The sequence below is a fragment of the Theropithecus gelada genome, chromosome 10 (genome assembly GCF_003255815.1).
Source record: "Theropithecus gelada isolate Dixy chromosome 10, Tgel_1.0, whole genome shotgun sequence".
NCBI lineage: Eukaryota > Metazoa > Chordata > Mammalia > Primates > Cercopithecidae > Theropithecus > Theropithecus gelada.
Genome location: NC_037678.1, coordinates 94,045,111 through 94,101,928, shown reverse-complemented (window position 1 = coordinate 94,101,928; position 56,818 = coordinate 94,045,111). Strand labels below are relative to the sequence as shown.

Sequence of the window (56,818 nt, the reverse complement as noted above, 5' to 3'; positions counted from 1 at the left end):
AAAAAAAAAAAAAAAAAAAAAAAAAAAAAAAAAGCAAAAATACACTTTAAAAAAGCAAAAGATAAATGAAATTAAAAAATTGATTTTTCTGAAATGAAAAAATTGGCAAACCATTAGCTAGACTAAGAAAGAAAAGGGAACAGGCTCAAATACATGAAATCAAAAATGGAAAAGGATACATCATAATGGATACCACAGAAATAAAAAAGAGCCTTAAAAACCACTATAAACAACTACATGCCAATACATTCAAAAACTTAGAGGAAGTGGATAAGTTTCTGGACACATACATCCTATCAAAATTGGACCAAGAAGAAATAGAAAACCTGAATAGACCAATATTGGGCAAAAATATTGACTAAGTAATAAAAAGTCTCCCACTAAAGATAAGTCTAAGACCAGATGACTTCACTGCTGAATTCTATCAAATCTTTAAAGAAAAATATATACTAATTCTTCTCAAACTATTCCAAAAAACTGAAGAGGAGTGAGTTCTTCCTAACTCATTTTACAAAGTCAGCATAACACTGATACCAAAACCAGAAAATGACACAACAAAAAAAGAAAATAAAATATCAAAATAGTTATGATATTTTTGACGAAGTAGAAAAAAATCTAAACTACATAAAAGACCATAAATACTCAAAGCAATCTTGAGCAGAAAGAACAAAACTGGAGGCATCACATTACCAGACTACAAAATAGACTACAAAGCTATAGTAACCAAAACAGCATGGTACTGGCATAAAAACAGACACAAATACCAATTGTACAGTACAGTGGACCCAGAAGTTAATCCACATATCTACAGCCAACTAATTTTCAACAGACTTGCCTAGGATATTCACTGAGGGAGAGGACTGTCTCTTCAATAAGTGGTCTTTAGAAAACTGAATATTCATATGCAGATGAATAAAACTAGACTCTCACTCTACAAAAATAAACTTAAAATGGATCCCAGACCTAATTGTCAGACCTGAAACTATAAAATTACTAGAAGAAAACAGGGAAAATGCTTCATTACTTTGGTCTGGAAAATATTTTATGAATAAGACCTCAAAAGCACAGGTAACACAAGCAAAAATAAACAAATGGAATTACATCAAACTACAGAGCTTCTGCACAGCAAAGGAAACCATTAACTGAGTAAAACAACAGCCTGAAGAAGGGGAAAACATATTTGCAAACCATTCATCTCAAAGGGGATTAATACTGAGAATATGCAAGAAACTCAAACATCTCAATAGCAAAAATATATATATACATATCCAATTGAAAAATGGGCAAATAATCTAAAAACAGACATTCTCAAAAGAAGACATACAAATAGCCAGCAAATATATGAAAAAAATGCTGAATATCACTAATCAACAGGGAAATGCAATTCAAACCACAAGGAGTATCATCTCACCCTGACCCCAGTTGGGATGGCTATTATCAATAAGATAACAATAAATAATAAATAACAAACACTGACAAAAAAAGATATATGGATGACAAGTAAAGCATATGAAAACATGTGTGACATCATATGCCTTAAAACAAATGCAAATTAAAATGAGATACCACCACACACCTATTAAAATATCCAAAATCCAAAACACTGACAACACCAAATGCTTACAAGGATGTGGAGCAACAGGAGCTCATTCATTGCTGGTAGGAATGCAAGCTGGTAAAGCTATCTTGGAAGAGAGTTTCACTGTTTCTTACCAAACTAAACATACTCTTACCATACAATTTAACAAATGTGTTCTTGGATATTTACCCAAGTGAGCTGAAAACTTTTGTCAACACTAAAACCTGCACATAAATGTTTATAGCAGGTTCCTTTATAATTGCCAAAACTTGGAAGCAACCAGGATGTCCTTTAGTAGATGAATGGGTGAATAACTGTGATAGAGCTAGAAAATGGAATATTCTTCAGTGGTGAAGATGAGTTATTCAACCATGACAAGACATGGAGGAACCTTAAATACATACTACTAAATTTTAAAAATCCAATCTAAAAAGGCTACACATTGTATGAGTCCCACTATTTGACATTTTGGAAAAGACAAGACTATGGAGTCAGTAAAAAAAGTAAAAAGTGCTTTCCTGTGGGTCAGGGGAGGAGGATGAATGGTGGAGTATGGAGAATTTTCAGGGCAGTGAGACTATTTTGTAAGATACTACAATAGTGGATAGATACCATTATATGTTTGTTAAAACCCACAGAATGTGCAGCTCCAAGAATGAGCCCTAATGTAAATTATGGACTTTGAGTGATAATGAGGTGTCAGTGTAGATCCATTGATTGTGACAATGAGCCACTCAGTTGTGGCAATGTTGACAGTGGAGGAGGCTTACATGTGTGAGGCCAGGGGATATATGGAAACTGTATTTTTAGCTAAATTTTTCTGTGAGCCCGAAGCTGCTCAGAAAATAAAGTCTGGCCAGGCACAGTGGCCCACACCTGTAATCCCAGGACTTCGAGATGCCGAGGCAGGGGGATCACTTTAGGCCAGAAGTCTGAGAGCAGCTTAAACAACATAGTGAGACTCTATTGCTACAAAAAAAAATTTTTTTTTAATTAGCCAGGAATCACGGTGTATACCTGTAGTCCCAGCTGCTTGGGAGGCTGAGGGCCAATTAAGCCTAGGAGTTCGAGACTGCAGTGAACTATGATCACACCACAGCACTCCAACATGGGTGATAGGGTGAGACCCTGTCTCTAAAAAATATCAATTAATACACAAAAGCAAAGTCAATTTTTTTTTAAGTTAAAAAATGTCAGTGCTTGTGGTCAAAGTGATCATCAGGACCCGGCCATCCCTGAGGGCTAAAATGGTTCCACAAGAACATCTTGTAATAGTCTGAGATGTGATACTTCTGAGAAATAGAGGAAAGAAGCAAGTAAATGTCAAGCTTGCCAGGGAGACTCACTCAGTTAGTATGAGTGGCCACTGCCATGCATGTCATGGACTGGGAGCTGGATTTAGAAGGAATTCAACTCAAGGTGACCAACCCCTTCTATGCATGGAGTCAGTAAAAACCCTTCTGTTAGAGGTGTGGTGTTTGAGGGGAGAATCAAGGAGTCCCAGTGTAATGAGAACAAGCAGGTTTCAAGGTGAGATTGATGCTGGGGTGAGAGGCAGAGAGCTGAGATAACCACCTGGAGGAGCCAGACTGTTAAATGGCATTAATACATGTACATGTTCCAGAGTGTCCACAGTTATGAACGAAGCAGGGAAGACAAGGGGCATGAGGAGGAGAATAAGCCAGGGGAGTTGGCAACAAGGAGGCCATCAATGACTGCAAGATTCTTGAAGGCAGAAGGTCTACCTGATGCTGCTCATGCCAGAGCATGCAGTCTTTCTCACACTATCCAATGATTCATGTGAGAGCTGTTGATTAAGAAACATACTGTATGCCAGGCCCAGGATATTCAACAAGGAGCAGGAAAGGTAGGTTCTTGCCTTTGGCATGAACAGCATAGCAGAGAGGAGACAAGACTCCACTTGTTCATGTGAGCAGGACATGATGGCACAGCATGGTGAATGCTGTGATACGGGAAGTTTAGGGCAATGTGGAGAACCCACTGTGAAGCAGCATCCCATCTAGGTTTGAAGTCAGGAAGGTAGGAAGGGCTTCCTGGAGAAAGTTATGCCCAAGTTGGGACCAATGCTGGACATACATTAGTCAGAGCAACTAACACCAGCTGCTGTAACAAATGAGCTCCAAATTATAAACACTGTTACAGGTTGAACTGCGTTCCCGAAGAGTAAAGGTATACTCCTAATTCCTGGTACCTGTGAATGTGACTTTATTTGGAAACAGAATCCTTGAAAATATAATCAACTGAGGAGGGAGTCATACTGGCTTAAGCTGGGCCCTGAGTCATGTCTGGTGTCCGTATAAGAAAGGAAAATGTGGACATGTGCAAACACAGAAGGACAGCACCACGTGTGGACACAGTCAGTGACTGGGGTTGAGCCTCTATGGGCCAAGGAGTGCCAAGGATTCCCAGCAACCACAAAGGCAAGGAAGAGGAAGGAAGGATCCTTCCCTGGAGCCTTGACAGCAAACACGGCCCAGGGCAGGCTCGGGGAATGTGAGAAAATACCTTTCTCTTGTCTTAAGGCACCCAGCCTGCTGCGGTACTTTGTTATGGAGGCTTAGCACACTAGGGAGGTTACTCCTTGTTTGCCCTGACTTTGGCTCAGAGAAGTAGCTGGGGTAGAGGTGGGAGTGGCTCTGCTCCACAGAGTCATTAAGGGACCCAGGGTCCTTCTCTCTTGTTCCTCCACCCTCCTTTAGGACCTCTGCAAGAGAAGCAATGATGGAGTAGAGAGAACACAGAGACCCCATGGGAGGCTTTAGGATTGAGCTACCTCACTGCACCCATATTTATTGACCAGAACAGAGTCAGATTCCCTACCCTCAACCACAAGGGAGATGGAAATACCCTCTTTCTGTATATCTAGGGGGAAAATAAAGTATTTTTTGGTGAAAACATAGCATTTCACTGTTTCTGCCCCAAAACGCAAGCTGTTTTTTGAACTATAAGTACAGAGCTCCTTTGAAGCTTCCTGGGATGATTCCTAGTGCCACCATTCTGGGCTGTGGGAATAACCATTTTCATTATCTATACCATCTACAATTCCAGTGTAATTCAAGATCCATTTGTGCAGACCAAGGTGTCCAAATCTTTCCAGTCTGCTGTTGGGAGAGCTTCTCTATTATCCCGGCTGTGGACAAGCTCTTCCCTTCCCGGGCCTCCTAACTCAGCTGCATTCGTTTCTGGGTAAAGCAAACAGACCTCTTCGAGTTCCTCCGATAGGGTGCTCTTGTTTTCAGGTGGGAAGCTGTTTGCTTTGCCCTATGGTGCCCTTATTGATGAAGCTGAGTAGAGCTACCATAGAGCTCTGCTGCAAACTGTTGAGGCCTTTGGAGTGTTTCTCTGGGAAAGATGCCTGAACTCCTCCAACCCCCTGGGGAACTGAATGCCAGTAAAGCATGACAGGCTCTGGGCCCAGCTAGGAATACAAGGAGCAAGATAGACAGATCTGTGTTCATTTCTTTTCCATTATCATCCTATTGTATCTGGAGCCCAGAAGAGGAGATGAAAGTACTAGCAATTAATCTGGGACTGGATGGCTCGGCCAATCCCATCCCACTCTCTGTGCTGTGGGGTCATTTCCATTTCCCTTTTATTTTGACAAGCATATTAATCAGTAAAGGTGAGCGGCATTATTAAAGCAGCTGCTGGTGCCAGCACTCTCTCCCCCAACCCTGCCACACTCAGTTTCAAGTAGTTCTCTCTAGTAAAGTGGGAGGCTTCTGCCCAGCTCATCGGGAGTAATTACTGCCTTACTCTTTACAGGTAGCTCAGCACACACATGTGCACACATGCACACATACATGGATGTACATGCACATGCGTCACACGCATGAAACAAACACTACTGTGCCTATCAGAGGATACCTGCATGAGTGAGGAGCTGGACTTGCCCACTGCACACTGAATAGAGACAGAGCAGGTCTTACTGCCATTTCTTTCTCTGTACTTGTCCAGACATGTTGGGGTCCAGTCTTCAACACAGAGAGAGAATATTTAAAATACCATTGATTCCCAAGCCTCCCACAGCCAACCTGCCCATGGATAAATTACACAGCTATTTAAATTTGACAGCATTCTGAATTCCTCTGGCAAGGAGAGAATAGATTGAACCTCCTAAGTCATAAGATAGGAAAAGAGAATTACGGCAAGGAGAAGAGGAGAGGGGTTGTTGTGGCAAAGACTTTGAGCACAATTGCAGGGCATTGTTTTCATAATTGTGTATATTTACATTAAACCACTGAAGATGCTGTGGCTGCTGAATTGGCCACCACCAGTTCATTCTGCAATGTTCCTCACTGGTGCCGGATGTCAGGGATGCACTGGGTCTAGGGGCTACAAACTTGCATCAGAGAATCTTGTTGCAATGTCACCCACAGCCTCACAGGGCAGGTCCACATGCAATAGCTGCATCCATGGATAATGGGGTGGAGCAGAGGAGGTGAAAGCTTTGGATTCCTAGGTCTCACCCATGAGGCACAGAGGGGAGCCATGTGATACTGCACTGGCACTCAGCAAATGACAGTGGAAACACCAAGTGTGTGGCTCAAATCTAGAAACACAACTCATTTCCATTAACCATCAAGTGAAGCTGAGCAGAGAGTTGGGAGACTGAGCTTAATTGGAAGCACTGAGGTCATCAGATTGTGTGCTCAATTGGCACGACTCTGTCTCAGAGCCCTAACTAGGGATGAGGCTGCCCGCTCTCACTCCATGGCCTGAAAGGAAGAGAGCAGGTAAACAATCAGTGTACAGTTACCACCACTACAGGAGCGCAGCAGAGACTTGTCATCACAATGGACAGGGGCACTTGTGACATCTTTGTCCAAAGGAGAAGCACACTATCCTGCCTGGTCTTAAACCCAGCCTCTTTGGCATAAACTTTTTAAGGTAAAATAGTTTCATGGTCCAAAATTGTTGAAACAGCATTCTCTGCCTCCTCACTTTGATATTTTTATCCAGGTCAGATCAGATTAAAATGAACAGCAGGAAATTCCAAGATGGATGAAAAAAAGCACACAAACTTAGACAAGAGAATTGTGAAATTCAATTAATATTTAACAGATATTTATTAAAGATTCACATGTGCTGACACTGTTCTAGGTACTTGAAAACATCAATGAGCAAAACAATGCTGGCCCTCCTTGAACTTGCTTGCATCCCAGCAGTTGGAAACAAGTAAAACAGAGTAATAAGCAAGAAAATTATCTAGGAAATGGTAAAGAGTACAGCAGAATTGAGTCAGAGTAGAGAGGGCGGGGCAGTTACAGAATTAAACCAAGTGGTCAGGGAGGCCTCATTGAAAAGGTGGCATTTGAGAAAGACTTGGAGGAAGTGCAGGAGTGAGTCAAACTGATATATGGAGGAAGAGTGTTCATATTTCAGAGATTACAGGGGCCGGCGTGGCTGCAACAAAATGAGCAAAAGGAAATATCCCAGGAGCTGATGTCAGGAAGTAACAGGACCCGCATCCATGGGACTTCCAGGCCATGGCAAGGTGTTTGTCTTTTATACTAAATAAAATGGAGGCCCTGAAGGTTATTAGCACAGGATTCATATCAGGTTACTCAAGTTTTCTAAGGATTTACTTAAACCTGGTTGCCATGCTGGGAATAGATTACAAGGAAACAGGAACAGAGACAAGAAAACAAATTAGATGATGGTGTTTAGACCAAGGTAGTAGCAGAAAAGAGAGTGAGAATTGGTCAGGTTCTCAGAGTATTCTGAAGACAGAGCCAATGGGTTTTATAACAGGTTTGATATAGGTATAAGTGAAAAAGTGAGGTCGAGGATGCCACCAACATGTGCCCTAAGCTGTTGGGATGGTGGAGTTTCTATTAACTGGCATGGAAAGGCGGCAGTAGAACAGGTTCAAGCTAAAACACAAGAGTTCTGTGTTAGCTATGATCACCTTGAGATGTTCTTAAACATCTAAGTGGAAAGGTTGAGTAGGCAGTTGGGTATATAAATCTGGAATTTAGGAAAAGATTTAGGCTAAAGATATAAACATGGAAGTCATATTATACCGATGGCATTTAAAGCTATGAGACAAAATGGGGTCATCAAAGGGGAGTGTCTTTATCAAGAAGACAAAGAGCTGACATGACGAGGTCATGGACAAAGGAGAAACCGGCAAAGGTAACAGAGAAAACAAAGCAGTGTGGTGTCCTAGAAGCCAAACGCAGAAAATGTTTCAAGGAGATGGAAGCACTCAATAAATCTTTTCCAATGCTGCTGAAGGCTCAAGTCGGATGAGGACTAAGAATGGACCTTTGGCTTCAGCAACACGTAGGTCATGGTGATCTTGACAAGAGCAGTCAGTTGAGTTCAGGGATCCAAGCCTGATGAGAGCAGAATCAACAGAAAGTGGGAATCAATGAATTAATAACAGCAAGTGACATCTTTCAGAGTTTTGTCTCAAATAGAAAGCAAAGAAATGTACATAAACTGGAGGAAAAGGGTCATGGGAGTGATCTTCAGATGAGAGAAATGATATAAGTTTGTCGAGTGACAGGAATGACCCAATACAAAGCCAGCAGCTGGCAATGTAGGAGAGAGAGGGTAGAATCCCTAATAAAGCTGAGACCTTGTGCATTAGAGAGAAAGGTGGTGTTAATTTGTGAAAGAGGCAAGAAGGCAGAAGTGAAGGTGCAAAGAAAGGCAGATGAGTAAAGGTGGCAGTGACTGTCTTTGGAACTTATCTGGTTACTTTTTTTTCCAGTAAAGATAGAAGCTGAGAGAGAGAATGGGGTAAGAGATATGGGGAATTGGGAAGGGAAGGGAAGGGAAGGGAAAGGAAGGGAAGGGAAGGGAAGGTGTGACATGGCCATTTAGAGAATATGAGAGGGGAGGGACATACAACGGCATTGCCAGGCAGCATGAAGGGCCTCAGGTTTTCTCAGCCATGAAGTAGAAACTAGACATGTGGCCATGGTGTGTGCTTCCCTGCAGGCATGTTCAGCTGCACTGAAGCCGGCAAGCAGTAGGCAGCATTGATTTCACCAGGGTTGTGCGTTGCCAGGCTAGGAGGAGAGAGGAGCAAGGTGGTGCTGATAGTGACTGACCACGAGATTGGAGCTGGGAAAGTGGGGGTGAGGAACAGTAGAAAGGAGGATTTCTGCTTCCAACAAAGATGGAGTAAGAGAATCAGAGCTACCCTCCCATCTTAAACAACTAAAAAACTGGTTCTCTCTCTCTCTCTCTCTCTCTCTCCCCCTCCCTCCCCCATTCTCTGTGTGTGTGTGTGTGTGTGTGTGTGTGTGTGTGTGTACACATATGTACGGGACCCAGTGATCTCCCTGAGTTTAGAAGATGGAGCTGGAAATGTGGGGAGGCTACAGCGGTAGAATCCCAGAGAGGTCCACTGCACAGATAGAGAACTCTAGAAGACTACAGAGAGGCACAGAGAGCTAGAGGGCCACAGAGAGCCAGAGATCCACAGAGGGTCACAGAGAGCCACACAGATCCACAGACGGGTGCAGAGGGCCTCAGAGGTGCCGCAGAGGGCTACAGAGGGACACAGAGGGCTGCAGAGAGTAACAGAGGGTTACAGAGGGCTGCAGAAGGCCACAGAGGGCCTCAGGGAGCTGCAGAGGTCTGGAGAGGGCTGCAGAGGGCCACAAAGGGTCTCAAGGAACTGCAGACAGCCGGAGAGGGCTGCAGAGATCCATAGACGGCCACAGAGGGCCCAGAGTCCTCTCTAGGTCTCCAGCAGAACGTACTTGAGTGTGAGGCAAGTGAGCAAGGCTGAAGAAGAACCATCAGAAAGGAGAGGAGGGGACAGCCTGCAGCACTCATGCAGGTCAGAAGAGTGAGGGTTTTACCAGCCACACTGCAAAGCCTCCTAACACACAGGCATTGATAGAGTACTCAGAAGGTTATTATCTCAACATGGGGGCAAAATCGGGCTACTCTGGCCTTATTGAGCAAAACTTAAAAGGAAGATCCTAAAAGATCAAAAATTGTTTTCTTATTTGTTTTAAAGACAGGGTCTCACTTTGTTGCTTAGGCTGGATTTGAACTCCTGGGCCTAAGTGATCCACCTGTCTCAGCCTTACAAGTAGCTGGGATTACAGGCTCCCATCACAGCACCCAGCCTCTGTTCCCTTACCTACATCCCAGAACAAAGCTTTAATATTTTTTGTATTAAAATAATACAAAAATAGGCCGGGCGCGGTGGCTCAAGCCGTAATCCCAGCACTTTGGGAGGCCGAGACAGGCACATCACGAGGTCAGGAGATCGAGACCATCCTGGCTAACATGGTGACACCCCGTCTCTACTAAAAAAAATACAAAAAACTAGCCAGGCATGGTGGTGGGCGCCTGTAGTCCTAGCTACTTAGGAGGCTGAGGCAGGAGAATGGCATAAACCTGGGAGGCAGAGCTTGCAGTGAGCTGAGATCCGGCCACTGCACTCCAGCCTGGGCAACAGAGCGAGATTCCGTCTCAAAAAAAAAAAATATATTCAGGACCAACGAGGTGAAATGTGGTAGGACCAATGGGATGAACATCCTAGTAGGCTTGCAGGATTGCTGGCCTTAGAATTCTAGAGAAAGTAAGCTAGAAATATGATCAGAAAGGGAAATCCTTAAAAGTAAGATAGTAGCAGAGCTGTAGTTATTGCTAATGACATCTCAAATAAATGATAAAAGTGAGTGGAGGACAGAATGGGTGAAGGATCAGGGTTCAAGAACTGAGAGGCCAGGCTGTACAAATAATCATGTTTGCACACACTGAAACTTAAGAGTTAAGATAGATGCAATACTGGAGAGAATGATAGCAAGCCAGGATCTTTAATCATCTAGAACAGCATCATCCATTACGACAGTCATTAGCTGTGCATGGCTATTTCCATTTTACTTTTCAAACTTTAACTGCTGTTAAATAAAGTTTAAAAAAATGCTTCCTTAGTTGCAGCAGCTGGATTTCAAGTGCTCAGTAGCCACACGAGGCAGATGGCTATCATTTTGCACGAGCAGTTATGGAATATTTCTATCATAGCAGGAAGTTCTGTTGAATAGTGCTAGCCAGTGTCTGGGGAAATAAGTTGGAAGAGGACAGCCAGGCAGCAACAATTGAGGAGACCCTCTTTGGGATCAGTGTGGGCCACAGGCTTGGGCTTAAAACAACAAATCCTCTCCTTTTCTCCTCCTGTTGCCTATCTAGTCCCCACAGCAGCAAGAAATGAAGCTGGAGGTCAGATGTGGTCAATCCAGAAATAGCTCCCTTCTTGAATATGTTGCTGGGATTATCCCAGCCTGAACCTTTCATTTATTTTGAGCTTGAGCTGCCTTAGACTGTGCCATTTTTAATGGAATATTTCTTGGGCTTCAAATCTTTAAGCAACTCAATTGCTCTATATTTCCGGTGTACTTTTGAACCAGCTTTGCTCTCTCCCAGTTTAGGAAGGAGTGAGTGTTAAACAGTCCTGGCTTTATTGGAGGGGCTAAGGCAACCTTCACTCTGCACCGTGGGCATTATGGTGACATAAAGACTATGAAGTTAAAACCCAGGGTGGCTGCCATCCAAGATCCTTGTGAAACGATGGTGCTAGGAGGGAACCAAAGATTGAGCAATTTGAACAATTGAAATTAGATTGAACAATTTAACTCAGGAGTTAATTTTCTTAAATGAAGGAAGACAGGATGGCTTAGAGATAAATTTGGAATTATTTTGCAAAGAAAAGACAGACCATGGTTGCTGCCAGAGAGAGGCATCCATCATGGAGCGTCATTCATTGGAGCTGAGACTGGCAGAGCGGAAGGACCAGAACCCCCAGCCTCCTACTTAGGACTCCCCTAGCATCCTTCCCTCGGGTTCTATGGACCACCTCCAAATATGACCTCTGAGAAGCAGACTTCCGCCCAAGGAATGCTTTGAGTTCCCCAAGAAATAGAAGTTTTCAAAAATATTACGTTAAATATTATGTCTAAAAAAAAACAACATAAAAGCTGCCCCTCATCCTCACAGATAGCACCAACTTTAGTTCTACACCTGAGAACCACAACTTGGGGAGGTGGAAGTGCTTCCTGGGTCCAGAACCAAGAAATCGGGCACAAGCAGAATTGAGCTAGTGGGGTTAGTACACTGGGCAACAACAGGGTTATGAGGATATCCAGGTAAAAGATGGGACATCTGACCCCCAGAACATGCTGGACAACACAACCGACACTGAGGCTGACTTTACTAAGCTGGGAGCTGCTGACTGATATTCTCGTGGCCTGGGAAGAGCACTGCCAGTGCCTGGGGAAGAGCCAGGCCTGAGGATGGCAGTTCAGCAGGTGGGTGATGCAGGTGTGGGGACCAGGCAGACCTTCCTTTCAGACCGAGGGGTAAATGGATAAACTCTAGGGAGGGGTGGCTGTCTGAATAAAAATATGAAACCGGAATGGGTAAGAAATTAGCTTAGGTTCACATGGAATCAACCCAAATGCCCGTCAATTACAGACTGGATAAAAAAAATGTGGTGCATATACACCATGGAATAGTATGCAGCCATAAAGAGGAATGAGATCGTGTCCTTTGCAGGGATGCGGATGGAACTAGAAGCCATCATCCTCAGCAAGAGACCCTGAATGCAAGAGACCCTCACAGTTAGACAGGAATATCATCACCCCTATTCAGCCTGAAGAAGTTACAGAAGATGGATCTTTGTCCCTCTGTAACACTTAGGATTAAGGATTCTCTTACAAAAGGGAGAGGGGGAAATGTCAGAGGCGTGTGAACCAGAGCAACTTCATCTTAAACAGGAGCTGGGTAAAATGAAGCTGAAACCTACTGGGCTGCATTCCCAGACAGTTAAGGCATCCTAAGTCACAGGATGAGATAGGAGGTCAGCACAAAATACAGATTATAAAGACCTTGCTTATAAAACAGTTTGCAGTAAAGGAGCCAGCCAAAACCCACCAAAACCAAAATGGTGACGAGAGTGACCTCTGGTCATCCTCACTGCTACACTCCCACCAGCACCATGACAGTTTACAAATGCCATGGCAACGTCAGGAAGTTACCCTATATGGTCTAAAAAGGGGAGGCATGAATAATCCACCCCTTCTTTAGCAGATTATCAAGAAACAACCATAAAAAAGAGCAACCAGCAGCTCTCGGGGCTGTTCTGTTTATGGAGTAGCCATTCCTTTATTCCTTTATTTTATTTGATTTTTCTGAGTCTCGTTCTGTTGTCCAGGCTGGAGTGCAGTGGCGTGATCTCAGCTCACTGCAACCTCTGCCTCCTAGGTTCAAGCAATTCTCTGCCTCGCCTCCTGAGTAACTGGGATTACAGGCGCATGCCACCATGCCCAGCTAATTTTTCTTTTCTTTTTTTTTTTTTTTGTATTTTTAGTGGAAACCCGGTTTTGCCATGCTAGCCAGGCTGGTCTTGAACTCCTGACCTCGTGATCCACCCCCCTCAGCCTCCCAAACTGCTGGTATTACAGGCGTGTGCCCAGCCTACTCTCTTAATAAACTTGCTTTCACTTTGCAAAAAAAAATAGTAAGTGGGAGCTGAACAGTGAGAATGAACACATGAACACAGGGAGTGGTACAACACACACTGGGGCTTGTCGTGGGGCAGGGGTAGGGACAGCATCAGGATAACTAGCTAATGAATGCAGTGCTAAATACCTAGGTGATGGGTTGATAGGTGCAGTAAACAACCACGGCACATGTTTACCTATGTAACAAACCTGCACATCCTGCACATGCATCCTGGAACTTATAATAAAATTTAAAAAAAGAAAATAGCTTGGGTTCATCGGTGGTTTCTATAAGGAAGCAGAGTCCCACTGTCCTTGTGTGGATCACTCAGGAGCCTGGATACTCAGAGCTAGGGCAGCAGCATCTTTAGAAACAAAAAACAAGGAAAAGGCCTCAAAATGTGATTCACTTTTTTCCCCAGGCCCTTTCTCCTCTCCAAGTGCTTGCATTTTACCTCCATCTTTTCTCTTCCCCATTGTTGGATATTTTCATAGTGCTCATCTCAGCACTGATGGGGTGAGGAAGGAAGAAGGGCTGTCTGGTTAGGCCCAGCCATCCCCACCAGGAGAGGATGCCCAAGGAGGAAGTTTCCAGGCAAGTTATCTGGGAGCTGGAGGAATTAGAAGATGAGATTCTTCATCTTCATATGTTCCCTGCAGGCTCAAGGTACCGCTTCCTGGTTGCAGGAGGGACAGGGAAGCCTGAACACCACGATAACACCAACACCAGTTGGGGTTATCGGGCAGCTGCCCCGCACACTGGACATGTGGACAAGGAAAAGAAACACCACGAATGTGTCTCCCCTTAGTCCTGCCTCTGACCTAACCTGCTGTCGGTCAGAGTTAGAGGCTGTGCACATAACCAACTTCTCCATCAGGCCTGAGCTGGGGATCGCTTGAGACTTATCCAGCTCATTGCTTGCACCTTCGCGGAGCTGGCCATTGTGAGCTCTGTCAGGGCCTCCAGCTGGGGCCGAGTTGGGAGGCAGCTTGTGCCTGGGCGGCCGAATGAACCATGAAACGGCATCCTCTGCTGCCCTCTACTGTCGCATAGGCTTAATTGCAGACGGCCTAAAAGGCTGCTTCAAAAGGGAACTAGAAGAGCATCCTGCATTCAGACGTGATTTCGCTTCCACCTTCTTTTATGAATTTTACCTCATTTTATTGGCATAGATAACCTAACTGACAATATTTTAATTAAGGAAACCTCAATGATATTCCCTAGGAATAGGGCTTGCCTTTGACCCAGGACACGAACGTCTTCCTTTTCAGTGTATGGCGGAGGGTCTAGCAGCAGCAGGCCTGTGAAGCTTTCGCTGATGTGCTTAGTAAGGGCCGGGGCACACATTCTCCTTTGCAGCGCCTGTATATCTATGCCATAGAAAAACACATCCAATGACCAGAAAACGTGTGAGCCCTGATCTGAAGGTAGGTCTCCTTCGAGGGCTTCCAACTTTTTTGTGCAGAGTCGCTGGACTCATCTGGAGTGCTACGTGATTAAAGTTTGGGAATGTCTGATCCTCCCAGAAAGCAGATCAACCACGAATTGAGGCTTCAGGCTCTATGGACCACGGGCACCACCGCTCCCTCCTTACCGGGTGGTGGGTGGCTAGGCAGACCCACTCCACCACACTTATGTGGGACGACCAGCCTAGCATTTGGTCGCTTGGCCCAAATATCAGGGCTTGTTTCATCCACAAAGACACACTGCAGCCCTGCTACATGCCAGGCACTTCTCTGGGCACAGGGATGGAACAGCAGTCAAAGACACTTGAACTCTACCGCCTAGGGTGCTGGCAGTTTTCTCACCAGCTCTTCAGATGTTTCCGTATGGTGGGAACACATAGCTCTCAACTTGGCCGTCAGGTGGTTTATCTATAGCCCTAAAGAGAAAAAGACACCCATTGTCCACAGAGCTCACTACAGACAGTCCAGGAAGTGCTCCCTGGCATGCGTGCTTTCTGTGCAGTTTGCACAGTTGATCCCGTTCCCCTCAGGTGGAGAAGCTTCAGGGTCTAGGGGAATGGGGCAGAGCAACAGTGGAAGGTCAGGGGACAATAAAGTGGGATCACTCCCAGGTCCTGAGCTCTGGCCGCCACTGGCACCAGGAGGACAGACAGTAAAATAAGTGATATTTCCCAAGCATACAGAGAGTTATTAATTAGAGTTAGCTATTTGCCAGCTAAGTGCTGAAAGGGTCTATGGTAATTAAAAGAGCTAATCAGATTTTCAAAGGGCACCGATACCATGTAAACACAAGGGGATTCTATGTGCTGTTCTCAGCATGTCATTGGAAGCTGCTGGGGTGAGGGGTTGTGGCTGTTGACTCCTCTAGTACAGAAGGCACCACCCTGTTGGCTGCTCACCCCTACAGAAGGATGGAGGGGCCTAGAATTAATGCCAGGGCCTCCAAAAAGGTGCTGCATACACGTTTGCACTATTGTTTGTAAGTATATACAGCTCTTCTAGCTTCTGATTTTGTTTTAGCTTTAATCATCCAAAGTGCTACTAAGTTAATATCAGTGTTTTTCTATTGCCTTTTTCTCTATCAGTGGTTATGAAACATGTGTCCATCACGTGTTGTTTGCCTTCAGATCCATTTCACAATTGCCCCGTGCAAACGCTATTTTCCAGGCTCTCTTGCCTACTGGCTTCCCTTTAGGTTTGGCCAATGGGAAGTGATGTCAAGAGATGGAGGTGAGAGGAAGAGGGAAGTGAGAGCATTTCTCTCCTCACCCTGACCCCTCACCTCTGATTGGAGTCCCTGGTGGGAGCTGCCCCTCCTGGACCGGCTGGGTGTCAGCTCCAGCTCTAGCCAGGTGACCCTTCCTTAGACCCAGTTGTCACTGCGAAACTCAACTCCAGGTTCTATCTTGGCTTCTGCAGATCTAATCTTAAGAGCAGCTGCTGCTAGTTTTTGAGGTTTGAAAGTAACAGTAATTCACATGAGAAGGTTAATGAAATACAGAAAATTTATCACTTTGTAAATTCTTACAGCGTCTTATTTTGGGATTCCCTAGAAGCAGAATCTGAGACAAGTCTTTGTGTGAAGCTTTATTAGAAAGTGTTCCCAGAACAACAACAACAAAAAGAAGCAGAAGAGTGGAAAGGCGAGACTGGGGAGTGAAAAAAGTGAGCCAGGAGCCATGTGGGTGCTGCTGACTTCCTCCTGCTGGGGAGTTCTGAGACAGAGTCAGGACTGGTCACACCCCAGAGAGGCCGCACTGGCGATGCAGGAGCTGGAGTATTCATATCCTGCAAGCAGTAAAGGGTTAACCTTGCCCAAAGAAAGGTGTGGCCCTGGCACAGCTCCTGGGAGGCAGCCTGTAAGTCCTCTAATGTCCTGCCTGATAAGTGTCTGTTTACCAAGGCCTTGGGCCACACCAGGTAGTTGATGCTAAGGATGGGATTCACAGTGGAGGCCTTGTATCAGCTTGATCTGTTAAGGGACTGGAGACCAGGTCAGCCGTGTAGCTCATCCATCATGTTTACGTGACCAAGCCTTCAATAAAATCCCTGGAAGCCAAGGCTCATGTCAGTGTCCCTGGTTAGCAATATTCCATGCATGATGCTCCACATCATTAGTGGGAGAACTAAGCGCTGCTGCACAGCCCCAATGGGAGAGGACACTGGAGCTCCACAGCTAGAGCTCTCCTGGGACCCACCCTAGGTGCATCTTCCCACTGCTGACTTCAACCTGCCGTGTAGTGTTGGAACCATGTGTAGTAAAGGTAATTGTGAATCTGGTGGCCTTTCTGGTTCCTATGAGTTCTCTTAAATCATTGAACCTGGGGGATGTCTTGAGAACCCTTGCATCTACCCATCACTGGGTAAGTACTGTCTCAGCCCCCCCATGCAAGTAGGGTGAGCACAAGGGCTCCAGCAGCCTTCGGACAGCTGCTCATGGAGAGAGGCTGGCACTGGTTGTGGGGGTCATAGCGGCACCCAGGAACAGCGTGCATGGAAGGGGAGAGGTACCCCAGGGATGCATGGGGCACTGACAGGGCTGGGGGTCAATGTGAGTGCTTCAGTTCCCAAAGCCCCTGTTCTTCCCAGCATCTGGGTGTGATATGAAGAATTACTTTGGCAAACTGATATGAAGATATTGGCAAACACGAAAACATCTCTCATCATTAATGAGTCATCATATGCTGCTACATAATCAGATCCCAAACCCCCTGACCAGTGGTTAGAAGCAGAACAAGCTGTTGTGAACTACACATCTAATGCTAATCAGTATGGCTTTAGAGCAGTGCATCTAGGGCTGCAGCAAGCCCTGGAGTCCCCTGGAGGGCTGTGGGCACACAAGGGTTTAGCAGGTCTGGGGCAGGGCCTAAGCATTTGCACTTCCAGCTCCTAGGTGACGCTGCTGGCAGCCGAGCATATGCTTGGAGAAGGCAACTTTAAAGATGCAGACATGGGGCAAGCTTGCCAGGGGTCAGTTCTCCATCCTGGTGAGGAAGACGGTGAGCAAAGGCTAGCAGGGAAGGTAAATGGCCAAGGGGGCAGGGAGGGCTCGAGGTGGGCATGGGTAGGGACAGGGGTAGAAGACAAAATGCCTACGTCTCCAACTGCCAAGGGGGACAATTCCCAGGTGGGGTTCATGTGGTTTCTCAGACTTTGGCAGGCTTAAGCCCCCATGCCCACACAGGCTTTTTTCACAGAAGTGAATCTTGATGTGGCACAAAGAGGAAGAGCTGCTAAGAAAAAGGGAATTGGGTTCTGCTTGGTGTGGATCTTCCCAAAGTGGATCCAGAGACAAGGGCTTGGGTGCAGGCAGCTTATATAGAAGGTGGTCCCAGGAAACCCAAATGAGGGAGTAGGGAAATGAATGGAGGAGGCAAGGAAGAAGATATAGGAGGTGTCAAGGGCAGGTTACCCGTGTGGGCAAACAGACTCAAATCTCTGGGCTAGGGGTCTTGCCTGTGCTCCCCTTTCCAGGTAAGTACGTTCACAGTGAAGCAGGCTCCTGTGATGGGGAAGCCCTCAGGTAGAGAGAAGGGCTTGAATGGGAAGTTGTCAATTTACAGTGATCTGCCCCTCATGGCTGAAGATGAACACAGGTAGGCTGAGGGGATACAGGATGGGGCACCAACATATTATCTTAGGGGTTTGATCAACATGTAATAAAGTGACAAGAATCATGTCTATGTTTTGCAATGAGATGCTTGTCACCCTCGAAGCACTGACAGAAGAGGGTGCCCACTGCCACCCAGACAGTGACTGCCCAGGATTCTGATGCAGAGAAAATCATGTGCTTAACAGCAGAAAAATGCCACCTACCATTTAAAACAGACCCTGACCCCATTCAGGAGGATGAGTGACAGTGAGCAAGGGCACATCCACTGGAAGAGGATGAATTTGCAAACTCTAACACCCATGTCCCCTTGCCCAAAATTTAGCTCCAAAAATGATAAAGAAACATATTTTAAAACCACCTTAAGTTTGACCTTGTCATGAGTTCAAATTATGCAAACAAATAAATGAAATCATTGCAGATTGGGATACACGGTGTGAAAGGAAGAAACAGGACAACATGATAGAAAGTCAAGTAAATTGCAGTGAGGGTGGGGTGAGTGGGCTGCATTAGCTATGATTGTCAATGAGAGCCTCTGATAAAGTAACATTTGCTTTTTCTTCCCATGTTACCTGAGAGGGCAACATAAAATTTGAGGGATGAGAAAGTGGTAGCCACGGGGAGCTCCAGGGAGGGACCATTTAATGCAGAAGGAAAGCAAGTGCAAAGGCCCTGGGGTAAGAAAGAGGCGGGAGTCTTAGAACACCAAGGATACCAGGGAGTGGGACGCCTCGTGCAGGAGGGAAAGGGATATGGAATATGTTTGAAGAAGTAGGCAAGATCTCCAAAATCCCAGAAACCACATTAGGTATTTCAAGCAGAGAGAATTTAATATGGCGGTTCGTGGCACAGGTGAATGAAGAGTTGAGGAGTTAAACAAGAAGCAGTGACAAAAATCCAGGTATGAGCAACCCCAGGAAACTGATCCCACCCCTAGGCCAGAGGGGCAAAAGGAGAATGCATGTGGGGCTCTCTGAGCCCAACGTCTCTGTGCCCTCCCAGCCAGGCACAACGGGAGCACAGAGAGGGACTGCCTTGTGCTGGAGGTGAACTCACGGATGAAGCCTAGCCAGGGCTGGAGATGTCATGTGAAACAGGAAGAAGGGGCAGGCACATCCAGGCTTCTCTCCTCTTCCCAGCAGCCAATCTCCTGCCAGTGACTCCCATTGGCTGAGTCTACCAGGAAGCAAGGGCTCCTGGGAAATGTAGTTCCCTTCACTGCAGCACATAGGCACAGCTGGGGAGTGGTACCCTATGTGCCATTTAGCTGTCATTTCTGCTGTATTCCCCGAAGTTAGCCATCAGTGCTATGGTCAGATTAGGTGCTTAAGAAACCTTTGCTGAATTATCAACTACTCATGAAACAAGAAAATCCAAACAAGTGATGCTAAGGGCTTTAGTCCTATTACCCCAAATCCATATAAAGTTCTTCATCCTCAGCAAGACTACCCGATTGTAGGCAGTTTACCTGATTAATCAAAGTGTACTTATATCGCTGATGATGGAGAATTGTAAGCTTCTTCACAGCATTTCCTCAGTCACTTGCGTATAGATGGTATTCACATTTAGTCCTGCATGTCTAAAAGCTGGAAGAAGTTCCCCACAGCAACAGGACAAGGGATGGCACAGGTGCCCTCCAATCCAGCTGGTGAAGTCAGAACTAACTTCCTCAGTCCACACCAAGAAGATAAACTGGTCCAGGACCGGCTGGTTATCACATGGGGTTTGGAATCCATTAGTACTGAATGTTCTTATATTCCCTCCTCCCATCCTTCCTCCTGGCATTGCCCTCCATCTCTCTGATGGTTCATATGTGGTAGCCAGCGTGTACAGGATATGGCTTCATTTTCCTGCTGTGATCTCCTTTGTGATTTCAAAAAGGTTAATTCATTACTTGGTAGAAAATGTGAAATTCAACAAAAATATTGCCTTTCTTACTAAGCAAACTAAGCCTGGTCTAGCTGGGGATATGATGTAACAATTTTCTTGGTGGTCTGCCCTCAAACCATCAGGTTTCCATAGCCTTAACAATGTAACCGTGGACCATGGGGAGCTAGCATTGCCTCCAGGGTGATGTCACAGTTCCTGAATCCTTGCACTAGGTGGGTCCAGCCTCCTGTTGTGTAGACTCATCACTATACCAGTCCTCTGTTCCTGGTCTCTGGAGCTTCTATTCGGGAAAGTGACCCATTAGCCTCTGAGGACCAGGGTGAGAGAGGACAAGCTTGAATGCCCTTCACAATGGAGAGATGTGTGCAGACCGGACAGGCATCAGTTCCTCTATCAGTGCACAGGTAGCTGCAATGTAAGTAGCTAGTGTGCAGGAACAGCCAGAGAGCTGGAGGATAAACACCTGGGCTTCCTTCTCCTGGAGGGGACAGATCTTTTTTTTTTTTTTTTTTTTTGAGACGGAGTCTGGGTCTGTTGCCCAGGCTGGAGTGCAGTGGCCGGATCTCAGCTCACTGCAAGCCCCGCCTCCCGGGTTCACGCCATTCTCCTGCCTCAGCCTCCCGAGTAGCTGGGAGTACAGGCGCCCGCCACCTCGCCCGGCTAATTTTTTTTGTATTTTTTAGTAGAGACGGGGTTTCACTGTGTTAGCCAGGATGGTCTCGATCTCCTGAACTCGTGATCCGCCCGTCTCGGCCTCCCAAAGTGCTGGGATTACAGGCTTGAGCCACCGCGCCCGGCCGAGGGGACAGTTCTGAGTCCTCATGCCCCCACCCCCCTCCCTCAGAGACCACACCTCGGCTGCTCACAGCGATGGCTGCCCATCAACTCACCCTTCCATGCCCCCACCTCCACACTTCTGGTCCCTCTTCCTTGTGCCCTTACAGGTGATTCCTGGAATCCTCTCTCAGATAAACTGCCTGACTCCAAATCCTTGTCTTAGGCCTGCATGTGGGGAGATAAAACCCAGACAAAGAGGTAGACGTGAGCAGATGCGCTCCCCTGAACAGGAGATAAGTGGGCTGAGAGGTGAAGGAAGAGGACGAGGTAAGAGAGTGGGGATGGGGAGAGTGGTCTAGGCAGGAATGCACATGCAAGGGCTCTGAGCACGCACGGCCTCATGGAATCCCCAGGCCTGCCCGCTTCCATTTGGAAGGAGGGCACCTCAGGGTTTCCAGTGCTGGGCGGCGCTGTTGGCATTCGAGGCTCACTCTTTGCCATGGGGGCTGTCGTGTCACTGTAGAGTGGTAAGAAGCATTCCTGGCCTCTACCCACTAGACACCAGAAAGATCCCCCAGTTGTGACAACCAGAAATGTCCCCAGACACTGTTAAATGTCCCCTAGGGGGCAATGTTGCTTCCTGTGGAACTGGGGTACAGGGCTCTGAAAAGATGAGGAGGGAGAGTTGGCCGCTGCCAGTGTCCCCCTTCCTTTGCACATTCATGGACATGTCCCTTGCCAGGTCCTCCTTAAGGCCGGTGACTGGCCAGGCTGCCTGCTGAGCGACAGGAGGGCTTGTTGGCTCATTTGCTTTTCAGAGGCCTGACTGGTGGACATTCTTGCCTTTGTCCACTAGATGGACCCATTGCAATGCCGTACCCAGGAGACGAGGGGTGGCCAGAAAGGTTCCAGTTTCACTGAGATGGAGAATTTGGTATTTGAGGCATTTTCTAGTTGAATTCTCCTGACCCCTTCAAGTCCTGGAACCCAAAATGTTGTATTTCTCCCAAGTGCGTTTGTGGGTGCAGCTGTGTGGAGAGGCAGCCAGGGCTTGGCCATGAGCTCCTGCAAGCTCACCCGGGGCAGGTGTGAGTTCCAGCACCATCACTTCTTCCCTGTCTGTAAAGCCGGGGTAAACAAAACGCTTATTTCACAGGGCGGCCACAAACGCTAAATGAGGCACGACTAGTCAAGTGTGGAGCCCAGGCCCATCTCCCAGAGGAGCTCAAAAAATATTAGCAGCCCTTACCATTGGAGCCTCTGCCTCCTAGACCTGCCCCAATATCTATGGAGGGTGGGAGCAGAGTTGCTTTTCCTCACTGGACCTCAGTTTACTCCTCAGAAAGACAGCAGTGATGATGCCCTCTCAAGATACCCTCTAACTCCACAATCCCTCTCTCTATTGATCGTGTAGGATGAGGCGTCCAAGTTAAACACTTTGTTCTTAGCATCTCATTTCATTTCCATAAAAGCCTTACAGGACACATGCTTTTCTTACCTGCATCTTACATAAAGGTAAACCAAGGCACAGAGGGCTCAATGGGTGAGGAGGGATTCAAACCCGGCTGTCTAGACCCGGCGCCCACATGGCTAACCATCCCGTAACCTGCAAGGAAAAATGGTTGTTGTCATTCCTTCTGCAAAAGAAGGATGGCTGCTTGGTTCACAAAGGTTAAAGTTATTTAGCAAGGGGAGCTCAAAGGGCTTTGACTGCATTGCAGCCTGGGAGTCAGAGCAGGAATGGAAAACAACCACGAGCTGGCATTGTGTCCGGACCCTTCGAGGGGTTCCTTGAAAGGAGCTTATTTTCCTTTTATTCCTATGCAGGGGTTGGCAAACTTTTTCTGTAAAAGGCTGGAGAATAAATAGCTTAGACCCTGCAGGCCATATGGTCTCTGTCACAACTACTCAACTCTGTCATTGCAGCACAAAAGCAGTCATGGACAAAATGAAAACAAATGGGAGTGGCTGTGTACCAATAAAACTTTGTTTATTAAAGGCGGGCAGTGGCCTAGATTTGGCCTCCTGTCCACAGTTTGCCAGTCCCTGAGCGAATGCAGCACTTTACCCCAAACTTGTACTGAAGTTTTAGTTGCCCCTCATCTGGCCAAAAGCATTGCCCACTAAACGTGGACCGTGTCCCCAGTGTGGGATTCCTACGTGGCCAAAGATATAAAGCATTTGGCTTTTATTGATAAGGTGTTTCTAAGTGGAATATGTCAGAATGGGTCAGGCTCTAATGAGTGTCTGGGAAACAGAGCCTAGGCAGGCACACGGGGAATGGGCTGGCTTCTCTCCTCTGGGTCTGTCCCAGAGAGCCTGCAGGCAGTCCACACGGGGGACATGGTTTCTCTGCCCAACTCTGAAAGTAGACGACATGAAACGTGTGAATGATACTTTCTCACATCACACTACATCAACCTGCAGAAGCTTGCACTGCATGTGCATGTGCTGGTGCACGCCCGGGAAGGCAGCAGCTGACTGGGACCCACTTTGCCCTGTGCAGAGATGGGAAGGTCTGTCTAGAGTGCCTGCTTAGCTGCTTCTGGTGCCCCCACACAGTCCCTGTCTATTCACTGCTAGGGAAGAATCCTGGTTCTGTTCTGTGACAAGTTGTACGAATTGCCCCGATCCAGCCAACTGCAGTGTTAAGACTCAGCAGTGGGTAGCCAGAGGTGGATTCTGACTTGTAATGCTACATGGGTCCTCATCAAACCTGAGAAAGTATCAACTCCTTGTAAGGAAAAAGATATCAGAGAATTATCAACATATCTCATAAACCTATACAGCTCCAGGAAGAAACACCTAGTGAATGTAACTCTTAACCAACAGCAGCATACATCTTTGCACATTTTTTAAACCCTATAAAACCAACAAATTCAAATTATCAGCATTAGTTTAACATGATCGATGGTGTTTTGGGTGAAACTAAATCATCATGTTGAATAGTAGAAAGATGTCTTGGCTGCGTGCTTTCCTGATGGAATGGCTTTGGTGACATCATCCTCACATTTTCAGTAATTTTTCTGAAAATAGTGAACTCATTTTAACTACAGTTTCATTATGTTGATGGAGAAATCACTTCTAATTGTGCATTACAGAACAGAATACTCCAGAAAGCAAAAACTACCACAGAATGATAAAAATTTTCTTTCATATTCTCTGTGTTGCAAGAGGCCAGTTGCAAGGTGGCACGTATACAGCCTGAGAAAGCTGTTGGCTCAGAAAAAGGGTAGCATCTTAGCTGCTACCAGCCACTTGGGAATTGATAAGCCACTGTGATTCAGTTCTTGCTGCTTCCCTCTTGTTGATGCATTATAAGGCTTCTCCACATAGGTGGCTCCTGGCCAGCTTGGTAACAAAGACATAAAGACCTTTGCAACCGGGCAGTTCTGCTGTTGGGCAGCATTGCTAGCCAGTGTGTGCCATGTCTTCAGGAAAATGGAAATGGAAATTTTTGAGATTCTCATTTGAACTTGGGGATCCCTAAGAGTACAATACATTTTGTCCTATCAGTACACAGGAAGGTGGGTTTTCCATGCAACAGGTTTCTTGCTTAAGCAGTAAGTGTTTTTTCTTAGATGCTTAGGTTGCCACTTGTAAAACTTTTACTTCACATTCATCGTTCAAGGAATGTTGACTAGTCTGCATTCTGATTTTCTACCATAGTTTCATAGTTTCATTTTTTTCCTAAAAATGATTTTATAACATCTACAAAGCCAGTTGTTTACCAAAGAAACAGTTTGCTGACTTTGTTATGTGAGTGGGAAATAATATTTAATGTGTAGAAATTAGGTTATTAATTTGTCCAGGAAGTATATTCTTTTTCAAAATTCACCTATGTCTGTAAATTTTGGTTTTGTTTTTGTGCTTGTGTTCATCTTTGGGGTCATGGAAGCAAACAATTCTACGGGTAAAACCACATGGAATTATTATTTCTGTAGGTCAAACATAGAGGCAAATATATTAACATATGATTCAGTCTGATAGAATATAGTCATATCATCAGCTTTACCGATATGATGCACAGGCATTCTCATTTAAAAAAAAAAAAATCCCCAAGCCAGATTTCAAATCTAAAAACTAAATGTGAAGCTTCTTATTCAGGAAACAAAATTGCAAAGCTGGCAATGTGATGGGCCATGGGGAGAGACAGAGCTGGCAGTGTGATAGATAATTAGAGGCAGCTCAGGGTTCCCGAGACGGAGCTTCTTCCCCAGTGGATGATGAACGATGCCGGGAACAACACCTTTGGCGACTCCTGTTCTTATAACCATGTTTTTGGAAGATGTAGCGGAGAAAACTTGCCAGCATGATTTGGTTCTCTCACTTTCTAGCTTTAAGTTTGAGCATCAGCTGGAGCTTTGGTGGAAAGAGGTGAAGGGGACTCTGGGTCAAAATTTCCTCTGCTTTGCCATTTCCCTCAAGTGTGAACCTCTGAGCAGGTCGAGGGTCCATTATGGAGGATGGCCGTACGCAGAGCTGACAGCAAGGAGAAAATGACCCAGCAGGGAAAGAATTAAAAGAATGTCACCGTTGTTTGCTCTGGCTCACTTTTTTAATACACCAGTCACCTTGACATTTCTAAAGGAATTTTTCAAGAGCCTACGTTTAAAAAGTATGCAACTTGTCCAAATAAAATGTTCAGAATCACCAGGTGGGCCCCCTAAATTTTGGCTGTGCTATTCCTCTCACAAAGGTGTGACTTGAATCTTGTTTAACCAAGAGTCACCTATACTTTTGCTGGTGAGAAAGTATTTTCCATTTCAGGTGACCGAGTCTGGGATACCCGGCCTTTGCCGAATGTCAACACTGTTTGGGGCTTCTGGTGGTTGCTCAGTGACCCTAGATAAGCACATTCATGCTTAGCAATTCCAAGATTTTTACTTCCAAGGTTGGGACAATGCAAATCATTAACATGTTCTGATCTCAAGAAAAGGACTTCTTCGTTTAACAAATAACATCAGATGTGAAAAGCAATGGAATCCCTCTTGGTCTTTCAGTATTGCATTTGTGTGTGTAGAGCTGGGTTTATTACACATTTGCCTGTTGCGAAATTCTATTAGACCGAACTCCATTAAAATATCCAACAGTGGCAGAACACAGCAAAGATTTATGTCCACAATTTCATTAATCGAGTATGCAGGCATAATATAATTCAGAAGTATCCCTTATCTGAAATACTTGGGACCAGAAGTGTTTCAGATTTCACATTTTGGAATATACTTACTGGTTGTGTGTTGCAAATCCCAAAATCCAAACTCCAAAATCCCAAATCCAATGAGCATTTGTTTTAGGCATCATGTTGGCCTTCAATAGGGAGCATTTCAGAGATCAAATTTTGAGATCTGCAAATTCAACCTGTACTGAATTGAGAAATGGCTCATGAGGAAGCCAACATTGAGGGAGACTTTGAAGGATAGGTTAGATTTTGACATGAATTGGACTTTGGAGTCAAACTGCAGCTTCCAAATTCTGGGCTCAGATCCACAAAGACAAATCTTCAGCTCAGTTCAAGATTCTGTTATTAAAAACTGTGCGACCTTAGGGGAGGTTAGGAACCATTAGGAGCCTCAGGTCCTCTCCCACAGGGCAACAATAAGAACCAACACTGCTGAAAATCCTGTAATTTGGGACTAACACTTGGTAAGTACTTTACAGTACGTGTGATTGCCTCTGCTACTACTGTGCTGTTTGCTATTGTTATCATCCTCACCACTTGTGGTAGGAGGCATTATTTGCCATAAATCTTCATCTCTCCTGCATCCACATCCTTGCCAAGGTAAGGTGCGTGTGAACTATTTTCTTGCCCCTTTGCTTTGGGCTGGAGCATTCAACTTTGTTTCACCAATAGCCTGTAGAAGAAGGGACTGTTTTCCGGTTTTGAGCCTAGGAATCAAGAAGCCTTGTATGTTTCCACATTCCCTCTTATTTTTCTTCCAATGACATGAGAAGAAGTCCTCCTGGGTCACTACTGTGCCTGCAGCCTTGGCTCAAAACAAGCACTGGTGGAGCTGAGCACCCCTTGCCCACCCACAGACCAGCACTGAGAGCAGAACCACCTGGGCCAAGGCAGCATGGAGCAGAACTGCCTGGCAAAGCCCAGCCCTGATCAGCTGAACCCAGAGAACACACAGGCACATGAGCAACAGTAAATGACTGCTGGATTATGCCATTGATATGAGGATGTTTTGTTATGCAGCTAAAGCTAACTGATACATTATTCCTGATAATTTCAATACCAGAGGCTGTTGAATAAGCAATAGTCTGATGGAGGGGCTATATAGGATGGAAACTGGAAACAGTGGGAAAACAGGGTATGGAAAACAGAACTGTGGGAACTAAGGATTAAAGAGCATGGAGATTACAGAGGTCCCTGAGGATAAAGCTAAGGAGCCCAGGCTTTACCCATTTTACAGAGGTATCCCCTGAAGGCTTTAAGGAGGTTGAGGTGAACAAGCAGAACATTAGGAGAGGTGATAGGACAGCAGCTCCTTCTCATGCAGGCCATGCAGGATGGGGCTGGTCACCTGGCACCACAGCTCCCTGCACCCTCCTCCCATCAGGCATTGGAGAGGCTGTCCAGTTGGTGGTCTCCCTTCCTTTCCCTGTCCAGAGTGGCCTTGATCATCTTTTCTCCCGATTTTAGCATTGATAAATACACCAGGGGGCAGTGAGGTGGCAGCCCAGACCCTCTCTCCTTCCTAACAAATCCACTATCCTGGACATTGTCTAGACCTGGGACTGTGGCTAAACAAGAGTAACAGACACTAAACCAATGATCTGCACTTTGTCACTATATTGTCAGCAGCTCCAGCAGCCTAAGGGCTATCCTCTGAAGCAGAGTCACAGAGCCAAGTGTAGCAAGAAAAGGCTTGGTGATGCTGGGGGAGGAGGAACCGGCACAGAGGAATCCAAAGGAGCCTTGGCAGCATCACGGCAGACAAACCTGTGCCCGCTGACTGCTCTACTCAGACTCTGCCTGTCTGTGGTGGCCCACTGTCCTTGGGGTGGATCAGCCTGGGAGTTTCATTAAAGTGAAGGGGACAGGGGGATTGTGGGCAGTTTTGGGACCCAGCAAAGCCCTGGGCTTAACGGAAACCCCAGCTCCACATGGGCAGCCCTCAGTTTTAATGGGCCAGCCCCTTCTGAGAAACGCAGCCAGGGAGGAGCACAGTATCAGCAACAGGGGATGCTTCTAAACCCCTATCTCGCTTGATAAGCTCATCACCTTCCAAGCATCTGAAGAATGTTTATGTTCCTATAAGTTTCTGAAGCCACGTTCAAATCGTAGCTCTACCACCAATGAGCTGCATGCTGGAGGGGAAGTGACTTCACCCCAGGCCTGAGTTCCACATGCCTAGACTGGGTGAGAGGGCCTCCCCACAAGCTCTCCAAGAGGACGACCTGCACCCTGTGCCTTTAATGCACTTAGAGCAGCAGGTGCCTCATTAAACGCTCACTGCCATTCTGTGATCATTATTGCATTCACTTCCTGGGGCTGCTGCAACAAAGTCCCACAACCTGGGGGAGCTGAAACAGCAGACCCGACTGTGCCAGGGTTCTGGACACTGGAAGTCTGAGATCAAGGTGTGGTCAGGGCTGGTTCCTTCCGAGGACTGTGGGGAAGACTGTTCCACGCCTCTCTGCAACTCCAGGTGATTTGCAGGCAACCTTTCCATTGCTGGCTTCGCAGACACATCACCCAGTCTCTGCCTTCATGTTCACACGGCGCTCTCCCTGAGTGTGTGTCTGTGTCCCAGCCTCCCCTGTTTATAAGGACATAGTCGCATTACGTGAGTACTATTACTCTAATAGGACCTCATCTTAATTAACTACATTGCAAATAGCCCATTGCCACATAAGGTAGCATTCTGAAGTGCTAGGGGCTAGGACATCAACATAGGAATTTGGGGAGCACATAATTCAACCCATGACAAGGATTATCATGTTATTATTAAGAATATGTAACCACTATAGGATGAACGCAAATACTGTAAAATCCTACTCATAGGTGTGCGGGGATTCAATGGCATCACTGGAAAATTGTCTGACACAAAGAAGGGGTTCAACAAATGCTGTTTTCCTTCCTCACTGTCAGCCTAAATGTAGAATGTATTTGCTCATTGGCCCAACAGACATGTTTTGACTTCTAATTTTATGCCAGCTTTACGTATAAATGCTTATACGTTGTATGTGACATTTTGTACATGTAAACATTAGTTCTGCCTTCTAATGTTATTTTGAAATCACCTTTGCCTTGTTAAAGTGCTCTTTTTAAATTATATAAAATAGCTGAATAATATTTTAAAGCCAAAATGCTACAATTTACTTGCCATGTTTTATAATTTGCTTGCATTCAGATGGTGTGCCATCTTGTGTTCTGTTACGAAACAGCACAACCATGCATCTCTAACCCTGCCACCCTACCCCTAGAACTTTATTTACTATGAAATGTGTCTCCTCGTACTTTCATTTGCATTTATTGAGAACTGGAAGGTAGAACCTACTTCCCTGTCAATGTTGACCATCAATATTTCCTCCCACATGTGGCTTCTGTTTCTGTCTCTGGGCAGATTTATTCTAACCTGCCCTCAACTCTGTAAGAAGATTGTTCATTCTCTAGGGCTGGTCCAAGCCTCCTGGCCCCGTGCTTACTTCAAATTCACTTAAATCTGACATAAAAGTTTTCAGGACAGGCTGGATCAAGCTGTGCCCTTGTGTGAGCACTCCCTGGACAGAATGTCTGGTCATCTTCTGTGTAAATTCTTTCCCATGACTCACAAATAGAAATCAGGAGAGGAGGGAGGTAAGAGGTGCAAGACTCTGCAGCTGTCTGGAGAGTCAGCAAAGGGAGACAGAATCTTTAGTTACTTCACATGTATAACAATATGGCTGGGTTTTGTTTGATTTTGTTTACACTGTTGAGTTATCAAAAGAAGTGGTGCATAAAAATGTCAAATAAGCAGATTCTCTCCCTTTCTTACTGACCACATAATTCTAAGAAGCATGGCCAGACCCATGGCTCAGTGGCATCTACACACGGTCACATATAAGAAAGCCAGGGATGGGTGGCCTCATCGTACCCCAAGCCCAAGGCCTCATCCACGCAGCCCTGCTGGTTTGATAGCAGCAACATAGGCAAACTCTCGGGATTTTTATTTGGTGGGCTTGTCTACTCTCTAGCTCACCCTCAAAGGGGGAAGTGCCCAGAAATTCACCAGCTGAAGCAGGCATAGAAGATCTGGGCCCATTTGCTCATTTGTTCCTTGCACAGAGTTTAGGAAAGTATCCATCCTGCAGGAAATACAACCTGGTTTCTTGAATAAATGCGTTGCAAAGAAGGGAGATGGGAAGATAAGGAGAAAGGGAGAAGGTCAGGGCAGTGGAGTGCGAGGCAAAGAGAAAGAAAGGGAGAAAGAGACGGGGAGGACACCTACCAGTTAAAGGAGATTGAGAACAACTCATTGCAATAGGTAATTTAGCTGCTAATTCAAAGAAACTGCTAAAAAAAGATGATGATATTTATGAGGCAGTTAGAAATATAAACATGAACTGGATTATTTGATGATACCGAGGAAACTGTTGCTCATTATTTTACATACAGTAATAGCATTGTGATTGTATTTTTTTCCATTTTTATTTTAGATTTAGGGGGTACATATGCAGGTTTGTTACCTGGATATATTGCGTGATGCTGAGGTTGGGGTACAAATAATCCCATTAACTGGGTATTGAGCATGGTATCTAATAGTTGCTTTTTCAATTTTGACCCCCTGCCTACCCCTCACCTCTAGTAGTGCCCAGTATCTATTGTTGTTTCTTTATGTCCATGAGTACTCAATGTTTAGTTTCCACTTATAAATGAGAACTACTGGCTTTCTGTTCCTGCCTTAATTTAATTAGGAAAAGGGCCTCCAGCTGCATCCAAATTGCTGCAGAGGATATGATTTTGTTCTTTTTTTAATGGCTGCATGGTATTCCATTGTGTATTTGTGCCACATTTTCTTTATCCAGTCGATATTATTATATTTTTTAAGATGACTTCTTATATTTTAGTGGTACACAGCAAAACATTTACTGGATAAAATTATGTGATGGTGAGAGCATAAAGAAAACAGTTGGCTGTAAGTTTGTACTTAATTAAGCAGTGACCTAGAGTTTTCATTAAAGAACCCACTCCGTAAATGTCAAGATAAGGAGACCTTTTCTCTGAACTCATTCAGTATCTAAAGAGAAAAGTTTCTCCAAGCTTTTTATCAACAGTGGGGTGAGGAGCGGGCCACCTGCGCTGTGGGTGATGCAAAATTGATAGGGGCTGGTGTCTGCACCTCACCCTTCAGCTTCAGGATGTCATACAAACTTTATTTGGTGAAGCCCTGGGTCTCACCCTGCCTTTTGCTGTGCCTGGAGTAGCTAAGTCAGGGAGTCTCTTGTTTCCATTTCTCCCAGTAATGTGGTCTGCATGGGGAAGGCAGGCCTATGCCTGCATGGGGAAGACATGGCCTGATCGTTGATGATGCTGAAGTTTGAGGCACAAAGGATTCCATCACCTGGGTACTGACCATAGTATCCAACAGTTAGTTTTTCAACCCTTGCCCTCCTGCCTCCCTCCCTGATAGTGTCATCCCTTCCTTTCCAGTACCCCCCGCCCAAGCCTTGTGGATGTGCTAATTCCTCTCTCTGCTCTGGGTTGGTAATCCTTCCTGTACACAGGAAAGGAACACGTGAGAATGGCAGCTTGGTTCTAGGTAGGATGCAGGCAGCCTGCAGCGCTCCCCCTGAAGGCTTGGCTCAATCACACATTCTCATCTGCCCATTTGTCAACAAACAGGGACCAGCTCTGCCCATAGTGCTGGTGGATGCAGAAAACCAGGTCCCTGCTGTCCGTGAGTTTTGCCCTGGTTAGACAGTGTGAAGGTATCAAATGACTGAAGACAATTAGCATCCAACAATGAGAATAAAACTGAAAACATCGATGTGGATTACAGTCAACCCAAGCTGGTAGTCTATTTATGTAAAGTTTGGACAAAACTAACCTAGCCTGATAAAAGTTAAGTCAGAGGTTGCCCTGGTAGGGTCAGGGAAGGCGGTTAGCTGGGCACACATGTGAAGGACTTTCTGGAGCAGTGGAATGTTCTAGATTTTGATTTGGGGAAACCGTTACATCTTCTGTCAAACGTCACTGAACTAGAGGAAGTGACACTTCTCTGAGAGTACCTTGTATATGATTATGATTTCTGAGATCATGTCTATGTTTTACGTATTTGAGAAACAAAACTAAATCAAAAGGGCAGGGAAAATCCTCCTGCCAATGGTGGCATGGAAAAACTCATTCTGTCACATATACATGAAGTTGATGAATGACAACAATTTGATGTCTTAACCAGGGGTTCTTGTCCTGGTCTAAGGATGTATTATGACAGAGGCCCCAAAACCCCCTAAAATAAGATGCAAAATGTCATTCATATATTGAGTTTTCTAGGAATGGAAGCCACCGTTCCATCTAATTCCCAAAATCATTCCTGACTCAGTGGACTTAGAAACCCCTCTTCTAAAAAAAAAAAAAAAAGTCTCATGAGTTAATACTGGAGTATGCAGGAAGCATAGCGCCCAGTGCCTCTGTCCCTGGGGAATCACATTTTTCCTGAAAGCTTCCAGAAAGTTGAGAGGCTGGCATTTGCTTCTCTTGCTCTGCCACCACCTGCAGAGTGAATGAAGAAATGTGGAGGCCACCATCTACCAGGGCTTTGAGGGTGGGGAATGTAGTAAAAGATAAGGAGATTCCTTTAAAAAAAAAATTGAAAATAAAACTACTAATATTACGACTGCACTAATGCACATTCCCATCAGCAATATAAAAGGGTTACCCCTTTCTCCACATCCTAACCAGCAGTTATTATTTATTGTCTTTTTGATAGTGGCCATTCTAACCTGGGTGAGATGATATCTTATTTTGGTTTCAATTTACATTTTCCCTGTGATTAGTGATGTTGAGCATTTTTTCATACACCAGTTGGTCATTTGTATGTCTTCCTTTGAGAAATGCCTATTCAAGTATTTTGCTCTTCTTTAACTTGGGTTATTTAGGTTTTTAAATTTTTGTTGTTGTTGTTGTTATTGAGTTGTTTGAGTTTCTTATATAGTTTAGATATTGTCCTCTTGTCAGATGTATAGTTTGCCATATTTTTTCCCATTCTGTAGGTTGTGTGTTCACTCTGTTGATTGTTTCCTTTGCTGTGCAGAAGCTTTTAGGTTTGATGTGATCTCATTTGTCTATGTTTGCTTTTATTCTCTGTGTTGGTCTTCTCCCAAAAAATCTTCGCTCAGATCAATGTCATAAAGCACTTCCTCTATGTTTTCTTCTAGGAATTTTATAGTTCTAGGTCTTACATTTAAATTTTTGTTTATTTGTTTGTTTTGTTTGTTTTGAGATGGAGTATTGCTCTGTCACCAGGCTGGAGTGCAGTGGCGCGATCTCGGCTCACTGCAACCTCTGCCTCCTGGGTTCAAGAGATTCTCCTGCTTCAGCTCTTGAGTAGCTGCGACTACAGACGCACACCACCACACTCAGCTAATTTTTGTATTTTTAGCAGAGATGGGGTTTCACCATCTTGACCAGGATGGTCTTGATCTCTTGACCTCATGATCTGCCTGCCTTGGCCTCTCAAAGTGCTGGGATTAAAGTCTTGAGCCACCCCGCCAGCCTACATTTAAGTTTTTAATCCATCTTGAGTTAATTTTTGTTGATTTTATATATGATGACAGATAAGAATCTAATTTCATTCTTCTACTTTGGACACCCAGTTTTACCAACACTACTTATTGAACAGACTGTCCTTTTCCCATCGTGTGTTCTTGGGCATCTTTGTCTAAAATTAATTGGTTGTAAGTGTATAGATTTATTGCTGTGTTCTCTTTTGTGTTCCATTAGTCCATCTGTCTGAGTTTGTACCAGTACCATGCTGATTTGGTTATCATAGCTTTATAGTGTACTTATAAGTCAGGTAGTGTGATGCCTTACAGCTTTGTTCGTTTTGCTTAAGATTATTTTGGCTATTGGGGGGTTTTTGTGATTTTATGTAAATTTTATAATTGTTTTTTTGTATTTCTGTGAAGAATATCATTGATACTTTGATACAGATGGCATTAAAACTATAAATATTTTTAGTAGTATAGACATTTCAACAATATTAATTCCTCTAATCCATGAACATGGAACCTCCTTTACGTTTATTTTTGTCTTCTTAAATTTGTTTCACCAATGTTTAATAGTTTTTATTGCAGAGACATTTCATCTCTTTCATAAATTTATTCCTAGGTATTTTTGTAGCTATTGTAAATGGAATTGTTTTCTATACTTCTTTTTCAGATAGTTTGCTATTAGCACACAGAAATGCTATTGACTTTTGTATGTTGATTTTTGGAAACTGCAACTTTACTGAATTAGTTTATTAGTTCTAATAGCTATTTAGTGAAGTGCTTAGGATTTTCTATCTATAAGCTCATGTCATCAATAAGCAGGAACAATTTAACTTTATTCCTTTTGACTTGGATACTTTCTATTTATTTCTCTTGCCTATTTGCTCTGTCTAGTACTCTCAGTACTTTGTTGAATAAAAGTGGTAAAAGTGGGCATCCTTGTCTTGTTCCTGATCTCAGAGAAACAGCTTTCAACTTTTTGCCTTCCAGAATGATGTTAGCTGTATGTTTTTCATATATAACAAAGCCTTTATTGTGTTGAGGTACATTCCTTCTACACCTAATTTCTTTTCTTTTTTATCATGAAGGGGATGTTGATTTTTGTCAAATACTTTTGCTGCATCTATTGAAATAATCATATGGTTTTTATCCTTCATTCTGTTAATGTGATGTATTATGTTTATTGATTTGAGTATGTTGAACTATCCTTGCATTCCTAGGATGAATCCCACTTGATCCTGCTGAGTGATCTTTGTGTCATACTATTGAATTTGGTTTTCCAGTATTTTGTTGAGGATTTTTACATCTATTTTCATCAGGGATATTGGCTTGTAGTTTATTTTGTTGTTGTTGTATCCTTGTCTGGTTTTGCTATCAGGGTAATACTTGCCTTACAAAATTGGTTTGAAATAATTTCATTTTGTTCAAGTTTTTGGCCTAGCTTTTAAAAGTTGGTATTAATTCTTCTTTAAATGTTTGGTGGAATTCAGCAGTGAAGCCATCAGGTCCTGGGCTTTTCTTTGATGGAAGATGTTTTATTATTGATTCAGTCCCTTTTGTCATTATTGGTCTATTTAGTCTATTGATCTATTTTTTCATAGTTCAATCTTGGTAAGTTGTAGGTATCCTGGAAAAAATCTTTTTTTACACACTTTATATATCAAACAGAATGCAAAGTAAGGCATGGCATTTGTTGTACATCCCTATGCTGATGTTGAAATTCAATTGAGGTCGTTTATTTTCTATTTTCCCATCTTTCTGTTTTGCTCCTCTGGTTTCTTGATACCATCCTTTCACTCTAATGACACTGTAGTTATTCCTTTACCAGGCTCAAAGTTTTCTCTTCTCCAGAGCATTCCTCTCATGCTGCCTCTGCTTGGGCTGCCTGTCACTTCGACCCATTCTTCTTTGTTGAAATCTCACCACCATTCAAAGCAGTGCTCATGTTCCTTGCTGACCTGCCTTGACTCCCTAGCTCTTCCTTGAGCCCCTAGCATATGTGATAAACGGCTTGCAGAAGTGGCCCCAAAGCTCCTCCCAAACATATATCCACACCTGTTTGCAATCTGACTCAATTTCCATCAAGAGATGGAGTCTATTTGATGCCTCTTAAATCCAGATTGGACAAATGCTTTGGCTAAGGAGACATTAGAAAATATGGCACAGTGAAGATTTGAAAAGTGCTTGTTCATTGGATCTTAGCCTCTTTTGCTGCTCAGGATACTTCTGCCTCCAAGAAAATGAGACTGGGTTGTCCTGCTGAAGGAAGAGAGTCACATGGCTATTGCTCAGATAACATCAAGCTAACCACCAGGCATGTGACTGAGACCATCTAAGATAACCCAGTTTCAGCTGAGCTGATACAGAGCAGAAACACTGTCCAATAACCAAGGGGACCTGAGAGATAAGTAATGTTTCTTACTTTAAATCTCTATATTTGAGTTGATTTCTTATCCAGCAAAAACTGCCTGATACGACACCTTCACAACGCCTTTCTATATTCCAACTTAATTGTAGTATCCTTGACCACCTAACCACTTTGACTGACATCCTCTGAAGCTCCTTCAGGACTCAGATTCTGCCTCACTCATTTAAGGAGCAGAGGACATGTTTGTTGATTGACAATCTCGTCCAAAGTTTCCACTGTGCTTCAAGGATCAGTTAGTAATTTAATTCCTTTAGAGGCTGGGTTAGGTCCCCAGGCACCAGCTAAAAACAAACCTGCTACATCAAATCTTCTTGAAAAAAAAGCCAACAGATCATAAGCTTTGAAATCAACTGTAGGATCTATGGAGGAGCATTTTGCTAGGGCTTCAAAGACCATAGGAATTAATATAATCTCACCCTTCAGACTCAGATCCTCTCTCTGATTTCTCCTTCAGTTCCTGCAGAGAATTTGAGGTCAAAGGGAATGGAAGAGTCTGCTAATTCAAATGAATTGAGGTGGGGATGATTAAAAATTGAATCTCAGCTGACAAAATTGAGAAGTAAAGTTTCTCTGAAAGTATTATTTTCATAGTTAAAAGGAATTTGCATATATATAAATGACTTTCTATCATTTAAAAATGCTTCCACAAAAATGTACATAGGAGTTTCACCTCAATGTTGAAAATGAGACAGTTGGAGTATATGATGAGTAAGAGCTTATAAATACATAATCCTATATAGAGTTCTGACATCCTGAGATGCTGTCCACCTGTCCTTAACAAAAGCCATAGATTCCTAGAGGGTCATATAAAGTAAAAGTTTATTTTGAACATTCTAAATTAGTTTCTGGGAAAGGAGGGCAAGATTTCTCTCTTGTGCCGTTTGGGTCCCCACAATCTATTTATTAAGACAAGTACTAGCCCCTGTGATGAAGTTTATTTCTCACTCATGTAAAGTCCAAAATGAGCCATCAAGATAGGTGACGGAGGGTGGGGTTGGGTACAGAAAGTACACTCCACACAGTGGCTTAGTCATCTTCAGCATGCAAATTCTATGGCCACACTGAGAGTCAATCCAATCAACAGAAGAAGACAGAAAGGGTGATGCATCAGAAAGTTTTATGCAGTAGGCCTAGAAAGTAGTGTACATCCCTGTGCCCATATTTAATTGGTGGATCAGTCACATGATCACATCTAACTGCAAGGGAGGCTAAAAATGTGGTCAGCTTCCCACAGATTGTCACCAATAAATGATTTCCCCCATAATAAGAGCATCACATGGATCATGTCACATCCAGACTTGGGGATTCAGTGACATCCAGCTAATACAGAGTTTTGGTAGGAGGTGTGATTGTATGCCAAAGTTATTTCCCATGTAAAACCAATAAACAAATTCATTCAAAAACACTAGTTTATGATATATTATACTCCTGGGACAACGCTAAGATCTACAAGTCATAAAAGAAAAATACACCATAATGTCTCCCTATTGGGAGCTTATAGTTAAACTGAACACATTTGACATATTCACTGAAAGATTTGTAAATAATGCAGCATCAATTTCTAGGTATGTTTGCCTGTCATAGATAAGTGCATATTTATATATTTTTCTAACATATTTTTCCAGAACATAAGACAGTACAAAGAGTTTAGAGATAGAACAGATCCTGCTATTGTTTGAATGTCCCCTCCAAAACTCACATTGAAATTTAATTGCCATTGTGACAATATTAAGAAGTGAAACCTTTAAAAGGTGATTAATACTGTTATTATGGGAGTGCATTAGTTATTGTGGGAGTGGGCTCCTGATAAGAGGATGCATTTGGCCCCCATTTTCCCTCTCTGTCTTGCACACTTCCTTGCTACGCAGAGCCTTCTGCAATGGCATGACCCAGACCTGATGCTGATGCCATGCTCTTGTACTTTCCAGCCTCCAGAACCATGAGCCAAATAAACTCCTATTTTTTGTAAGTTACTCAGTCTGTGGTATTCTGTTACAGTAGCAGCAAATAGATGAAGAAATAAAATGGTACCGAGAAGTGAGGTTTTTGCTATAACAAATACCTGAAAATGTGGAAGCAGCTTTGAAACTGAGTAATGGACAGAGGCTGAAAATACCTGTGAAAGGTATGGACGGATTTTGAAGTAGCTGGTTAGGAAAAGCCTAGATTACTGTGAATAACACGTTAAGAGAGATTCTTTTTTTTTTTTGTTTCTTTTTTATTTTTTTTGAGACCGAGTCTGGCTCTTTCCCCCAAGCTGGAGTGCAATGGCACAATCTCAGCTCACTACAAGCTCCACCTCCTGGGTTCACACCATTTTCCTGCCTCAGCCTCCTGAGTAGCTGTGACTACAGGCGCCCGCCACCAAGCCCAGCTAATTTTTTGTATTTTTAGTAGACATGGGGTTTCACTATGTTAGCCAGGATGATCTTGGTCTCCTGACCTCATGATCTGCCCACCTCAGCCTCCCAAAGTGCTGGGATTACAGGCATGAGCCACCGCGCCCAGCAATGTTAAGAGCAATTCTAATGAAGGCTCAGAAGAAAAGGATAGCTGTAGGGGAAATCTGGAACTTCTTAGAGATTACTTACGTGTTTGTGACCAAAACATCGGTCAAAATATGGAAGGTAAAGGCCATTCTGATGAGGACTCAGATGGAACTGAGGAACAAAGTATCGGAAACTGAACTAAAAGAAAATCCTTGTAGCAAAGTAGCAAAAGCCGTGGCTGAATTGTATACTGGTCTGAGGGTTTTGTGGAATGCAAAACTTTAGAGTACTACTAAACTAGGATATCTGGCAAAAAAAAAAAAAAAAAAAAAAAAAAATCTAAGAAGTAAAGCATTCAAGCAGCTGTTTGGCTACTTTTAACTGTATATGGTAAGAGGCAAGTGAAGAAAACTTATTTAAAGACAGAATTTATAATTAAAAGGTAAGTAAAATGGGAAATATAGAAAATTTTCAGCCATGTAAATAGTGTAAAGGTGTCTTCAGGAGAACAAACCGAGGATGTGGTGAAGTGATTGTTTGCTAAAGAGATTATCATGGATAGAACAGAGGCAAGTGCTGTTCATCAAGACAATGGGAGAAAGACCCCAGAGGCATTTCAGCTGTCTTTGAGTCTGCCCCTCCCATCACAGGCCCAGAGCTCTAGGCAGGCAGAGTGGTTTCAGGGGATGAACCTGGGGCACCTTTGTGGGGCTCACTGCCCATGGTCACTTGGAGACTCTGCTCCTCACATTCCAGCACAGCACTCCTTGACACCTCAAGCCATGGCTCAAGTGGGCCCAGGTGTGACTCGACTAGATGCTCCAAAAGATATAAGTAGCAAACTCTGGCAGTGTCCATGTGGTGGTAATTCCACAGGCTCACAGAATGCAGGAGCTTTGGAACCACAAGTTCCTCCACCTACATTTTTAAGAATGCCATGGGCTGCTTCAGGACCCAGGCGGAGACCTGCTGTAGAGGCAGAGCCGTCCACTAGGGTAATGTCAAGTGGAGTTACGGAAGTGGGACTACCTGAGAAACCCCAGAAGCGTAGGGCCACCAGCATGCAACTCTAGCCTAGAAAAGCGGCAGGCATGAGATTCCAACCCAGCAAACCAAGAGACGTCAGGCTGCCTAAGGTCTTGGGGACCCAACCCTCACCCCAGTGTACCCAGAATGTAGGACAGGAATCATAGGAGATTATTCTGCAACTTTAACACTTAAAGTTGTTTTCGCTATTGGGTTTTAAATTTACTTGAGACCAGTTGCTCCTTTCTTCTTGCCATTTCTCCCTTTTGAAATGAGAACATATAACCTATTCCTGTCCCTTTACTGTATTTTAGAAGCAGATAACTTGTTTTAACTTTGCAGGCTCACAGCTGGAGGGAAAGTTGCCCAAAGATTAATCATGCCCTGAGCCTCACACATTGCTGATGTGGATGAAGCTTTGGAGTTTGGACCTTTGAGTCAATGCCAGAACACTTAGGACTTTAGGGGCTATTGGGATGAAATGAACGCATTTTGTATGTAAGAAAGCCATGAGGTTTTTTTTTTGGGGGGGGGACCAGGGATGGAATACTATGGCTGAATGTTCAAAACTCATGTCGAAACTTAATTGCCATTGCAATGGTATTAAAAACGGGGACGCTTAAGAGGTGATTACCTCATGAGGGTTCTGCCTTCATTAACGAATTAATGCCATTATCTTGGGGGAGTAGGTTAGTTGTTGTGAGAGTGGGCTCCTGCTAAAAGGATAAGTTCCACCGAGCATGGCGTCTCATGCCTGTGATCCCAGCACTTTGGGAGGTAGAGGCACGAGGATCACTCAAGGCCAGGAGTTTGAGGCTGCAGTGACTTGTGATGGTGCCACTGCACTCCAGACTGGGCAACAGAGTGAGACCTCATCTTAAAAAAAATTAATTTGGCTCCCATTTTTTCTGTTTATCTTGTGTTCTCAATTGCCACATGAAGCCTTCCACCATGGGATGACCCTCACCAGATGCCAGCACTATGCTCTTGGACTTCCCGGTCTCCAGAACTATGAACCAAATAGACTTCCAGTTTTTATAAATTACCCAGTCTGTGGTATTCCATTAGCACAGCAGAAAACAAACTGAGAAAGATGCTTAGATGCTAATTTATACCACATGGTAACCTGTGAATAGGTGTGTGAAAATGAAAACAATAGCATGAGCTACAGTCATTAGAAAAGTGTATGGAGAAAATATGACAAGCTGGGCTTCAAAGAATGGATAATTTGTGGGTATTTTGGAGCAGAAACCAGTTATCAGGGAAGTAAGGATATGTTGTGTGTTAGCCTGGCAGCCTGAGACTCCTTTAAAAAAATGCGTAATTCAAGTTTGATAAGCCTGCCGTGCGCAGCACTGAGTTAGGCATCAGGAGCCAGCAGCAGACAAACCTGACCTGAGTCTCCTCTCATGGACTACACGTAAATATGCAGTGCAGGAAGACACTGACTTTGCCTAGGGTCAGATAGTGGGGAGACTTTCCTGAAGACGTGACATACGTGTAACCTGCAGGCTACATAGGTGTCCCTGAGGAAATCAGGTTCATTTCATTCTCAGATAATAGGGAGCTATAGCAGGTTCTTGAGAATCAAAATGGCACAATGTAGAAGAGTTTTCATTTTGTTTTTAAGAAGTGTATCCAGTGAAGGGGAGAAAAGGCAAAGGCAGGAATCTTCAAATGTATCTTAAATTGCTCACTAAGGAAATTAGGGAAGGCAACTTGAACGTTAAGAGAACCAGTCACTGCTTTAATGCAGTCAAAAAAGCCCTTTAGACACCTCCCTTCCCTCCCACAAAATGTGCTTCTTCTTGAAGAGACTCAGAGTTCAGAGTTCAGCCAACCTCCCTGAAAAGTCGGTGGAAGTCGTTTTTTTCTGGAAGGAGTAGGTCCCAGGTGTGACGCTCTAAAAAGTCTCCAGCCAGGTCTGGCTTTGAAATCGGGCAGCTGAGAGGAAATCTGCATCTCCATGGCACACCGAGCAGCATGGAACCTGGACACTTCCTGAGGGGCTGAATACACATCCCCGGCCTGGTGTCTCTCCCTTCAGAAGGACTGTTTGCCCACCTGAGCCCAGCCAGGCCACCCATTCCCCACTGCTTCACAGGAGGAACTGAGGACAGGTGCACTCAAAGTGAAGCCAGGAAGCTCCTTGCAGTCCCTCCAGGGGGCTTTGCATCACAAGGGGGACATTATTTCCTTGACTAGGAAGGCTGTGTTTGTCTGAGACCCCAGGGAGCTGATGAGGTGATACTCTGGGGACCTCAGTGCCTCTTGGCTGTGCTGCAGGGTTGCCTGAGGATGGCCAAAGCTCAGCAAGGCAACGCTAAGGGACCCGGCCTGGCCACAGGGAAATAAAGCTGCTGTCGGTAGGAAATTTGCTGTTGTATCGTGCTGATTCCTCATAAAAGGTACAAATTAGAGGTCTGCTCCCAACACCAAAGTCAGAGGCAGTTCATATGCTAGGAGCTGTTGCCCTAGGAAATCATGTCTTTCTTTTCCAAGGAGATGGACATGCTGCCTGTTGGAGTGCAGCAGGAATGCAGCAGCTTGGGGTGTCCTGGTGTTGGGAACAGGTCCTTTGCACACGGCTCTGTTCCTCCCTAATCAGAGGTTATGGGGAGGGAGGATTTGCCTGTTTTGAAATCAATCTAGAAATTGTCAAGAATTGAGAGAAGAAACTAGAGAAAGGACACTTGCCCAGATGACTTAAAACAAGACAAGATCACAAACACCACAGGCAGGCTGCACTTTATGCACTGAGATAGGAAAGTGACAGAAACCGGACACAACGTGAGGGTGTTACCAACAGTAAACATGGGAGTTTCACAGGGAGTACAACTTCATGGTGAAGGGAGGAGGCAGGTGGCAGCTGTAGGCTTGCTCTGGGTGGGCAGCCACCCACTGGAGCTGAGGGGACAGCACTCTCCTGGCCCCACTCCTGTATTAACTGGTCTAAGAAGCCTGTACTTCTGAGCCATGCTCTGCGGAGATCCTCAGATCACAATCCTGGGAGCTGCCATGTGCAAGCTGACCGCGGCTCTCACTTTAAAGCAAAAATAAGCCAGGCACAAAAGGACAACTGTCACATCTTGTCACTTATATGTGGGAGCTAAAAAATTTAAATGTGTGGAAGTCCAGAGTGGAAAAACAGATAACACACTGGGAAGGGCAAGTGCGGGGAAGGAGGGGATGCAGAGGAGAGAGATAAAGGGTACGAACATATAGGAAGATAGGAGGAAGACACTCAATGTCTGATACCAAAGTAGGATGACTACACTTAAAAATATACTGTGGCCGGGCACGGTGGCTCACACCTGTAATCCCAACACTTTGAGAGGCCAAGGCAGGCAGATCATTTGAGGTCAGGATTTCAAAACCAGCCTGACCAACGTGGTGAAACCTCATCTCTACTAAAAGTACAAAAAAATTAGCCGGGCATGGTGACTCATGCCTGTAGTCCCAGCTACTCAGTAGACTAGGCAGGAGAATTGCTTGAACCCAGGAGGCAGAGATTGCAGTGAGCGGAGATTGCGCCATTGCATTCCAGCCTGGGAGCCAAAGATACCCTGTTTCAAAAAAAAAAAAAAAAATATATATATATATATACACACACACACACACACACACACACACCCCAAGTACCCTGACTTGATCACTATGCATTACATACCTTGTAAAAAAAATTCTCATGTACTGCATAAATTTACACAAAAAGAATATAAACAAAAAAAGAAAAATAAATAAATAAAATGAGCTCTACATTCCAGATGTGCAACATCTGTATCATAACATGTTCTTCTCAGGTGGCATCTCAAACACCTGCACTTCTAAAAAGCAAGGCCAACATTGATTTTGCTTTCCATACTGGCTCATACATACCAGTACCCCAATAACCATTTTCTAATCAAATAAATTAATATGTTTTTTTTTTTTTTTTTTTTTTTTTTTACCAAGACCTAAATTTCAGCTTCCACAATAATATGAGCAAGTAAAATATTAGCAAATTCTCAGAAACTTTTTGTCAGTTGGTTCTAGCTTCTGGGGCTTTGGTCTCTCATTTGAGTCCTAGGTAGTCATGGTGCCCTTCTTAGAGATTCTCTAATGGGCCAAAATGGTTGGCTCTTAGTTAAGACTAGTTGTCAGGACCAGGTGTGTAGCATGTGTCGTATCTATAGCAGGCACTCAGGAAGCACCCATTGATTGATACTAGTATTTGGCCTTCTCTTAGAGTCTGGGCATTGCCAGTTATTTCAGCAGGAATTGCTCCCACTAAATGCTGCAGCCCAGCCTCTAAATGCTGTGGCTGAATAGTTATAGTTTTGCCAGGCCTGGTGACTTTCAGCAAAAGAGATCCAAAAGTGTATTTCTGTCTAGCTTTAATAACTCTCTGGCTTCAAGAATTTCCATTCAGGCCGGGCACGGTAGCTGACGCCTGTAATCCCAGCACTGTGGGAGGCTGCAGCAAGTGGATCATTTGAGGTCAGGAGTTCAAGACCAGTCGGTCTGACATAGCGAAAACCCATCTCTACTGAAAATACAAAAATTAGCCAGGCATGGTGGCGGGCGCCTGAAATCCCAGCTACTTGGGAGACTTAGGCAGGAAACTCTCTTGAACCCAGGAGGCAGAGGTTACAGTGAGCTGAGATCGTGCAACTGTATTACAGCCTAGGTGACAAGAGCAAATCTCCGTCTCAAAAAAAAAAAGAAAAGAAAAGAAAAAAAAAAAACTTTAAAAACTATAGAGAGTTTTTACCACATGTCATATGTCTTTCTGGCAAGTTTTTTTATCAGATAAAATTATCTTTCTGGCAAGTTTTAGGAAAATCTGGTGTCACCAAATGCCTCTTGACATCCGATGAGCCTTATTTCTCAAACTCTTGCCCTGAGGTGATCCACCCACCTTGGGTTCCCAAAGTTCTGGGATTATAGGCATGAGCCACCGTGCCTGGCCACCGAGTCTTTTTATTTATTTCTTTTCTTTTTTTTGAGACAGAGTCTCACTCTGTCGCCCAGGCTAGAGTACACTGGTGTGATCTCTGCTCACTGCAACCTCCGCCTCCCGGGTTCAAGCAATTCTCTGCCTCACCCTCCCGAGTAGCTGGTACTACAGGCGTGCACCACCACGCCCTGCTAATTTTTGTATTTTTAGTAGAGACGGGGTTTCACCAAGTTGGCCAGGCTGCTCTCAAACTCCTGACCTCAAGTGATCCACCTGCCTCGGCCTCCCTAAGTGCTGGGATTACAGGCGTGAGTCACCATGCCTGGCTGCCTGTCTCATTTCTAATGATTCTGGGGTTTTAGGATGGAATAGGGTGCATTGTCTCTATCAAGTCCATTAAATCCTCTAGAGAAACTAAAATGAAAACAGATGGTTAGGCCTGAAAAGAAAGCAGAGAGAGAATCATCAGCTCCTCTTGCTTTCTGCAACTACCTTTCAGATGAAGTCCAGAGACCTGTACAAACAGATTCAATTAATTGTCAGTGGAAGGACAGGACTAGCAGCCACTTATCCAGATGACTTGATTTTTGTCCTTTTGGTCCAGAGCAGACACTGGGGGTGAATCTGGTAACATGAACCACAGTTAGTTTTGTGGGTTCTGAAACCTCAATCTTGTGGGGAAAGTCAGGTAGATTTTCTGAAAGTGCAGATGCCGTTGCCTTCTGGATTCACACCTGTGGATGCCGTCTGCCTGTGAAAGAAGGGGTGCTTCTGCATGGCAGTGGCCTAAACACAGAGATGAGATAGGACAATGCACTGTCGGGCATTTTAGCTAAGGAACCAGAAAGGAAACTCATGGGCCATCATCTTAAACATCACTAAATCTGTGATACCAACACTTCTATAAAATCCCATCAAATGATCTGACATTGATCTTTCTAAATATTTGTTACTGCTGTGTTCCTTTGAACCCACTAAACACTTAGACTTTTCATTGTTTATTGGAAATTTCAATATTTGAGACACAGTCATCTGGTCCTTAAAAACCAAGTTGTGAAAATCTACGTCACGGTTGTTAAGAATTTGGAATGTTTTTGGAAATGCTGCCATTGACTCCAGTGACCTCTTGGTGGCCTTTACTTCCATGCTCTTTGCAATGCATTTTCTGAATGTCTGTCCCACATGTGAATAGTCACAGAGGTCTCCCATGAATTTTCTGGTCAGATTTGTGAGATTAAAATATGATAATGGATCTGAGAATGTACTTTTAAAAAACCTGATAGAGCTAAGTGCTTAGGGAAAGGTTTTAATTTTTGACAACTTAAGTCCTGTGTTCTTTACTTCCCCAAGTGTAACATTTCTTAGGATATTTTGTTGCATTCTGGGATTTTTCTGGAAATTATATTCACTTAGGAGCATAACAAGCTAAGTGCTGACATAGCACACTTCCTAATAGACCCAATCGTTTGTTGATTGTTTCCAATTAGCAGCTCCTCTGGGACCCTCTTTAGAATTTGATTTGCTCTCTGGAGAGTCAATGATTTTTCACAAGAACCCCCAGAGAGAAGGCAGAGAGAAAGAAATCCTCACTAATAGTTTCAAAATTATTGAGAATCAAGGCTCCTTTTAAGGTCAAAACACTTAATAGTTGTATTTTTAGCAATCATTGAAGAAAGGGACAATGCTATTATGAATTCTGTAACATTTTCAAATACATCTGAATTTTACAAATTTCCTTTAACGGAATGCCTACTCTCACTTCAAAAATAGTGCACAACCTATTTGATGAATTTTACCACATTTTCTCATTTTACAAAACTTTAACATTGGTAGTGTTGGTATGTTGTTGAGAATTGATGATATCTTAGTCATTGTGTCAACGGTATAATGTCAGTGTTTATTTTCTAGTAGTACATAAATAACGGTGGGCTTTACAATCAATGGTATCCTAAATTTGATGAAATACACCTTGGGCAGAGAGTGTAGTGTTTACTCAGTCCACAGGCCATACCTGGTAGTCTGATTTCCAGGCTCCCCAGAATCATTCTACTTTGCCCCAGGGATCTTCTCTGCCCCCTAGACTGGGAAATTGCTTTGATGTATCCTGTGGTTTATATTCACCAAGTTGTTCCTGGGTATAAAATGTAACAAAGTAAATAGTCCTGCTCTCAGTGGGGATGTGTGCATCTGGTGGATTTCTCACTCATTGTTGCTGGGGAGACTTTGTAATTTCAGGTTTGGTTTTGTAAACACCAAGCATGGTGCCCAAGTCCCAAGAAACACCTCCAGAGTTTCTCCCAATTCCAGCAAAGACAGAGCTAGTGTTTAGACGGATCAATGGCCAGAATGTCCTTACAGAACTCACTGTGAACCCAGCACAACATTCCAAAAATTATTAAACCAGGTAATAAACTGAATTCAAGAATTTACCATTTATTGAAGCATTTGGAGAATAGAATAATACACTGTGAGATCCCACTTAGAGGGTTCGAAAAATTTCAGAGGAGGCAGTGGAAGATCATTTAAACTGAGATAAGCACAAGAGAGTTTGAGCCAGAGGCTGAAGGATGGAGTTCAAGTCCACCTGAAAAAAATTCTGCCTGCATCCCATTAATTAGATGTGACCCACAATTTTAAAAACACTGATTTATTGAACATCCTCCATCTTCTGGGTCCTTTTTGTTTACGATCTCACATTCATGATCTTATTGTCCCATTTTACAGTGGTTACATCCCTCTCCCAGGTTGCAGGGCTGATAAATTACCCAGCATCTGGTCCAACGCAGAGTCTGTGATTGTCACCACCCCAGACAGCCCCCCAGGAGGACAGGTAAGTAAACAGTAAGTAAACAAGAAGGGAGGCATTTCCAGAGGGAGAAAGAAAAGCAAAGTCTCATGTGCACCTTCTCAGGTCGGTTTCTAATGTGTTGCCTTGGGCAAGTGAGTTAGCCCTTCTGAGCCTCAGTTTCCTCACTGGTAAAACAGAGACACAATTGCTTGTCTTGCTTTATTCATCCACACAGTAAACCTGATAATGAAAATAAAGCACAGTATAAGGCAATGGTAGGCATTAACCAAATATAATCATCTATTACTGTCATTGTATACTTGCTGTGGTTAGTCCTTGAGTGGTTTTAAAGAAAGCAAGCTGGAAATTCTGGAAGATGTCACCCAACTCCCCCTTCCAATACACCCTCTTATCTCCACACATCCCTTCTCGTCTCTGCAACCATTTCCAGATACAGTTCTAAGCCAATGAGTCCTGAGAAAACTCAACCAAGAAAGACTGTAAGTGCCCCTCAGGTGGTCTTTTCTTGTTGGAATTGGTTTCCATTTGTTTTCTAATTGTCGTTTCGCTGCCAGGATCCAGATATGAAAAGTAACGCTTCAGATAGAGGTGAGAAAAAAAGATTTTTGTAGTTAGAGCTCCAAGCCCTCATTTCTCATCCCAGTGGATGGGTATAAACTCCAGAACTGGCCCCCACACTTGTGGGCCATCCATACTACTCCTGTGGGGAGGACAAAAAGGGAAGCATCAACCAAGGGAATAGAGCACTCCAGGCCTGAACTTGTGTGCTTGGAGTTGTGACATCACCACACACTGCTGATCACCCATGACGCTGGTGCTTAAAAAAGGCCCTGGAACAACTAAGGAGGAACTGACGTGCTTGCCCCTGGGAATCGGGGCTAATGCATTTAGGCCAAATGAGGTTTTATGATCTAGCTGTTGTCTATTTATTTTTAAAAATAACAGAAGCACTATTCACAATAGCTAAGATATGGAATCAACCTAAATATTAAATATCCATCCACAGATGAATGAAGAAAACGTGGTATATATACACAGTGGAATACTATTCAGACATAAGAAGAATGAAATCCTGTCTTTTGCAGCAACGTGAAGGATCCTGGAGAACATTAGGCTAAGCGAAATAAGCAAGGCATAGACAGACACATCCTGCATGTTCTCACTTAAATGTGGAAACTGAAAATTGAGCTCACAGATGTAAAGAGAAAACCAGACTTATGAAGTTTGGCAAGGACCCTTCCCCACCCCACTTCACAGGTGTAGGGGACATTGTTCCTGAAGGAGATCTGGGTTTCCTGTCACCTAGTGGATGACAATATTGGCTGCCCATTAGAATCATGGGGAGGGGAGAGCTTCTGGAAAACCCACGTGTCAGCTCCAACTCTCATCAGTCTCTAAAGAAAATAATAATTTTTTTAAAAAACAAATCTACAGTGTCAGGTCTTTAAAAAAACAGCAACAACAGTCTGTCAACACCCATGTTCACAGAAGGATTACTCACAATACCCAAAAGATGAAAGCAACTCAAGTGTTCATCAATCAATGGATGAATGGATATACAAAATGTGGTTATCTCCACACAATGGAATATTATACAGCCTCAAAAAGGAGGGAAGTTCTCACATGTTAAAATACGGATGAGCCTTGAGAACATTAGGCTAAGTGATATAAGTCAGTCACAAAAGAACAAATACTATACGATCCCACTTACTTGAGGTACCTAGAGTAGTCAAATTCATAGAGACAGAGAGTAGAAGGGTGGGTGCTAGACATAGCAGGAGGGGAAATGAGGAATTGTTGTCTAATGGTTACAGAGTTTTGATTTTGCAAGATGAGAAAGTTCTAGAAATGAATGGTGGTGCTGGTTGCATAACAATGTGAATGCACTTTATGTCACTGAACTGTACATTTAAAATAGTTAAGATAATAAATTGTATTATGTATTTTAACACACAACAAAAAAGATGATGATCCTTGTGCAGGCCTGTCCCTTTCTGTTTTTCTGTTTTACCAGCTGCTCCAACAACATCAACATTTACATGGAAGGATATCTGATCATTCCAAAGAATAAGGATTAGAACCCAGGGATTCAGATAAGAATTTTAATACAAATTATAAAACTCCATTTAGCTTACTTATGGTTATATGTATAAGAAACTGAAAGGTATTATGACAATATCAAAACTATTTAATGGGTTTAAAGAGAAATTTACTCCTTTTTGTGTTAATAAAATTATAATTTAAATGCTTACATAATTTAAACGTGTAAAAATACACAATTATTTGGATAATACAGGGAAAGTGCCCTGACTCGCCATCTGTAGCCAAAACAATATCGAAACACAGCTGAGTCACAGCCTCCTGCAGTCAAACTGGCATTTACTAGAGTTGTGTTTTTCAAGACAACTCGAGGTAGAAGAAGAGCCAGGGACCCACTCAAAAAATTCTTTCGTCTGCATCATTGTAGGTAGCACGTGAAAACACCTGGGAAGAATGGAAGGGTGCAGAGAGGTGACCCGTTTGCATAAAATAAACTTCAGCTGACAAAATACAGGTAATCAAACAGGAAAATGCAAATTGCTCATTAACTTCTCAGAGTCAGTGAACCTGGCCATGAAGATTCAACCGACCAAGGAGAATCTATCTGCAGCTCCCCGGGTGGCCTCAAAACCACCATAGTAGTCACCGTCTTCCTCATGGAGGACACAGGAGGGAGAAATTGGCAGAAACCTTTTGACCTAGACTCCTTCGCGCGTGGGTGGGCACACTAAGGCAGACGGGCCCACGCGGGCCTCCAAGGGGAGGGTGTTCCCAGAGCTGGGGACAACAACACTTTCTAAAAATGTTCAGAAGAACCAGAGACATGACATTCTTGTGTTTGAGTGCAAATTGTGTGTGTATGAGTGTGTAAGGGAGTGTGTGAATGCGTAGGTGAGAACGTGTGTGAAGGCTTACATGTAAAGAAATGAGCTTACAAATGTGTATGTGGGTGTGGGGGTGTGTATGAGGCAGTGCGAGACTGTGTGTGCATGTGTGGGAGTGTGTGTCAGTCTCTGAGGTGAGCATGCATGTGCAGTGCTGATGAGTGTGTGTGCATGTGAGTGTGCATGAGTGAGAGCATGTATATGCTTGAGCATCTCCGTGTATCGAACACATGTTTATACTTGTCTGTGTTTTTAGATTTGTATGCAAGTGTGTGTGAATGTATGTCTATGAATGTGTGTGAATTTGTGTGTATATCTATGTGAGTGCACATGTTGTATACATATGTGTGTGTGTGTGCATGTCGGTGTGCATCTATGTGCATGTGTGTGCATGTATGAATGTATATATGTTTGAAAATGTATGTATGTGTAAATTTGTGTGTATATCTATCTGTGTGTGAATGTGGACGTGTGTGAATTTGTGTGTGTGTGTCTATATGTGTGAGTGTGTATGCATATCTCCATGTGTCTGTATGTGTGCACGTGTGCATGTGCGACTGTGTATATCTCTGTGCTTGCACATGTATATATGTTCACATGAATTTGTGTGTATGTCTGTATGTGAGCATGTGCACGTGTGCAGATGTGTATATATCTGTGGTGTATATGAGTGTGTGCCTTGTGCATTTGTGTGCATGTGTGTATATCTGTGTGTGAGCATGGGCATGTGGGTGGATTTGTGTATCTACGTGTGTATGGGTGTGTGTGGATGTGTGTCTGTGTGCATGTGTGTATATCTGTGTGTGAGCCTGGGCGTGTGGGTGGATTTGTGTATCTACGTGTGTATGGGTGTGTGTGGATGTGTGTCTGTGTGCATGTGTGTATATCTGTGTGTGAGCATGGGTGTGTGTGGATTTGGTGTGTGTGGATGTGTGGCTGTGTGTATATCTGTGAGTGAGCATGTCCTTGTGTGTGGATTTGTAGCCATGCGTGTATGGGTGTGTGTGGATGTGTATCTGTGTGCATGTGTGTGTATCTGTGTGTGAGCATGTGCGTGTGTGTAGGTTTGTATACATCTGTGTGGGTACAGGTGTGTGTGGCTATGTGTGTCGTGTCCATGTGTGTGCATGTGTGCATATCTGTGTGTGAGGGTGATCTGTATGACGATGTGCACATGCGTATCCACACCAGGCTGTCTCTCAGGCTCCCCAGCAGCGAGGAGAATGTGAGTCTGCCGCTGCTTCTGAGACTGTGTGTCTCATTCATCATAGACGCATGTAAGACCCTTTTGTCCCCCTTTCTTTCCAATTTGAAAGGGACTCTTGAAGTGTAACGGGGTTTGTTTAAAGACTGTGCCTCTCCTTAGGTGAGCCCTGTTTGTCCATGTGAACAGCAGGCCGTGGACAAGATGTACAGCCCTCGGCTTTAAAATAGCTGTGCACATTTTCCTCCGCCCGCGAGACACAATTCCAGCCCTGTGGCCTCTCAGATTCATTCTCAGGTAAACACCCTGTGACAGGCCGCAAGCTGGAGACCAACCGGCATGGTCACAGCTGTGCCACATCACGGTGCACCCCGACACCAGGCCTGCACAAGAATGTTTGCCATCACCCCAGGCTGTAGGCAGCAAATATTTTCCATAGCTCACCAAAGAGAAAGGTTTCATAGAGAGTTTCTCCTAGATCAGTTATGCTGGAGTCTGCAGGGACCTTGTTCCAGAATTTATGAGCCACATGTATGAATTCTCTTGAAAACATTAAATGGAATTCTTAGTGCTAGATCTTACTTAATCTGACACTATAAACTTCTTAAAGCTTGTAAAACTCCTACAATCCTAAAAAAGTAGCAGTTCGTTGCAGGGAATGATGGGGCTTTCGGGCTGGCAAACAAAGTTTGAGGGGCATTCAGGCCCCAGCAGCTGTTTATAGACCAGTGACTCATATGCGGCAGAGGGGTGGCCTTTTCCCCGTGTCTCTTGGGCAGTAAAATCTTTGCAGCCAGGCTGTTTCCATGAGGGGTGGAGATCAGGCTGCAGGCTCAGGCTGCCCTGGTGGAGGTTAGGCTCAGGACTGCGGAGGCCCCTGCTCCACCCCTGCACGGTGAGTCATTTGGGTCCCTCTTCGCATGTGGGGTTCGGGGTGGGACTCACCAGAAAACCTCAATGGGAGAAGCAAAACACCCTCCTGGACTTCCAGTTCCTGGTTCCAACCCAACTTGTGAAAGAATCTGGGAAGGTAAATGGCAGGAGAAGGGACCTACCCTTCATCCTTGAACTTGGCACAGCCAGAGCCTCGGTACTGGCACCAGCCAGTTCAGCTCTTGGCAGGGGGAGCCGCTTCAGCTCCAGGGAAATGAATTTTCTGTCAGAGCAAAACATATTAAAATGAAGTGAAGTTCCTGAATGTTGAACTGAGCGGTGAAGACTCCAATATACGGTGGCATTTAGAGAATGGGGAGGAGTCGGTCTCACAGAGCAGGAGGTGTAAGCCCAGCTTGGGAGCGCAGGGAGCCGACACAGCCCCTCCCCAGCCCGGTGCCATCCATCTGGAGGAGATCAGAGGGAAGGACTTTGAAATAGAGCTCCTGGGGGTCTAGTTCCTCCTTCTAAAGGAATATGGGCTCCAGGAAGAAAGCCTGAACTCTTCTATCAGGCAAGCTTGGGTTCCCTTCCTCCTCGTGCCTGTATGCTTTGGGAATCGCAGTCAGAATCTCTGCATATGAGTCCCCTCCACATACAAGAGGAGGGAGAGGGTTTGAGCACTTGTTCCATGGATGTCACGAGGAGCAGAGCAAGGGAGGCCCTGGAGCCCCAGCACTGCAACAGGCACCAAGGGAAAGTCGATGGCATCGGCTCTCCCACTGAATTCCACAAAGTGGGCATTTGTGCTGTTTCCTCTGCCCTTTTCTCCTGACAAGAGATGCTAAAATAAAGCAGGAGGCAACGCACTCATTCACTCAAACATGATCTTTCACTCCTGCTGTGTGCAGCATGATGCCAAGTGCCGAAAATGAAACAAAAAAGAAGACATTTCCAGACCCCGTGGATAAAAAGAGGAGGATGGTCGTTCTTTCTGTGTGGCAGAGTCCAACATGGCTTGGGGACCGGGAAGTGGGAGCAGTTTCCCCAAACTCTAGAGAGGTGCACCTCACTTGTCTCCTGTTGAGATTCCTAGGCAGGGTTGGGGGCTGCATTTTTCAGAGACAGCTGCATTCTTACCTCTCTTGTTCCACACACTGCCCTTTCAATGCAACGCCACTTCCTCATGAGAGGTGGGGTCTGTATTTCCTCACTGTACACCTGGGCACACCTGTGTAACTATCCTGACGGATAGAACGTGCAGAAGTGATGATGCATGGCTCCTGATGTTAGATCATAAAAGGTGATGTTTCCACCTGGCCGGCTCTCCCTTGAGACCCCCACCTTGGGAGCCCAGAGCCTTCAGGGAAGAAGCCTCCCTACCTTAAGGCTGCCATGCTGAGAGGCCACCTGGAGACAGACACGCCCGGGGAGCCCCCAGTGTTCCAGCTCCTCTCTGTGTGAATCTCCCCAGTGCTGGTCCTAGCCATGTGAGGGAGGAACAGATAACTCCAGACCAGCCTTGCATCTTCCATGTGAGGCCGTGACATTGCAGAGCGGAGACCAGCCAACTCCATTGTGCTCTGTCTAAGCCAACTTACAGGCTCTGTAAGTTTAATAGATGTCATGTTTTAAGCCATTAATTTTGGATGTAGGTGATTGCATGACCAGAGTAAGTGGAGCAGGCAGTGGCATAAGACATTCTCCGAGGGATGTATTTGCATGTGGGGCTTAGCAGTGGAGATGGCAAACAGAGGTAGAAGTTTGTTCTTTTGAATTGTTAAAATGGCAATACTGCCCAAAGTATTGTACAGACTCAATGCTATTTCTATCAAACTACCAGTGACGCTCTTCACAGAATTAGAAAAAGCTATATCCTAAAGTCCATATGGAGTCAAAAAAACTGAATAGCTAAAACAATCCTAAGCAAAAAGAACAAAGCTAGAGGCATCACATTATCTGACTTCAAACTATACTACAAGGCCATAATAACCAAAAGAGCTTGACTGTAGTACAAAAACAGACACATCAACCAATGGAACATAATAGAGAGCCCAGAAATAAAGCCACACACCTACAACTATCTGATCTTTGACAAAGGTAACAAAAACAAGCAATGGTGAAGGGATTTCTTATTTAACAGATGGTAGTGGGATAACTGGCTAGCTATATGCAGAAGATTGAAACAGGACCCCGTCCTTATACCATATACAAAAATCAACTCAAGATAGATTAAAGACTTAAATGTAAAACCTAAAACTAAAAAGAAACCCTTGAAGAAAACCAAGGAAATGCCATTCTAGACATAGACCCTAGCAAAGATTTTATGATAAAGATGCCAAAAACAGTTGCAACAAAAACAAAAAATTAACAAATGCGAACTAATTAAACTAAAGAGTTTCTGCACAGCAAAATAAACTATTAACGACGTAAGTAGACAACACACAGAATGGGAGAAAACATTTGCAAACTATGCATCTGACAAAGGTCTAATATCCAGCATCTGTAAAGAACAAATTAATAAGCAAAAAAACAACACCATTAAAACGTGGGCAAAGGACGTGAACAGACAGGTTTCTTCTTTTTAAAAGAAGACATGCATACAGCCAACAAGCCTATGAAAAAATGCTCAACACCACTAATTATTAGAGAAATGCAAGTCAAAACCACAATGAGACAGCATCTCACATCAGTTAGAATAGCTATTATAAAAATTTTAAAAATAAAAGATGCTGGTGAGGTTGTGGAGAAAAGGGAATGCTTATACACTATTGGTGGGAATGAAAATTAGTTCAGCCACTGTGGGAAGCAGTTTGTTGACTTCTCAAAGAACATAAAACCGAACTATCACTCTACCTAGCCATCTCGTTACTGGGTATCCACTCAAAGGAACATAAATCGTTCTACCATAAAGACATATGCATGTGTATGTTCATCACAGCACTATTCCCAATAGAAAAGACATGGAATCAACCTAGAGTCCCATCAGTGCTAGCCTGGATTTTAAAAAAAATGTGGCACATATACACCATGGAATAGTATGCAGCCATAAAAAAAGAAGGAGATAGTGTCTTTTGCAGCAACATGGATGGAGCTGGAGGCCGTTATCCTAAATGAACTAATGCAGGAACAGAAAACCAAACACCACATGTACTCTCTTATAAGTGAGAACTAAACATTGAATAGACATGGACTCAAAGAAGGGAACAATAGACACTGAGGCCTACTTAGGAGTGGGAGAGAAGGGTGAGGATCTAAAAACCATGTATCCAGCCCTGTGCTTATTACCTGAGTAACAAAAAGATATGTACAGCAAACCCCCACAACATACAATTTATATAACAAACCTGCATCTGTACCTCTAAAACTCAAATAAAAGTTAAAAAGAAAAAAGATGTTTCTACTTTTGGGTTAGACATTATTTTACAAAAACAAATTTTATGGACCTCTCATTTCCTGGTTGTGATGTTGATCTGGGGAAGAAAAACCATAACCTAACACTATAGTGATCCCAAAGACATGGAACAAAACATTGGGTCCATGGAATATTGATAGCTCTTATCAAAAGGTGGGGGAATATCCACAGGGGAGAGACAGGAAAAGGACATTGTGTGGTCAAACTTGAGAAATACTGAATGTAGCAGAGTTGAGAGTGCGCACCCACATCCCCAAAGCACCTATCTGTCCATTACATGCTTGTGGCCTCTCATTGCAGAGCCCTAAAACTTACTGCCTGAGGGCTTTGTCTCAGTGTGCTCAAGTCAGGCTGGAGCAGCCTGGGGTGAATGCTGCGGGAACCTCCCTCAGTGGATGATGGATTGAAGGGTGGGTTACCACTCTGCCTTTCTCACCACTGTGATGTCTCCACCATCTCTCAGAAGTCTCCAGCCGGACTGAGTTCCTCAGCAGTAACCTACTTAACCATATGTGTTCTACTGGCTGCTGGTCCCTGTGTCTCACTTCCCTACTCCCTAGCAGTGCTTCCCAGCATCACCTCCCAAATAACTACTTACAAGTACAACCTTATTTCTGGGTCTGCACTGGGGGAACCCAGACTCAGATACTATGTTGTTAGGTTTTCTGTACAATTCTTCAGAGATAAATAAACTAAAGCTCAATGAGGCTCTCTAAGGTGGATGCTGAGAACACAATGTTTCAGAAACATATCTGACTGTATCGTTAGTCCACTTTTTGTTGGGATTGTTTGTTTTTTTGTTGCTGTTGTTACTGATATGTTTGAGTTCCTTGTAGATTCTGGATATCACTCTTCTGTCAGATGTATAATGTGAAGATTTTCTCTGACACTGTGGGTTGTCTGTTTACTTTGCTGACTGTTCCTTTTGCCGTGCAAAAGTTCTTTAGTTTAATTAAGTCCCAACTATTTATCTTTGTTTTTGTTGCATTTGCTTTTGGGTCCTTGGTCATGAAATCCTTGCCTAAGCCAACGTCTAGGAGGGTTTTTCCAAAGTCATCTTCTAAAATTTTTATAGTTTCCCATCTTAGATTTAAGTCCTTAATTCATCTTGAGTTGATTTTTGCATAAGGTGAGAGATGAAGATCCAGTTTCATTCTCTTACATGTGGCTAGCCAATTATCCCAGCACCAT

General features: G+C 44.1%; 1 long non-coding RNA gene across 2 annotated transcripts; it reads left to right on the top strand.

Moving 5' to 3' along the window:
- Positions 1-20,228: 20,228 nt before the first annotated feature.
- Positions 20,229-37,976, top strand: LOC112633600. 2 transcript variants are annotated; one of them, XR_003121554.1, is made up of 3 exons: positions 20,229-20,456; positions 20,986-21,145; positions 35,740-37,976. It is a non-coding gene; the product is annotated as an uncharacterized LOC112633600 (long non-coding RNA). The 2 variants fall into 2 exon arrangements; XR_003121553.1 differs by lacking the exon at positions 35,740-37,976 and adding an exon at positions 21,975-22,205 and having other exon boundaries at positions 21,042-21,145.
- The last annotated feature ends 18,842 nt before the right edge of the window (positions 37,977-56,818 follow it).